At 45.1% G+C, this 57,500-nt stretch overlaps 4 protein-coding genes across 6 annotated transcripts in view; 3 read left to right on the top strand and 1 right to left on the bottom strand.

Moving 5' to 3' along the window:
- Nucleotides 1-7,739: 7,739 nt before the first annotated feature.
- LOC123500583 lies at nt 7,740-11,967 on the bottom strand. The gene is made up of 2 exons (XM_045249271.1): nt 10,372-11,967; nt 7,740-10,340 (listed from the first exon to the last, which is right to left on the bottom strand). The coding sequence occupies exons 1-2, from the start codon at nt 11,965-11,967 to the stop codon at nt 7,740-7,742; spliced, it is 4,197 nt and encodes a 1,398-aa protein (XP_045105206.1).
- A 7,602-nt stretch (nt 11,968-19,569) lies between these two features.
- Nucleotides 19,570-21,195, top strand: LOC123500584. Its single transcript, XM_045249272.1, has 3 exons — nt 19,570-19,871; nt 20,058-20,161; nt 20,464-21,195. Exons 1-3 carry the CDS (start codon nt 19,718-19,720, stop codon nt 20,620-20,622), a joined length of 417 nt encoding a protein of 138 aa, XP_045105207.1. The 5' UTR covers nt 19,570-19,717; the 3' UTR covers nt 20,623-21,195.
- A 1,974-nt stretch (nt 21,196-23,169) lies between these two features.
- LOC123500582 lies at nt 23,170-25,623 on the top strand. The gene has a single exon (XM_045249270.1). It carries the CDS (start codon nt 23,170-23,172, stop codon nt 25,621-25,623), a length of 2,454 nt encoding a protein of 817 aa, XP_045105205.1.
- Nucleotides 25,624-56,110: 30,487 nt separating this feature from the next.
- LOC123500574 overlaps nt 56,111-57,500 on the top strand; it is a 6,371-nt gene continuing 4,981 nt past the window's right edge. For 2 of the 3 annotated variants that reach the window (XM_045249261.1, XM_045249262.1), the window contains exons 1-3: nt 56,121-56,615; nt 56,852-56,970; nt 57,082-57,267. In XM_045249261.1, coding sequence (XP_045105196.1) covers nt 56,450-56,615; nt 56,852-56,970; nt 57,082-57,267 — 471 coding nt within the window. In that variant the 5' untranslated portion in view covers nt 56,121-56,449. Of the gene's footprint in view, nt 56,616-56,851; nt 56,971-57,081; nt 57,268-57,500 lie in introns of all 3 variants that reach the window. The other variant, XM_045249260.1, reaches the window with a different exon arrangement.

Here is a 57,500-nt window from a genome sequence, read left to right as displayed (position 1 = left end):
GCACATGCCATCACAATTTTTTTTGTATTGGGAAGTTTGGTTCGCAGGGGTATGCTTAAGCATGCAAATCTTGTTTTCAGTACACCGAATGCCCTACAGTTCCGTGTTTGTATATGAGCTACATTATACCTCCTATGCTTTTCAGTTCTTGGAGCTAGGAGTGGAGTCAGTAAATATTCCCGACTCGGATACCCACTATCCCCTTAAAAATATAAACCCCCTGTAATCTCCTTGATCTAGAAGATGACAGATACGACAATTAGAAAATATTTTTGAGTCATGTATGCTGCCAGGCCAACTTGCAACAACATGCATAAATTTGAGTTCTGAATCACAAATACCTTGGACATTTAATGAGTAAAACCCCTTTCGACATCTATACATCTCAACGTTGTTCCCACCTGGACTCTGTACTGGAATATGTGTACAATCTATACACCCCAATACACCTGGCATACCAGCAATATCGTAGAACTTTGAGGCCATCTGACGTGCTTCTTCTGGTTGTGGGAATTTGATGTAGTCTGGTGCCAGGAAAGCAATAAGTTGAACCACCTCTCCAACAGCCCTGCATGCTGATGATTTTGCAATATCCATGATGTCAGCTACTGTAAGAAGGAAACTTCCCGTGGCTAGCATCTTCAAATGCAGAGGAATGCCACATCCTGTGGAAAGACATGCAAACATATATCAGGGGACTTTAGAAGGAGTTATATACACCCTCTCTCTCTCTGAGTTGTGCCTAGTCTATTTATGAGGAAAATACAGAGGAGGGGATCCCCAGGCCCCTTTGCTCCGTAAGTAAGAAAGACTATAAAAAGTGTGGAAGAACCTTAAATTTCCCAATTCACTCCACATGAAAAAGGATGACAGAGTTGTGGAAAGAAATACAGAAGATGGTTTCCCAGGTCTTGAATTAATAAGTATTGTAAAATATTCTATAGCAATATCACCATCCACATATATACTTAAGTAAATAGCTACTGTTCCATACCTGTGGCAAGTCTGTCCACATGTGTACGTGGCCTAACTTCTTCAATGAGGTCTCGTACAGCATCCTTTGGCAGACGAAAACGCTCAAGGAATTCTTCACCAGAAAGATAATGAAATGGGTCATTGCGATCTTTAGGTACAATGCGTGGAATCCTCACTCGTCGCAATCCTTCCATTTCAAACATTTCTTCAACTATGATTTCATCTAATGCAGCCATGGTACCTGAAAAGTGTAGTTTTTAATGGTCTGAAGAATAAATAGATATTAACAGCATATATTACTTAAGTCATTTTTATCTTTTTCTTCTGTTGTTCAAATGATACTACTACGGTATCATACATATAGGTACATACTGAAGTTGTTTACCACCAAAAGGGGAGTGGCCTAGACATACCACAAAATAGGATTTAAAGAATTCATAAACATAGGCTAGTTCTACAAAGACCTGGACCCGAACTTAGCCATTAGGTACAGTACATATGACAAGGTAAAGGAAAGATAGGTCGGGGTCATATAATAAGAACTATTTGTTTAAAAGTTATCAAAATTATTCTTAATAAGGCAGATATGAGCTTGCTAGGCTGATATGATATGCACGGACAGTCAAAAATGAATCTTAAATTAGGTTAGATGAATTAAGGATAGGATGCTAGGTTAGTTTAAGTTTAAGCTTCGGTTTGGTTAGGATAAGTTTGGTTTGATTTCCTGGTATTATTTTATAAGTACGCCCCATTCACAACAGTCACTTTAACTGGTCTCAATAGTAAGATCTCATTAACTTGAACAAGAAAAACCCATATTATACCCACCGCAAATTTATATTAACGACACCACAAATTTAAAAAAAAAATTAATGGATATGTGGGTGGTGACAGACTCACAGGCGGTATATACTCCTCGTCCTATACTTCTGCCCGCTAGGCCAAGACTGAAGAGTGGGCGAGTGGTTCGATTTTACCGATTTCCTTTCCTGCATTTTGAATGGTTGTAGGGTATAGGTATGTTAGATTTGGGTGGGGATAGGTGAGGTTAGGTTAAAATATGTTTGGTTTGTTTTCATTTCTGCCAATCTTACATTTCCGCTTTTTCATATTGACATTTTCCATCGCAAATTGATGCTTTAGAAGTTATGACAATAAATAGGTTGGTTAAGTTAGGTTGGGTGGGTTAGGTTAAGTTAGCTGGGTTATTGTTTGCTTGGTTATGTTACATTAGGTTCGTTAATAGGATCCATTCACTAATGTGTAATAAATCTATCAATCGAGTGTTACCTGCAAGCTCATCAAGGTACCGTTTATACCTTTCCTCCATTGTTTCATCGGTCACTTCTTAATAGCCTTGAACTTAAAACTACAAATATACTCAATATACAGCCTCATGATCATTTTAATTTATCTATTCGTTTTTTTTTTCCTGGGTACGAGCTACGTACATGATATCTCGGCTTCAGTCTACTCCATTCCTTCCATATTATAGTTTTTGCCCTTTAATTCGTCCACTTACCTTTCTTAATAGTAGAAGCAGACAGTAAGAATTCATGTAATGATATATAGATAACAAGATTAATTACATACTTACCAAATTTAGTCAGTGAAGTAGAGATGTGACGAGTCGATTAGGCTGTTGTTGATGTCTGGCGTCGTGAACTCACCAGGCGACTATAGTAGACTTCAAAAACTAAAACGTATGCTCAATATAGCATAAGAAAAGCTTTGCTGTACCATCAAAAAAATTTGACACGGTAAATACTGAAATAAATTTAATTACAGTTAGCTTCTTTTTACATTTGGAAATTTAAAATGCAAGGCTGCGCCCGTACACTTGACCAATGTTTTGCAAAACCCATCGACCAAAGTTCCAATCTTTGGTCTACTAGCGGACAAAAAACAATGGAAAAAGGCATTCTGGAACGGCGCAGGACGCAAACTGCTTGGTTGGCTGCCTAACGGACCAAAAAGAAGTAATTCAGGAACCGGCTGTAAAACCCAGCGTGGGGGCCGGGACTGTGGCTCAGAGTTCACAGATTCCAATAAAATAGGAAATTGGTCACTACCGTGTAAATCCGGTAGGACCCGCCAATTAAAATCAAGGAAAGAATTAGATGTACAAATAGAAAGATCGATAGCTGTAAAAGTCCCATTAGGACTATGGAAATGTGTGACATCCCCAGAATTTAAAATCTCCAATCCCTCATCCTCAATAAAAGAACCGATTAAAACCCACAAAGGGTGACGGCCGTTAAAATCTCCCAACAAGAGGAAAGGCGGAGTCAGCTGACGCACCAGGCCGTCAGCAACCACCTGAAGGGGAGAGTTAAGTTGTAACAGGATAACAGATATATCCTGACGGACTAGAATAGCTGTGCCACCGTGGTGGCCCTGGTCAGGGAAAGGAGTGCTAAAAAAGGCACGATAGCCAGGAGGACTAGAATAAGTACTATCACCTAGCATAGTCTCTTGTAGAGCTACACAGGCTGGAGAGAACTCCGACAGTAAAGCTCGGAGTTCCCCCCACGAGGCTTGAAGATGACTATTTGGGTGCAGTGGACGGGCGAGCCTTTTGAGGCTGCCCGTGACTGACCTGACTAGAAATAATGAAACGACGAGAAGACACCGGGAGTTGTGATGTGCCGGGTCGTTGGACCGCTGCCTTTCGGCCTGCCGGTGAGTGATGCTAACCATCATCACTCCTACCGGTCCTCGGAGGACGAGGGTCAAGCTGGACTGCAGTTTTTGACACAGTGGGTCCATGAGGGACGGCTGTGACAATATCATCGGACGTCTCCATACAAAGACCGTCCTCATCACAAGAAGCCCGATCTGAGACAGAGAGTGTCACAGGAGGCTGAACAGAAACTACTGGAGCTACCCTAGTAGAGCGGTCTTTGGAGGACTCACGATTATGTGCACCAGGAGAAACCTTAGACTGCTTAGGCTGAGCTAAATCTATAGACTCAGCAGAGCCGCGGTGCCGTTTGGTCATGCTCTTCAAAAGCTTAGGCAAATCGACATCCACTACATGGGTTAGTTTGGTCAAGTCCGTATTATTCTCGTCGCTTCTTCCAGGTGACTTAACTGAGTCATCGGACAAAAGGGCAAACCTATTGGCCAAGTGAACAGAACCACCCGCCCCAGCAGAGCGAGAGGTAGCAGAAGGGGTTGTCTTTGGACCGGCAGACTCAACTGAAGTGCGTGCGGCCAATGAAGCATATGTCGCACCAGTACCGGCCTTCTGGCGGTAAAGAGTTCACGGCGGGCGCTACCGAGGCTGATGAACTGAGTGTTAGCAAGCTGTAGAATGTCCTGCTCCAGGCGATACCTAGGGCATTGCCTGGAATGTATCTGGTGAGCATCACGGCAATAGAAACAATAAGCTGCGGCATTGCAATGCTCCTCTGAATGCGAGTCTAGTGCAGAGCAATTACCACATCGAGAAGCTTCTTTGCAGGAGCTTTTGCCATGGCTGTAGCCGTAGCACAGGAATAGGTCGATATCAACACGGTCAGGAAGGGTGGAACCAAAAAAGGTGAGAAGGACCATGTTGGAGGAGTTCCTCATCTTAGTCACCTTTTGGACTGAGCTAGGACACACTGCTAGTATTTTCTCATCAGGGAATTCATAAAGATCCTGATTGTACACACAAGCTTTACTGTAATTAAAGATGGGATGTGCCCTTAATAGTCTCAAACATGCTGTCAGAAGGACATGGTAGAAGTTGCAACATCCTTGCCTGCGTGATATCTTTTGCTCGCATTAGCACCCCCTAACCATATTTCTTGAGGGTTCCCTCAGAAATCGTGCCGATTTCTTTAGACAAGTACCGGGAGGCATGGATAAAATTCCCGTGCCCATTTCTGTAGTAAGCCACAAATCAACGTGGAGGCGGGATCTGGCGGACTTCAGGAACTGAACTCTCTGAATGGTGGTCAAAAAGATTTGGGATGTAGTCCGTTTCACTGTCCGAAATATTGCGAGAGTGGAGAAGTTCTGTCTTAAAGCCAGAGCCAGCAAGGGGCAGGGATGCTACATGTTCTACAGCCAAACGGGCTTCATCGCATGACAGAAACGTTACATTGCAGAGGTTAGACGGAAAATCCTTATCGTAAACAAGCCGAATACGGAGAATCGTGCCATACACCTTGAGAAAGGAGTGCAAGGCGTGATAAGAAAAAGATGGATTAACATTTACCATCAAAAGGGAGTCACATGCAGCAGAAATGCGTCCCTCAGAAGAACTCCCAAAACAGGAGACTGCTGTGGGATGCCCTTATGGAGGGGAATCCTCTTTCCCACTCAGACCTGAAGATGACGTCTTGCGGGCCAGGTCAGCCACCTTACGAGAACCTGACAGTTTTTTGTGTTTCACCATATATATAAAGTTACACAAAAAATTGGCTCCAGGGGCAAGGGAAACCACCTACTGTGACCACAATGGGAGGGAACGCTGGCTGCTGTGGACGGGGTACCTCGTCCCCATGCGGACCAGTCGTTTTAAAAAAAGGTCCCACATGATACGAAAGTTTGTCCACGACAGAGCTGAGACCCCCCTCCCAAAGCATCCCAGCCTGGACACCCAACCATCCAGCACAGGACGGCCCCTATTGGGGGATCCCTCCAGCGAGGGGCTCCGCTTGCCCACTGGCAGCCTACGTAGGAACCATTTAGTCTGGCCCCTCACTGGCGACCGTACTAGCATGGGTAGCCCTCTCCCCTTCGAAAGGGCAGAGCAGGGGCCTAAGCCCCCTCTAGCCTACCTCGCCAGCTCACAGGGGCACGGAAGCCCCCCCCACCACGACAAGGCGGTTCCCATCTGGGGGGCCCAAATGTCAAATCAGTATCATGCCTTACACTGTAATTATTTTAACTCTGCAGTCACAGCAGCAACTTGACTGCTAAAATTAGCTACAGTATCCAACAGCAATGAGACAATGTTCCTAAGTTTAGTCAGGCTCTGGTCCTCAGAGAGAGGGCAGATGTCTTCACAACACCCTGGACACAAAAACCTAACACCCTTACCACCATTAGAAAGAATAAGACCTAACAGTTGCTCCTGGGCACCAGTACAACTTAGGGAGGCAGGATACCACTTCTTGCATTGGTCCCATGCAATGACACTAGTCAGGCACATCAAGAGCATATGTAGCACAAGGATAATTTACCTGCTATCAGGCCTCGGGCGAGAGGGACCCCTGGGCGTTACACCACGACCAACCACTGCACACACAGGACAAAGATAATAATAAAAATAATAATAAAGGACACAGGGCAAAGATAATAAAAAAAACAATAACAGTCCGGGATCAGAATATGCGGTTACGGCGTCCCAGTTCAGCTGAGCTGAACTGGCTCGGCGGCTGCACAACCAAACCAAAATATTGAAAACAAACAAAGCAAGCGGCCAAAACGGAGGTCAAAAGCTAGAAATAGGAAAAAAAAAGAAAAAAACGAAAACCAGGGAACAACAGAACACAGAACAACCACAAGGAATAAATAAAACGTTAGAGAAATACCCCAAACACTCGGCAAACAACGATACGAGAACAAAACAGGCCGGATGGAGGAGCAGTCGCTAAGCCAAACTTACGTCACGTCGTCACCTAACCTTATCCACCTTATAGACGTGATAATTAGCTGGTCAAACACAACACCAATCACTAGGAACCTTAAAAAAAACACCTCATGTTCACAAAGTAACAGATTCCAGTAGCTTGAATATAAATTAATCCCAAACAACGTCCTTACCTGCCACCAACGTCATCACTACAAAGCCACCACACCTGTTTTTACCCTTCTTTCACTGCTTTCCTGCCAATATATTAACTCTACAGGTATCTCACCTTTAACTTCAATCTATTAGGTAAATCTAGTGTGAAACAGAAAACATTTACCGGGGTTTATGAAGCTTTCGCGGCCCAAATGCGGTGATGTCTGCGAGAGTAGCGGCAAACGTCCTCGCAGCAATGGCGTCCTCCCTCCTCGCTCCTCTCACCCGGAAATAAGCGTGGGGGCTCCTCAACTTCAACTTCTGATTATGAGTTTGACATTTAGATCACGTACATATTAAAAGAACCATAATTGACATTAATTTCTTTATAAAAACTCAATCTAAATTCACGACAGATCTTTCTGGCATGTTAAAAAGTTTTCTGGATTACTGAGAACGAGAAAACTCGAGGCTTTTTAAATGATCTACATATACGATAAACATCAACTCAATGATTTTATAAACAAGAAACAAAACAAATATTCATGGAAAATCTTTCTGGCAGTAGTAGAGTGTTGGGGTGTGAGGGGATGCAGAAACACCAGGATCTTGCTTGGTTTATTGGTGGAGCGAAAGAGTACAAGGCGAGCTGTGACAAAGCGGGGCCAGGACTGACTCCTTGTTCCCATGGCGCCTGCTTATATCTAGGTAAACATATCGTACCGCTCTTGGGTAAATACAAACTCCTACACTCTCCCCCCAATTACACTGGATGGTGTAATGATACAAATGAAAAATAATATACACTGTGGGTAGCAAATGAAAAGTAACCATAATACATATCCTGGAGTGACACAGTGAGTTAAACTAAACAGGAGAGTTCAAGACATAATCATCAAGGTGCCTTGGTGCTCGCTGGGTGCGACGAGGCCGTGGTGTGGTGACGCGCACAGGTGTATGGGACGTAGTCAAATCATCCGACAGCTGTGGTTCACCGATGAGAGGACGAAGATGACGTCTATTCCGTATGGACGCTCTCCCACTACCGTCGAGTCGTAGAAGATACTGGCGGGGTGCAGACAGCTCGAGCACGGTTCCCACCCGATCCCACCGCCCGCTGGATGCGTGCTCGCTGCCCGGGCCTTAAGGGTGTCAGGCTGTGGGCGTGCTGGTCGTGCCGTATGGATGAGTTGACTGACGTGTCGATCATGGCACGTTCCCGATCGCGCAGCGTTCTGCCCCACTGCTCATTGATGAAGTAGCGGGAGCTCTCCACGGGTATGGCGTCTCGCAGCTGTCTGCCTGTCAGTAGCTGCGCTGGGGATGCGTCGAGGCCGTGCAGGGGTGTGTTCAGGTACTGGAGGATCGCCCTGGCAATGCTGTCGGTGTCTAAGGAGCCCCCGCGAGTTGTGTTGCCTCTTAGCAGCCTCTTGGCCGACTTCACAGCTGCTTCTGTACGCCAATTAGATTGGGCGTAGTGGGATGATGAGATTCGTAGGGTGACGCGCCAGTCCTCGAGGAACCTTCTTGACTCGTGGCTAGTGAGGTTGGTGCCCCCGTCACATGAGAGCTCTTCAGGAATGCCGAAGCGTGTGAACCACCGCCGGAACAACGTGATGAGGCGGGAGTTGGTGGCTTCCCCAGACAGGTGTTCCACTTCTAGCCAGCCTGTCAGCCGGTCGGCGTAGGCGATGTACACATTGCCTTGTAGCTGAAACAGGTCGGCCACGGCTTGTTGAAACGGTAACTGGGGTGGTGGGGTGGGCAGGAGCGGCTCGGCTGGCTGAGAGGGCGTGTGCATCTCGCACACCTGGCACTGGCGTCGTTTTTGCTCCACTTCTGCGTCGATGCCGGGCCAGTATACAGACTGCCTGGCTCTGCGAAGCATTGAGTCTCTGCCTTGATGACCGGCGTGGAGATTGGCGAGCACGGTGCGTCTGAGGGCGGCTGGGATGACGAGGCGGGGGAATCTCTCATCGCTGGTATATAGAACAATGCTGCCTTGACACGACAAGTGCCGCCGCATTCTGAAGTACGGGCGTAGCGCGGCTGGCTCGGCGTCCTTCCGCTCACCCCAACCATCATTGGCCACGCACTCATGGAGGAGCCGATATTCCTCATCTCTGACTGCCTCCTCCTCCACATGACGTAGGTCTACCACATGACCCACATCGTCCGTAGAGGCGTCTGATGCCGCGGCGACCATGACAGAGCACACTGCTTCATCGTCAGCCTCGTCTGAGTCCTCTGGTGCGCTTGCTAATGCTGGGTAGCGCGAGAGAGCGTCCGCGGCGCAGTTGCTTTTCCCCTTGATGTACTTGACCCGTAAGTTATACATCAGGGTCCTTTCTTTGATGTTGAGGATGCGGGGGTTGTGAATGTCCTTCAGCTCCTTGTCACCAAAGATTTTGGTGAGCGCCTTATGATCGGTGATGAAGGTTAGGTTTTTGCAGCCTAAGAGGAACAGGCGGGCCTTCTTGAGACACCAGGCTATCGCGAGTGCCTCGCCCTCCAGTGTGCTGTAGTTCTTTTCTGCCGCGGTCAGGTGCCGGCTGCCGCAGAGGACGAGCTTCCATCCGCTGGGACAACACATCGGTGCCTCCAGGGACACGCATTGGCAGTACTGCTGCGACACGATGAATCCTATGCCTTGCCGGCTGTAGTCAGTTAGGACGGCCGTGGGGCGTGAGGTATCATAGAACTTGAGGCCTTCTGCTTCTTCTAGCTTTTTGATGGTGTCCTTCGCTGACGTGAAGATGGCGTTGAGTGTTTCGTCCCAATAGACTGTTCTGCCGGCTGGCTTCTTCAGGAGCTCCCTGAAGGGCTCCATGATGGGGGCAACTGCTAAGAAGGGAGCCACCTGGTTCACCAGGCCAAACCACGACCTGATATCCGTCAGTGATGGGCTTGCAGGCATCGTGAAGTCTGCGATGTTCTTGATGAGGTTGTGACTGGGCTGGTAGTTTTCCCAGCCGAGTACATACCCGGCGAACGTGACGTTCCTCTTGCAGAAGCTGAACTTATCAGGCCTCAGCGTCACCCCGTTGTCGTGGCATTTCTGTAGAAACCCATACGTATGCCAGAAGGCTTCCGCCACACTTTCATCGTGCAGAAGCGTGTCGTCAACACATTTGATTTTCCTGGGCACGTCGCTCATGACGTCGTCGAGGCGCTTCTTGAAGGCGTCCTGCGCTGCGCAGTGCCCCATGGGAGTCCTGCGGTAGCGGAATCGTCCCCAGGGAGTGATAAACGTTGTTAACTTGCGGCTTGCACTGTCCAGGGGTATCTGGTGGTACCCGGAGTACGCGTCAGCGACGGTCTTGAATGTGTGCTTGGGCACGCTGGAGATGAGGTCAAAGAGAATCCTGGTGTGGTGAGTCTCGCGCAGGCAAGCTTGGTTGAGCTTCTGGAAATCCACGGTTCTGCGTGGCTTCCCGTTTTTCTTCGGCACCACCACCATGCACGCACACCACTCGGTCGGCTCTCCAGCTGGCACTTCCTCTATGATGCCTCTGGCGATGTCGTCGTCGAGCTGGCGCCGTACCTCGTCGTAGAAGTGGTGCGGGACTGTGGCGGGTACGTGCACCGCGTGGGGGCGTGCGCCGGGGCGGAGGTAGGATGTGGTGTGGTGGGCTACGCATTTCTGGTAGAGGTGTGCGCTCTGTTGCGAATACCGTGCGTCCAAACTCCTCCAGGAGCCATTTCTCTAGACGTCCCACGTTCTCTTCCACCAACTCGCAGGGCGGTGACAATGGGTGGGCCGAGGTCTTGGGCGCAGGGCTTGTCAGCGCGCTGATTCTGGCTGCGGGGCGAGGAAAATCTTGCGGCACCAACTGAAGGGCTCTGCAAGCTCCGAGTGACAAGTACAGCCGCTGCACCCCTTCAGCTATGTATACGCACTCGGACGTGGTGATGGGCCCCACTGACACCTCGCACGTGAGGCTTCCCAGAAGCTTCACCCCTCCACCGGCGACGTGGCGGACTGTCCTGGGTGAGACGTGAAGTTGCCCTGGGGGGATACCAAGACTCTCCAGCAGGGGCCGGCCAGCGATGCACACTTGAGCCCCTGTGTCGGCTACCGCCGTGGTGCAGCACTCCGCCTGCGGCCAGGGGCAGACGATGCGCACTGAGAGGTCTGCCGTCGCCTCCACGCCCCCTACAATCACTGCGTTGGAGGTAGCGGGGCCCCTGCCTGGTGTGAGGGCGCGGCACACGCGCCAGAAGTGCCCTTTACGCCCACATTTGCGGCATGTGGCGTCGCGGGCGAGGCACTTGTCATTGCCGCCACACCCACTGTCCCCACAGCCCTTGCACCGCTTCTGGCTGCGCCCTGAGCTGGCACGACCGGGGGCGCTGCGGCTCCAGGCGCGGCGCTGGTGGTTCACAGCTGACACCTCGGTGGCGGGGGGGCTGGGGGGTTGCGGTGGGTGGGTTGTGGACGCTCCTGCGTCCGCCAGGGCGGCCACGTTCCCTGTGGCCCGCCGCCCTGCCACCTTGTCTGTGGCCTCTATGATCTCGCACTGGTTCACCACATCACTTACGGACGTCAGGCGAGGGAAGCACCGTAACACCTCAGCTTTCATATTGCGATCACTGAGCCCCATGACTACTTTTCTGCTCATGATATACTCGGTCAGCGAACTATCACATTCTGGGCAGCGAAAATTACACTCGGCTGCCAGGGCACGGCACCTCGACACGTACACATCGACACTATCTCCCGGTTCCTGGGAGTACTGAAAGAGGTCGGACCATGCACCTACCTCGCACCGCCGCCCCACCACCACACTTCTGACCACCTCTATCGCTGCACTGGTTGAGAGCTGCCGGAAGTCCTGCTTGTCGAAGCGTGCGTCGATACGCTGCTGGAGACTGCCGTCGCACAGGAGACACACGTATGGGGCGGCGAGAGGCGGGAACCACCCGCAGATCAGGCTGTAGTCTTCCACGCTAACGGCCCATGCCTCGAACGCTGCCGGTGACATGCCTTGAGTTGCCGTCCCAGGACCCAACGGGGGAGCCGGCGGACGATGTGATGGTGAAGCTGCTTGTGCGCCAGGTGACCGTGTTGATGCAGATGGGGCGAGTTGTGTGCTGAAGGGCCCAGGCCTGGGAGCTGTGGCGAGATGGCTTGGTAATGGCGGATGAAGCGCCACGCGGTCTCTTGCCGGTGTTTCGGTAACTACTTCTTCCAGGGTTGCTTGATCCATTCCGGGGTTACCTCGGACGCGTCCTGGTGCCTCACCCCAGTTTAAACGATACTGCGACATGTTGGGGTGTGAGGGGATGCAGAAACACCAGGATCTTGCTTGGTTTATTGGTGGAGCGAAAGAGTACAAGGCGAGCTGTGACAAAGCGGGGCCAGGACTGACTCCTTGTTCCCATGGCGCCTGCTTATATCTAGGTAAACATATCGTACTGCTCTTGGGTAAATACAAACTCCTACATAGAGAAATATAAAAAAAATTATGATTAATTTTTCAAAAGTTTGGAATCACTTATTATCGTACCTACGTAAAGAAAAGGAAAAGAAGAAAAAAAAAAAAACTATTAAGTAGTCTAGTAAATTCTTGTTAAAACATATTATCTTCCAACATGTTGAAAAGTCCTGGCAATAAATTACCTATAAATAAATTGATACATCAATATCACAAGTTTGTATTTTTCTGATAATAAATCATGTGATGTATGTGATTTTGATCTCAGAGTGACATTTCAATGCGAAAGGTGTATTAATTAATTACTGAACTGTGGGATGAGGGAAAATTAGTAATTGGTCAAGGAGAATGACTGGTGACGATTATAAATTAATTAAACCTCCCAGTAGGCTACACTTTCCCTACCTCAACACAACTTTATCTTCCCTACCTCGCAACTTTACCTAACCTGCCTCACCACGGCTTTACTTTCCCTAACTCATTACTACTTTACCTTCCTTACTTCACCAATTATTTATCTTCTCTACCTCACCACTAATTTACCTCCCCTTCCTCACCACTACTTTGGCCTTATTACTGCATCACTACCCTTTACTTCAGCACTATTTCACCTTCATTATCGTCACATTCACAACGAGTAGCCTACTCATGTGTTGTATTGCTTCTGCCATTATGTATCATATTAATGATGTTCATGTTGCATATTACCCACTCCTTTCACTCACATGACATAATGAAGCATAATTTACAGCACTCAACAGCCAGTCAGCCAACCCATTGTATCTTTATTTCCTATAGATCTCTTTACATATCTGGAGACAGTATAAAATTTTATTTCTTCTGAACATTATCTCTCTCTCTCTCTCTCTCTCTCTCTCTCTCTCTCTCTCTCTCTCTCTCTCTCTCTCTCTCTCTCTCTCTCTCTCTCTCTCTCTCTCTCTCTCTCTCTCTCTCTCTCTCTCTCTCTCTCTCTCTCTCTCTCTCTCTCTCTCTCTCTCTCTCTCTCTCTCTCTCTCTCTATGTAGTCACTTTTACAGACACAAACACCTCATGGAAAATTTGTACCAATCATTATATGAAGATTACATTGTGAACACTGAATATGATAACTCCAACCTAGAATTAAGTGTAATGGATCAAATCTCTGGTCATCAAGATATTTATTACCTCACTTTCTAATGTTGTACACTCTTTGGAAAACAATTGACTTAAATCTGATCCACATTAATATTAGGTCCCTGCACAAAAACTCTGATGGTCTTAAATCTTTCCTCAATTGCCTACCAAAACCACCTCACATTCTAAAACACACCAAACATGATTGTGTGTTCCATATAGGGTTATGACTCATTTCTAGGGATGTCCGGTATCGTAAAAAAAAAAATAAATAAATAAAAAATAAATAAATAAAAAAAATAGTCAGTACATGTATTACCGATATTCTGAAATGTACCGATACCGTTCTTTTCAATTCAAATTTATGATAACAATAAACCGATAGCAACATAAAATACCGGTAATACCGGTATCATTTCTCTTTCTATTGCGTTGTAAAAGTTTCCTTTATCTAACATTTTCGGACAGTATGCATTTGCAATCACACAAGGTAGTTTTAGCCTCGTGTTGATATCAGAGAGAGAGAGAGAGAGAGAGAGAGAGAGAGAGAGAGAGAGAGAGAGAGAGAGAGAGAGAGATGGAAAAGAAAAGAATGGAAAAAAAAGAGAATAAGAGAATGGGAAGAGAAGAGAGAAGGTAAGGAAGAAAAGAGAAAAATATGAGCAGGAACAACTGAAGGAAGAGGAAGAGAGACAAATGACAGACGAAAGAACACGCAATAACTCTGACACAAAATAAAAACAAAAAGAAAAAAGAAGAAAGAAGAATACGAAAGCAGAAAGGAAGAGAAGAAGAATGTAGGAAAAGAGCAAGAGAAGGAAGAGGAAACGAGACAAAAGATGAAAGAAAGAAGTGATAAGCATAACATGAGAAAACACGGACAAAACATTACAACATCAAAAATAGAACAAGGATTTGAAAGAGAAGGCGCATGAGATGACAAGAATATACAAAGACACAAGACAAAGAAAGAAGACGAAAGATTAAAGATGATCTAAGTGGCAGTAATTAGGTTTTCAAGTGTTTTCATGATTCTGTGTAAGTCATTTGGGGTTTTCAATGATGCTATTGTGATTGTAGTTGATGTTACTTCGATGTTTGTTCTGTTTAGTGAGTGTAGTGGACGGATGACTTCAAAGGTGTTTTCATGACTTTTCGAGGATGTGCCTGGCTGATTGATGGTTACGTTACGTCACACATTTCAAAAGTAGACGACAAACCCTAAAGTTGCCACATGGAAATATGCAATCATATCCATAACGCTTACTGGTGTCATTTGTTTTCAAAATATGCAGAATACTATTCTCTCTCTCTCTCTCTCTCTCTCTCTCTCTTTTTTTTTTTTTTATTTAAACAAAACTTAATACAAAGGAACATGTACCCAAAGGCGCACTGTCGTGTGCTACCTATTCTAAGGGTACTACAATCTATTTCTCTACAATATTTACAAGACTTAAAAATAGATAATATACAAGATGGTCAGCATGTAAATGGAGCACTATTCGTTTCACTTCACTAGCACTATTCACGCACTGCACTACACTGAGTGTCACGTCACAAAGAGTGTCAGAGGAGTTGGCAGTGTCTGTCTCCACTTATGTGCCATCAGTTTGACACTGTGTGTGTTCATCTCCTGGACGTGAGGCACCGCGGCCGTGAACAAGTTCCACATCCTGGAGACGCGTCCTGCGAAGGTGCGTTGATGCTGACACCCGTGGGATCGCGGCACCTCTACGGCGTCACCACCATTGAGCACCGTTCTCGTGCTCCGTGCGGTGACTCTTAGAGGATGACGCAGCCCTGCCAGATGTGGCACTCTTTGCACCTGTGCCTTATGGAACACTACGATCGCCGCCACGTCTCTGCGGTGTTCCAGTGAATCAAGGGGACGCTCAGGCTCTGGGTGAGGTGGTAGTGCAGCATCTACTAGCCGTATGGCGCGGCGTTGGATGCTGTCCAGTCTCCTTCTGTGTGTGGCGGCACAGGACATCCAGGAGAGAGCTGCGTATTCAAGGTGGGGCCGCACCTGTGCCTTGTACAGCAGCAGTCTCCCTTCCTGTCGAGGAAACTGGCGATCCTTCTGAGAGCGGAGATCCTGTGAGAGGCTTTCTTGGCAATGGTTTTGACATGCCTGTCAAACCTCAGCCCTCGATCCACCTCCACTCCAAGTATCTTGACGTCATCTTGGAGTGGGAGAGCAGCAGCGCCAAAGACAACTTTCCTGCCATTGCTGCCATGGCGGCTGGGGACCGAGAGACAACCATTGCTTGTGTCTTCTCCGGCGCGAATGTCACTTGCCATCGAGCACCCCACTCCTTTATCACTCGTAGCTGCTGATTGATGGCCTCAGCAGCCCGCCCACTGTCCTGGCGTGGATAGGTATAGGAGAGGGTGCAGTCATCAGCATAGGCCATGACTCCTGGCAGTAGCTGGAGAAGATCATCCACGTAGATATTCCACAGGAGTGGGCCAAGAATTGAACCCTGTGGCACTGATGCCTCCACAGGCAGGGACTCAGATGTTTGCCCGTTGACAACCACCTTGAGGCTTCTGTCCTGCAGGTAATTTCCCAAGAGTCGTAGCAAGCCACCCTGGATGCCTTTAGCACGAAGCTTTTCTAGTAATCCGTTGTGCCATACTTTATCAAAAGCTCCTGCTATGTCCAAAGCAACCACTATAGTGTCCTTGCCGTCGTCGAGGGCGTCCTGCCAATGCCTGGTGAGAAGCATCATTAGGTCGGAGGTTGACCTTCCAGGTCTGAACCCAAACTGTTGGTCTGAGAGGAGGGCATTGTCCTTGAGATGTCTACACACCACCTCTGCCACGACCCTCTCAAACACTTTACCCACCACTGACAACAGGGATATGGGTCTGTAGTTTTTTGGGTCCGTCCTGGAGCTTTTTGTGTACAGGAACTACTCGAGCCTCCTTCCACACTGAAGGCCAGACGTTTTCCCGTACACAAGTTGTGAAGACTTGGGTGAGAGGGGCAGCCAGTTCCTGGGAGCATCGCTTCAGCAGGTGCGGGCTGATGTCATCAGGGCCGGTGGCTTTCTGTGTGTCCAGCCCCGCAATAATCGCTTCACCTGCTGATGCGTCACCTCCACCATGGTGACAGTCTTCTCACATTGCTGGACCAGCTGAGGCGGTGGCTGCTGTGGATTCCCGACCTTCATTTTTCCAGCAAACAAGGAAGCCAGCAACTGTGCCCTCTCCTTACTGCTGGTGGCGACAGTACCGTCCTGCTTGCTGAGGGAGGGATGGATTCTTGGTGGCCAGTTCCTTGTTTGTCCTTAACAAGAGACCACCAAGTTTTGTTTCCTACGCCAGTGCCACACAGTTTCCGGCGCAGGCTTTCCTCCCACTTTTTTAAGGCCCACTTGCTGGTTACCACCATCCTCCTGCATGCAGCCCTGTGCAGGTCCTTGTTGCGCCGAGTCGGGTTCCTCTTGTAGCGGAGCCAGGCAGCATACTTTGCCTCGGCAGCAACACGGCAACGGTAGCCAAACCATGGCTGATCCGTCGATCTGGTGGTGTATTCCCTGTGTGGGACGTGGCGTCTCTGGAGGGCGAGAAGGTGAGAGGTGAGTGCAAGTGCTTCACTCTCTGCTCCTCCCTGTAGCAAAGTGGCCCATGGGGTGTGGGTCAGGTCGCGGCGCAGGGAAGCCCAGTCTGCTTTGTTCCACAGCCAGATGGTGCGGGTGGTGGCCTCGTCCTGAGCCACGCCCACTTCCAGCTGTGTCAGTACAGCGTGATGGTCAGAGCTGCCCACGAGCCCCAGCTGATGACACTGAAGCTTGTCTTCCTGGTAGTCTGAGATGACAGGGTCTAATGTCCCTCCTCGTTCATGTGTGGGGAAGGTGACATGATCTGTCAGACCCTGCACCTCAGGAGATTCTCGTAGGCGTCTCTTTCCAGGTGGTGATTGAGATCCCCCACAATCAGCACGTGGCTGCAGCTGTGTGCCATCATCAGGTTGTCTAAGGTCTCAGTCAGGTACAAGAGTGAGTCAGGCCCTTGTCGCGGGGGGCGATACAGGGCACACAGCAGGAGGGCTGAGCGGTCTGCCAGCATTACTCGGAAGTACATCATCTCCATCATTGGAGGCGTGTCTATGTCGAGTAGCTGGGCCTGCATTCCTTCCTTGAAGCAGACAGCCACTCCACCTCCTGTTCGCTCCTGTCGGTCCCTCCTCACCCAGTGGGTGAAGCCCTGCATCCTGCCATACGTGGGCTCCACCTCACTGTTCAGCCATGTCTCGGTCACCACAACAACGTCTGCATTGTGTCGTTGCACACAGTTGTGGTATAAGTCTGCAAGGTTAGTCCGGAGACCACGGACGTTGCTAGAGACGACCTTTAGTTGGCGGCGGGGCAAGCTGGCTGTACCATGGTGAGGGATGGTAGTGAGCGAGGCCTGCTAGTCCGAGGTGGTGGTTAGGGTCCGCGGCCGACTGCTGGTACTGGTGAAGAGGAGTGGTCCACTGCCGCCCCTGGTTCTGATTCCAGATACCAGGCTGAGGAAGGAGTGGGCGAGGTTGTGGCAAGGACTGAAATGAAGTGAGGGGGTGGGCGGGCTGAGGCGCTGCAGGTGGGAAGGGTGTGGCTGTGTATCTTTCCACCGTAAGAAGCCGCTGTAGGAGACGCTCCTGACGTAAATCGTCAGTTCTGGCGTGGCAAGTAGCAGAAGTGTGTCCTTTCCGTGAGCAGTACTCACACACTTTTGCCTTGGCTCGCTTTTGTGTCTGCTTGGTGGCCTGGTGAGTCCTCAGTCCTTCGCTGGACACCCTCCTCGCGTCCTGCTGCACTTCCCTCTTAGATTTCTTTTTTCTCCAATCTCCTGAAGTGGTCTGAGGAGAGGTTCGTGGGCGAACAGAGGCACCGCGATCTACTCCGTTCGCTGTGTTTATGGAGGAAGAGTCCCTGCTGCTCTGTGTGGCGGTAGACGTGGTAGTGAGTACCGAGCAGTCACTCTGTGTGGCAGAAGGAGTGACAGTGGACGCTGGGGAGGTGTCACAGTCGCTCTGTGTGGCGGTGGAAGCAGTGGAGGTAGGCGGAGCGGTCGTTGTTTCCCGGGCAGGCGAAGGGAAGGTGGAAGTGGAGAAAACAGCTGCGTACCGGATCTGTTGCGGTTTATCCGAGCTCCACCACGTCCTCCACCTCTCAGAGTCCTGACAAACCACCTCCCAGTGTTCGTCAATTGACTCTGCGTGGGCGCTGACTGCCTGAGAGCGTGTGGCTACTTGCGTCTGGCGCTGTTTTGACGCTATCAGCCTGTCTGCTACTCTGAGAGCCGCAGCAAACACGTCTCTGTGCTGTATGATCAAGTCTCTGTCGTCCTGGAGGGACTTAATCACACAGTTTTGTTGAGAGGCTTCCTCAGTGAGCTTCTCAACTAGTGAAACTAGCTCTCCTCTCTCCAAGCCCTCCCACTGACTCTCCCCACTATCGTCCGGTAGTGGCGTGGGGGGTGTGTCAGTCTCCTCGCTGATGTAGATGACGGGGTCCGGGATGTTTGCTTGGAGTCGTAGCTGTTCCGTGTAGCTACACTTGAAGACTGGCGTATCCCCAAGGCAGCTGTTGTGACAAAGGTTACGGCAGGTTTCCTCGTCACAGCTCACGTGTTGAGTCTTAAGTGTTGCTTTGCCACAAACGCAACACCAATTCTGTGGCTGGTAGCCAGGCAAGTCTCGCCTGGCTATGGGGCGATGGGCGGGGCTGGACATTGAGGGAGAGGATTAGTGATTTCCCCTGGGGAATTGTGGAGCCAGGTGTGGGAGCGACAACGAGTGTTGGCTCTAAACGACACGTACGACACTAACACACTCGTGAACACAGACACTAAACACTGGCACAGAACACAAAGCACTTCCCCACAGGCGCACAAAAAACACACGACACTAACTACCTCTCCCACAAGTCAAGCCAAACCAGCCACGGAGAGAGAGATACAGGTTGTTTAAAAAAACTACCTTGGAGAGATTTGGCAACTGTGTGCTGCCTTAGGCCTCGCGTCAGGTCAGGCCCGGGTCTCGGTCACTGCACGGGTACAAGCACTCTTTTCAAGTGATTTTTTAACACTATTGCAAGGCTTAGCACACCTTACACTTTTACATGGACACCAGGACACTTAGCACTTCAAGCACTGAAATTTTCACAACACTGCACTTTGTTAAACCACTGTAACACCACGAAAAACACGGAGCTACCACGTGCGTGACCTCTCTCTCTCTCTCTCTCTCTCTCTCTCGCAAACTTATGTTTCTTTTTTTCCTTCAGTCTCAAAATTAGGATACATTTCCTCTTATTCACTGTATCATTACGACCAATGATAAATTCAATTGCTGTTATGTATTTTATTAATTTATGTCGAGTGGGTGGATGTATCGCTTCGCTGTCGTCTTTTGTTGTGGACGTGGCGGAGCGGAGGGGTGTATGTTGCGCTTTGCCATTGTCTTTTGTTGTGGATGTGGCGGAGTGGAGGCATGGTCAAGGGACAGGTGAACGGGCTGGCCAGTCCAGCAGATTGGCGTGTGGGGTGTGGAAGGATACTTGTGACGCTGGAGTGGACTGGAGGGCGTGTTGTGCATCTGTGCCGCTACTATTCGGGTTTGCTGGAAGGTATGTAGTGTGAATTCAGGGACTATGTGATAGTCCGCCATATTTATTTTGTTCCGCTCGTAGCCAAGGATTTGGTAGTGCGTATTTCCTGCTTGTGTGAGACGATATTGAAGACAAAGTGGTTTACGTATGATTTGTGATGATGATGGATTATGATTTGTATGTCACTGTAACCGTTTGTTGCAGCGGTAGATGGTTGGATACGTGATGGGGTGTTTATGCTGTGGGGACGCTGTGTATATTTACCTTGTTTGGGATCTTCTCTCCGGGACATCTGTGTCGTCAATACTGTGAGTCATTATTACTGACAGGTACTGGTTGGTTCATTATTATTGGTTGTTATCAGTACATACTTGTATTATTATTTGTAAATCCTGCTTTATCCAGCTACCTGTGATAGTATTGTTGGTCTATTAGCAGTCATTAACTGCTACTTCCTCTGATTCTTTATATTGAATGTGATGTGAATTAAGTGATAATTGAATGTGATATTCTAAGATTACTTTGAGGTAACATCCTACACATGGATTATTAAGGTTGTGAGCAAGGCTTGTTTTGGGAATTCGTGGTGAGTGTTACATATTGTTCACAGGTTGAATCTTTGCCCAATAAACGGACTGATGCAACAGCGCTTTTGATGCCCTGGAGAAACAATTCAACAGTAAGACATGGACGCGCTCAAGTTGGAGCGAGGGGTGGCCAAGGGTCGCTTCACCAGGAAGTGCAACATACTACAAGAAAGGTTGGATGAAAAGGATGCGCCAGCTGTGCTGAAAGGATTGTTCACTGAGGTGGAAGATGCATTCAAGGTGCTTGAGGTAAAACATGAGAGTCTTTATTCTGAATTACTTGGAGGCAAGCAAGATCCCTCATCCTTAAGTGAGGCAGAGGACTATATCTTGGGTTGTGAAAGAAAAAAAACCACATTATACTCAAAGGTTACTAAAGCGTGTGCAGATGAGAAGGACAAATTTGAGACTGCTATAAAAGTTAAACGACTAGATCCACCCCTGTTTTCTGGTGATATAAGGAATTACGGCACTTTCAAAAAAGACTATATGAGATTAATCGTCCCGGCGTATGGGAGGGACTCTTACGCTTTAAAGAAATGCCTTTCAGGTGAGGCGTTGAAATGTGTGGAAGGTGTAGAGGATGACTTTGAAGAAATGTTCCTTCGCCTTGATGACAAATATGGTAACTCTTGTAAATTAACGGAATGTATTGTGAGTGAGCTAAAGGGCTTGAAACCTGTGCAAGATGGGGACTCGAAACGATTAGTCCACTTGGCGAAGGTAGTGGAACGTGCTTGGTTGGACATGAAGAAAATAGGATTGAGTCTGAAATGAAAACTACATCTATGGTTACGTTGGTCGAACGCCTGCTTCCTAACACTTTGAAACGGGCTTGGGTACTAAAAGCCCAATCTGTTGCTAACCATAATGATTTATTTGAAAGTCTTTTGGCATTCTTACTTGCTGAAAGGAAGGTATGTGAGTATCTGGAGTGTGATTTGCGAAGTGTTCCCACAAAATTGGCCACTCATAATGTGATTTGTAGAGATTCAGAAAAGGAAGATGTTACTGATACACTACACGAGATAAAGGTAGTGCAAGATCAACAAAATGCTATGATTACTGAATGTCTTAACACTGTCTCAAAATTAGTGTCAGAGTTTTCTGTGGATTCTAAGAATCAAAACTGTAAGATGTGTTGGTACCATGGCTCACAAGGTCACACCTTTCATGATTGTTATGCTTTTCAAAATTTGAGTAATCCAGACAAATTTGCTTGCCTCAAGAATAATAGAGTCTGTTTTAGGTGTGCAACCCCTGGTCACTTGGCAAGGTACTGTAAGTTTGCAAGCACTACTTGTGATGTGATTGTCAATGGTCGGAAGTGTGGGATGGATCATCATAAAGCCTTGCATTACGTTCTTTCTCGTACACCTGACTCTGCTAAAAGACCAGTTCTACTACTGTGACTAGTAATTTAGCGTCTAGGGATGGTTATCTACTGATGGTAAGCCGTTTGGAGTGTAAAGGGAGTCCCGTCAATGTCCTGTGGGATAGCGGTAGCAATGTATCCTTAATAACACACTGTCGGGCAAAAGAGTTAGGCCTCAAGGAAAAGATATTAATATATCCATAACCAAAGTTGGCAACAGCTTGGAAACTGTCGCTAGCAAGGAGTATGTGGTCCCATTAGTCGACATGAATGGAGATGAATGGGAGATCAGTGCCTGTGGCATAGACGAAATTACCGCCCCAGTCGATGAAGTCGACGTGAGTGTTGTGTCCAGACTTTTCCCTAGTTTGAATGGCTACCCTGTAATAAGACCTCATGGTAGGATAAATTTATTGATAGGAATTGACTATTGTCACCTTATGCCTCAAGTGTTGGAGACGAAGGGTAACCTACAACTTATGCAAAACCAATTCGGTTATGTTTTGAGAGGTTCTCATCCACTTTTGATTTCCCATAGATCTCAGCCAAGTGTTAGTGTCAGGATTAACCATGTTAACATTGTGAATTTTGATGAAATTTCCTCTTTACCCAAGAAAACTATTAAGGAAGATTTAGATAGTTATTTCAACATTGAAAATCTTGGTGTATCCTGTTACCCAAAATGTTCGGGGTGTAAATGTGGAAACTGTACGCCTGGTCAAAATAACTATAGTCTAAAGGATGAAAGGGAGTTGGCTTTAATTACTAAGGGGTTAGTGTTTGATTCGGCAGACTGTAGGTGGGTTGTCAGCTATCCCTGGATAAAAGATCCCCGTCTTTTGCCCAACAATGTATCCCTTGCTTTTGCAAGACTGATTGCCACAGAAAAGAGGCTCAATAAACTAGGACCAGATTACTGCAAGGCTTACCAGAGTCAAATTGATGATATGATTGCTAGGAAAGTCGCAAGGAAATTGACTGAGGATGAGATTTACAGATACGATGGACCAGTATTTTATATTCCTCACACTGAAGTGCTAAAGCCAGACTCAAGTTCTACTCCACTTAGGATAGTTTTCAATTCTTCCGCCAAGTACATGAACTTCTCCTTAAATGAAATGTGGGCAAAGGGCCCAGATGTTTTGAATTCTCTCCTAGGAGTTCTGTTGAGATTCAGAGAAGAGGAGGTGGCGTTCGCCGGGATTTGGCCAAAATGTACAATACCATCCATATGTCCTTATTTGATCAGCATTGCCATCGCTTTTTGTGGCGAGACTTGAAGGTCCATAACAAACCAGATCATTATGTTTTAACTTGTGTCCCTTTCGGCGATAAGCCTAGTGGTACCATTGCCATGCTTGCTTTAAGATTAACTGCGGAAATAATTCAAGACCAGTACCCTGTTGCAGTCAATGCCATAGTGAAGAACAGCTATGTGGATGACATACTAGGAAATTGTGACAATTATGAGGGAGCAAACAATTTACTGAGAGAGATTGAATTTGTTTTAGGCCAAGGAGGATTTAAGGTGAAACATTGGATTCTGTCAGGTGCTCATAACCCTAGCAAACTGGATCTAGCAGAAACTCAAAAAGAAAAAGTCTTGGGTGTTGTGTGGGAACCCAACAGAGACGTATTTGTGTTTAGTGTGAAAATAAATTTTTCTCCCAAACATCGCAAGACACATACGGGCCCAGATCTTAAACCGGATAACCTTACCGGTGAGACACCCCAGTATTTGACCAAGAGAATGCTTTTAAGTCAGATTGCAACCCAATTTGACCCCTTGGGACTTGTCTGCCCTGTAACTTTAAAGGCAAAATTGATGTTGAGGCGTCTTGTCTGTCCAGAGGGTGATGAAGATGCAAAATACGGTTGGGATGATGCAGTGTTGCCACAGATTAGAAGTGAATGGCTGGATTATTTCCAGATGATGTTTGAGTTAGAAACTCTATGGTTTCCCAGATGTGTTAGGGAAGCTGACCACGTTGGTAACCCTACATTGGTCATATTTTCAGACGGGTCTACTATAGCATATGGAGCTTGTGCTTACGTTAGATGGGAATATCGTACAGGAATGTTTAGCTCTAGACTTTTGATGGCTAAGTCTAAACTTGCCCCGCTCAAGCAGTTATCAGTCCCTCGAATTGAACTTTGTGGAGCCCTACTTGCAGCTCGGATGAGAGAGACCATCACAAAGGAACTTAACTATAACTTTGAATCTGTAATACATATTGTTGACTCTGCTATTGTCCGGGCTCAGATTCAGAAGGAGAGTTTCGGGTTTGGTACTTTTACAGCTACGAAAATTGCCGAGATTCAAAGTAAAACTAATCCCGAGGAATGGTGGTGGATACCTAGGAAAGACAATCCGGCGGACATGACCACCAAACCTGCTAAACCTGTTGATCTTGCTGAAGGATCCATTTGGCAAATGGGGCCCGCCTTCCTGTCTCTCCCTATCAGCATGTGGCCTATAAGGAAAGACCCTGTCTCGGAATTACCTGATAAAGTGGGCATCTTCATTTCTCACGCTGATGCTGATGTTACTACCACAGGTCTTTGCAAATTGTTTGATATTTCTCGGTTCAATAGCCATGAGAAACTGATAAGGGTTACCAGTCGTGTCATACGGGCGATCAGATCCCGATCTCTTAGAGAATCACTTTTAACTCCAACTGTAGAAGATCTTGCGATCGCTGAAATGTTGTGGGTGAAGGAAGTTCAATCTGAACTTGATCCTGATTGGGAAACTAAGTACCGTAGGTTAGGGCCTACCAGAAATGAAGCTGGGGTGATTGTTGTCGGTCAGCGTATCCCTAAATGGTTAAAGAATAACTATGATCAGGACGGATTTATTTTGCTTTCTCCTGATCATGACTTTACTAAGTTGTATGTGGAATCTATGCATCGTCTGGACCATGCTGGCATTGAAGTAACTTTAGCCAAGATTCAATCCAAGTTTTGGGTACCAAAGGTCCGGAACATGATCAAATCTGTGAGGTACAAATGCATCACCTGTCGCAAACTGAGGAAAGAAATAGTTGGTCAACTTATGGGACAGCTGCCAGAAGAACGCCTCAAACCATCTCCTCCGTTTACCTACACTGCCCTAGATTTGTACGGCCCCCTTTTAGTTAAAGATATGGTCAAGGGTCGCTCAAGAGGTAAAGCTTACGGTGTAATCTTCAACTGTTTGGCCACTCGTGCTGTTCATCTGGATCTAATTGAAGGGTATAGCACTAGGGATTTCCTTGATGGACTTAGAAGATTCGTATCTATCCGAGGATGTCCGCGTGAAATTTATTCAGATGCTGGTACTCAACTGACTGCCGCCAGTAAAGGATTGATAGATCTGTCCAGGTTAAGTTCTGATGACATACAAGATTTTGCTTGCAATAAAGGGGGAGAGGTTAAATGGGTTTTCAATGCATCAGCAGACGCACCATGGCAAAACGGTGCTAGTGAAAGTCTAATCAAATCCCTTAAGAGAAGTCTGACTGTGGCTATCGGTGATAATGTATTAACCTTCAGTAAATTACAGACAACCCTTTTTGAGATTTCAAATATACTAAATGAAAGACCTATAGGTATAAAGCCAGGATGTGATCCAGAACTTGGAAAATACCTTTGCCCTAACGACCTCCTCCTTGGACGTACCTCTAACAAAGCTCCAAAGGGTGTCTTTGAGCACTTTCCTAGTCATGAATCTCGATTGCAGTTCCACCAGCGCATTGTAGATTCATTTTGGAAAAATGGACTAGGGATTTTTTCCCACTCTTCTGATTCGTCAAAAGTGGCACATTGAGCGCCGTAATTTACAGATCGGTGATATTGTGTTGTTTCAGGACAGCAATATTGTACGGGGGACGTGGAAGTTTGCTGAGGTTGCAGTAGCAAATGAAAGCAAAGATGGTAAGGTACGAAATGTTACTCTTAGGTATAAACCCCAGAGAGGTGGTGTTAGGTATAAGGGTGAAAAGATATACTTGTAAAGAGATCTGCTCATCGTATCGTGGTAATTTTGCCCATTGAGGAACGTACTTGAGTTTATACTGAATGTTACCCTTTTTTATGCATTACTGTGTATCTCGCTGGTTTCATTGTATGTATTCGTATTTGTTTGTACATTTTTTTGTTTGTTTTGCAATGTCATATGTAACATAACTCCGTGTGGGAGTGTATCATTACGACCAATGATAAATTCAATTGCTGTTATGTATTTTATTAATTTATGTCGAGTGGGTGGATGTATCGCTTCGCTGTCGTCTTTTGTTGTGGACGTGGCGGAGCGGAGGGGTGTATGTTGCGCTTTGCCATTGTCTTTTGTTGTGGATGTGGCGGAGTGGAGGAGGCATGGTCAAGGGACAGGTGAACGGGCTGGCCAGTCCAGCAGATTGGCGTGTGGGGTGTGGAAGGATACTTGTGACGCTGGAGTGGATTGGAGGGCGTGTTGTGCATCTGTGCCGCTACTATTCGGGTTTGCTGGAAGGTATGTAGTGTGAATTCAGGGACTATGTGATAGTCCGCCATATTTATTTTGTTCCGCTCGTAGCCAAGGATTTGGTAGTGCGTATTTCCTGCTTGTGTGAGACGATATTGAAGACAAAGTGGTTTACGTATGATTTGTGATGATGATGGATTATGATTTGTATGTCACTGTAACCGTTTGTTGCAGCGGTAGATGGTTGGATACGTGATGGGGTGTTTATGCTGTGGGGACGCTGTGTATATTTACCTTGTTTGGGATCTTCTCTCCGGGACATCTGTGTCGTCAATACTGTGAGTCATTATTACTGACAGGTACTGGTTGGTTCATTATTATTGGTTGTTATCAGTACATACTTGTATTATTATTTGTAAATCCTGCTTTATCCAGCTACCTGTGATAGTATTGTTGGTCTATTAGCAGTCATTAACTGCTACTTCCTCTGATTCTTTATATTGAATGTGATGTGAATTAAGTGATAATTGAATGTGATATTCTAAGATCACTTTGAGGTAACATCCTACACATGGATTATTAAGGTTATGAGCAAGGCTTGTTTTGGGTTAGTCTATTAGCAGTCATTAACTGTACTACCTCTGATTCTTTATATTGAATGTGATGTGAATTAAGTGATAATTGAATGTGATATTCTAAGATTACTTTGAGGTAACATCCTACACATGGATTATTAAGGTTGTGAGCAAGGCTTGTTTTGGGAATTCGTGGTGAGTGTTACATATTGTTCACAGGTTGAATCTTTGCCCAATAAACGGACTGATGCAACAGCGCTTTTGATGCCCTGGAGAAACATTCACTATGTTCCTCACCAAATCTTTCTTTCCCTTAATTACTTGAATTACTGTGTCCCTTGTCTTTTCTTTAATCTGTTTTTTTTTCCTACTATCTCAGAGAATTTAGCTTTTTTCTCTTCTTCCTTTCTCCAGGTATTTCTTAATCCCTCCAACTTGATCTCACCCACTCCACTTTCCAGTTTACCTGCCCTATCCTGAACTTTTCTTGTAGACTCATTAATGCATCTTTATATTCGCCACATGTAGCCAGCCATTAACATATATTGTCTCTTTAACCCTTAGCCGGCGGTGGAACTATATATAGACGGTCCTGATTGTATCAAAAATTTGCGGGGTGACTATATATAGACTCGTCTCCAAAATTTATCCCTTGTATTTCTAAGCATCGACTATATATAGACGGCCACGTGTGAGTGCCCCCGAGCCACAAAAATGATAACTGGCAAGTCAAGAGTGGCCTTGGTGTACGTGACTTCTCACACTCATACGACACTCTGTTCCCAGCTTTCAGGCAGGGTGGAGTGCTCCTGTCTGCCTGTCATTCCACCAATATAGTATTATTTCTTGGACATATTTGGGAATTTTAGGCACAACCATGCTTCCTACAAGGAGGAGAATCACTGATGAGGATTTACAGCTGATTCTAGCGCATGATTTAGATGATGAGTTAGTAAGAGAGGAAACCATCACATAACTGAAAAAGCAAAAAACAAAAACAAAAAAAATTGGGAGGGTGGAGGGAAACCACATCCAGGTCACAAGTCCTGGACACATTTTTTAATGTGGGTGTGAGTGACTCCATTATTCTAGTAAACATATAAAGAAATTTCACTTTAAAGCCTAAAGTTTGATTTGAGAAACTTGTAAACACGGCGCGAAATTGCGGTAGAGTCTATATAAAGATGCTGTCAAAACGTAACAAAATGCGGTGTAACTAAATTTATGCTGCACACCAGTAGGCGGCAGAAGCTATATATAGACGATTCACATTTTAGGAGACAGCCAACGTCCACTGCCGCCGGCTAGGGGTTAACTCTACATCTCTTTCATCACTTGGTTCTCTTCTTTTACTTTCTCGCATTCTCCTATTCTCTCCTTTAAGCTTCGTTCACACGAAGCGAATTTGGAAGCGCGACTCTGGAAGCGCGACTGCGGGCTAACTGTTCACAGACGGTGACACCAGTCGCGCGTCCACCATACCTACCCCCTCCCACCCACTTCTGTCAGTCTGGTAGTGATGGACGTAGAAGAAGCAGCGTGTGCCTGGATAATTTATCGTCGCTGGCAAAGGCGGAAAAAGAAACCCAGACAACATTGGGTTCACCCTATTTCACATGACAGACAGACAGACAGACAGAACATACCCTTTACCCAAAATTAAGAGAATATGAACCAAAGTTCTTCAACTATCTGAGAATGTCCATCAAAACATTCGACGAGCTGCTTGCAGAAATCAGAAATGAGGCGTAAATATTCACAAAAACGCGGGAAGCTGTCGCCTCGAGTGAACGGCCTCATAGAAACACAAGTTAACCGAGTCGCTCAAAAGATGCGCTTCACCGAGGGATATCTCGAGTCGCGCTTCCAGCCCAGCGACAAGTGACCACGTATGAACACTCTAATGGACTTCCATTGACTTTGCAGTCGCGCTTCCAAAGTCGGGTTTCCAAAGTCGCTTCGTGTGTCCCTTCATTATTTCACTGTAACGGTACCCAAATCTTGCTTATTTTTGGAGAAAGGACACCTTATGGTTTAAGTCCTTCTGCTTCATTACTTCTGTTGTTAGAATGTTCCTTTGGGAGCTCCTGGCAACACAACTATGCTCTCCACCGCCGTGTGTGTGTGTGTGTTTGTGTGTGTGTATTTTGTGGTTGGTTTTATCTGGCGGATTTACCGCATTTGATGGCTGATAACACGCATCTTTTCTCCAAAAAGAAAAAAAAGGAAGTCTCATTAAATCAGCCTGCGTCCTATGATGCCAAAGGTCAAGATTGAGGCCGTAGTTGGTGGTAAACTATAGCAACCGAGGCTCTGGGCCCATATCCACGAAACTGTCTTAGGCCGATGGCATCGTCCTTAGCAAACCAAAATGGCGGCCGTCGTGCCTAACTTGCCAGAAAATGCACTTAAAATTTTTCGTCGGTCTTAACGTCGTGCTTAGCGCTAGGATTGGATCGACCCTGTTTTAATAGCGCTATGGACGACGGAGCTAGATGTAAATAAACAGCATGACAGCGCCACGAGAACAACAACCACATCAGCCAGGAAGAAATCATCGTAGAAGGGACGTTTTAAATGAGCTTAATTATGATGAACTTATCAAGAGGTACAGATTAGACCGAGAAGGTATTTTATTTATGACCAATCTTGTGAGGGAAGCCCTGTGTAGTGAGACCAGTAAGTCAAACCTGCTTACCCCAGAGATGAAGGTTATCATAACCTTACGTTATCTTGCCACTGGAAAAATACAAAAGTGTAGCAGTGATGACCTTGGCCCTTCCCAATCCAGCATCAGCAGAGCCATCACACAAACTGTAAACGCCCTTGCAGATGGTGGTAACTTCTCTGAAGAGCTTGTGTGTAGCTACTTGGAGTGTTAGCTCGTTACCAACGGGAATGCATTTCAATGCATATACTTTTCTTCAGAAATATTTACTTTGATTCTATGTTACTTACCTGATACTTGTATTATGAAATTATATAAATAAAAAGACAAAGAAAATGCTAGTATAATAATATTTTCTTCAATATATCCAATGTCGATATCTTGTAAGCAATGCGTTCTAGCGCGCGAAGTGAGGTTCATCAAAAGTGATCTAAGCACGACGACTTTCGACGGCCCTAACCCGTTGACCCTAAGCTAACTACGATTTCAAACTTAACTCGCATGGGCCTAAGACAGTTTCGTGAATATGGGCCCAGAAATCTAACCCCAAATGTAAACAAAGTGATGATGGGTAATACACCCCAAAACAACTCTTTTTTTCAAGTTAACAATATGTAATAGGTCATATGATATATAAAATAAATAATAGGTCATTGAATGACACCAGTCAGGAAGAATTTGCCAAAATGGTCATACACCTAATGAACCAAACCAAAACATGTAAACGCCAATCGTTGATCTTTATCTCGACAAATACAAGCTTCACTGTATTCTTTACAACTTTTTTTTATGCAGGAGGGAAGGGCCAAGGGCAACAAAATATGTATAAAAAAAGGCCCACTTGAGTGCTGGTTCCCTTAAAGAGAAGTGAAGAGTTAGCCAAAATTCAGGAACAAATGTCTTGAAACCTCCCTCTTAAAAAAAAGTCAAGTTGTAAAAGGACGAAAATCCAGAAGTAGGCAGGGAGTTCCAGAGTTTACCAGAGAAAGGTATAAATGATTGAGAGTACCTGATAACTCTCATATTAGGGAGTTAGACAGAATGGGGGTGAGATGAAGAAGAAAGCCTTGTGCTTCGAGGCCACAGCATGTCAGTAGAACAGTTAGCATGAAAATAGCGATAAAAGTTAGAAAGAAATGCAAAATTTCAGTGGTGAGAAAGAGGCTGAAGAAAATCAATCAGAGGAGGAAAATTAATGAGAATAAACGCTTTTGATTCCACCCTAACTAATAAAACTGTGAGTGGAACCCCACAAACATACAGGGGCGGATAAGGCCCTTGTACAGAGGTTGTTTGTTGGAGGTGCGAGAAAAACTGGCTGAGACGCCTCAGAACGCCTAATTTAATAGAAACAGTTTTAGCAAAAGATGAGATGTAAAATTTCCAGTTAAGATTACAAGTAAAGAACAGCCCGAGGATATTTAGTGTAAAGGAGGGAGACAGTTCAGTGTCATTGAAGAAAAGGGGATAGTTGTCTGGAAGGCTGTGTTGATTTGATAGATGGAGGAACTGAGTTTTTGAGTCATTGAAAACTACAAAATTTTCTCTGCCCCAATAAGAAATCTTAGAAATATCAGAAGTCAGGCGACCTGTGGCGTCCCTGCGTGACCTTCCGGCAATCGTATATATACGATTGCATCAATGCGTCCGTAGCGACGGCGATCATACCCGTAATCAAGAATTTTCGCGCCTGAATTTCGAGCTCCAAGCGCGGTTTCTCAATTCAAATGGTGAGTGGAAGTGTCTGGCATGTTTCCACATGTAGTGTTGTCACTAGCTCTTTAAATTTAGCGGTAACTAAGCTTTTTTCCCTTTCTCCAGGCGACACTCGGCAACCCCAGCGACCCGCCGGGTGGAAAGCACTGTGATAAGTGCGAAGAGACATCCTGATAAGAGCGAAGGATCTCAGATCATAACTCACCATGGAGCAGGACAGAACATATGTATTTAGCAGTGCTTCTGTGTTTGAAGACAGTGACAGTGAATATTTAGAAGAAGAAACTGAAGAAAGCGAACACATTAGTGAGGACTCGGAAAATGATTTACAGGATCCACCTGTTTTATCAGAACAGAGAGATGAGGATAGTGGTGATGGAGATCAGACTCCAAACATCGTCCAAAGTGGCTCACGAGAGGCAGGCGTTCCCCACGTGTTCTGGCAAGACGATCAAGGGGGCGTGGCAGTGGTTGCGAGGAAGAGCACAAGGTGATCCTGCACGTCCTATAATCTTTCAATGGAGGGAATTGAATGAAAATTTTTTTTCCAACTATGCCTGATTTTTCTGGCAAGTCTCCAGGGATAACTGATGAATTCCCTCCTGTTTTTTTCTGGCGAGTCTCCAGGGATAACTGGTGAATTCCCTCCTGTTCAACATGATTGTGATTATTTTATGGCATTTCTAAGTGATGATTTATTAGATCTTATAGTGAGTGAGACCAACACCTATCATGATCAAGAAACAGCAGATGATTATGTGCTCCAAAGACTTGACAGGAAAGAGTGGAAAAAACATTACTAGAAATGAACTCCTGTCCTTCATAGCCCTCACCCTTCTTATGAGCCACTCTAGAAAAGGCGTGAGGCATGATTACTGGAACAGGCGTGACCTACTGTACATGCCCATTTTTGGACAATATATAACAAGGGACAGGTATGACAACCTAATGGTATACCTTCATTTTTCCATTGATGAGACTGATGATCCACTCTGGAGAATTAGGCCAGTCATACAAATTCTCAGAAATAAATAAAAAATCCTTTTTCAAGCCATTTCAAAACCTTGTCATAGATGAGTCACTAATGCTCTTCAAGGGAAGACTCAGATTCAAACAATATATACCATCAAAGCGCCATCGCTTTGGTGTGAAAATGTATATCATATGTGATTGTGAAACAGGATATGTGCTTGATTTCATCTTCCACACTGGCACTGACATTGATCACATCACGAAGCATCATCCCCTGGGCCTTTCTGGCTCAGTAGTAGAAGAACTGATGAGAAATTATATTGGAAAAGGTCATATCCTGACAGTTGGTATACAAGTCCAGCATTGGCAAGGTATTTGCATGTATATATTGTTACGGTTTTAGCGTAGTACATCACCCGTCTGCGGTTACCTGCTACAGCTCACTAGACTGTTATTCTGGCAAAATCGCCAGCTTAGTTACGGTCAGTACAGTGGGGATTATAAAACACTCCACAGAGTCCCCACTACTATAACTCTTTCAAGGTCGCCAACAGTGTATAATTTCCCCCCACTGTAAGGGAATCTCCTCAGCAACTCCTTCTCCTCCTGTACCCAACCAAGTATAATTTATAAATGGTAGATGTTATGTGTAACAGGGCGAGGCCTTAATACCCCCTAGAGAAACCGCCCACAAGGACAATTCCACCCACTTCTCTATGAAGTATTAATGCCTCTCCGCACGCCTTGTCCACAGACGGTGATGAATCACAGACTGTGACAACACGCGCAGTAGTATATATATATATATATATATATATATATATATATATATATATATATATATATATATATATATATATATGTATATATTACTATACTATCCTACTACAACCAGTGCTTACTAACACCTGTTAGACTGACATCCCTGGCCTACTACTACTGCAATATATGATGTGTACAGCACATCCGGTGATGTACACACAAGCCCAGACACCACCTACGGGTGACACCCACTATATACTCGTCGCAGACACGTCTGGCGGACGACAATTACGCACTACTGGCCGACATGAAGCCTCTCAGCCTTCAATGGTGTGCGTGGCTACTACCACTACAATACAGTTTACTACTGAAACTATACAAAAGATGATGGGGGCACACAGCCACCCAACAGAACACACTGGTGACCACAGCCACCAACAGCAACAACGGGACGAAACAATAACGCGTCCCTCCGCGTCGCCACACCCGAGTGGACGAACGCACAACAGGAAATGCAGCCCCAACCGGCTACACTTTCCTCAGGACAACAAGCCCGTTGTCCTACACAGCCACGGTCTACACAGTAGCAAGCCAACTACTCAACAGGAGGGCACAACTCCCAGACCAATGACTAGCGAGTAACAAGAACAGCCCAGCAACACGTGTCTCCCCTCTGTGCCAGAAACCAAGAGCGCACGTGTCTACCTCCGCTGAAGACTGGCTGGTTACTGACTCCCACTTGCAACGAGAAGCGAGAAGAAGGAGGGGGGTTGTCTGCTCAGCAGAACAGCCCGAGGGGCCCGCGATGGGTGGCCATAGGCTTCACATATAATAATATAATAAATTAAAGGGGATTAAGACGGTGCCCATCACACGCCCTCCCTTAAAAGAAAAAAAAATTGGAAACAAAACATTTACAAAATAAAAAAAAAAAAAAGGCATGGGACTGATTAAAGGGAATGGTCCCGGGACAAACAATCAGCTACAACGTTGTCTGCTCCTTTTATATGTCTGACAATAATATTGTACTCCTGGAGTAGAAGACTCCACCGAGTTAAACGCTGATTTTTAAATTTAAACTTTTCTAAGAACTGAAGGGGACTATGATCTGAATAGATGACTACTTGGGGCCCATAAGCGGGGATGTAAATTTCAAAATGCTGCAAGGCTAACAAAATGGCAAGCAGCTCTTGCTCAATGACTGAATAGTTCTTCTGGGCGGGAGTAAACTTTTTCGAAAAATAACACACAGGGTGGTTAACACCCTGGTCATCAGGCTGCAATAAAATTGCGCCTACTCCCACCTGACTGGCATCTACTGCGAGAGCAAAACTTCGTCTGAAGTCAGGCGCCTGGAGCACTGGCATCTCGCATAAAATGGTCTTAACTCGGTGAAAGGCGCTCTCATAGTCTTCACTCCAGACCCACTTCTTACCCTTCTGCAAGAGATCTGTAAGAGGTGCCAGGAGGGTCGAATACCCCGGTACAAAACGGCGGTAGTAACCTACCACTCCTAAGAATCTCTGCAAGGCACGGCGACAGGTCGGTGCGGGGAACCGCCTGATCGCTTCCACTTTGGCTTCAGGAGGAGTGATGTAGCCATGGCCCACTCGGTAACCCAGGTATTGCACCTGAGCTTGTACAAATTCACACTTCTCCAAGTTGACAACTAATCCCGCTTCCTGGAGTCGTGCAAAGAGGGCTTCTACATTAGTCAGATGCTCAGCCCATGTTGTGTCATAGATGACCACGTCATCAATGTATACGACACAGTGAGTCAGACCATCAGTAACTCGGTCCATGAGACGCTGAAATGTGGCTGGGGCATTTCGCAGCCCATAAGGCATCACTTGGCACTGATAGACAGCGCCGTTGGCCACAAAACTCGCTATCTCCTTAGCCCGCTCCGTCAATGGGACCTGCCAGTACCCCTTGACAATGTCCACTTTGGTGATAAAAGTAGCTGACCCGATTCGGTCCACAGAGTCATCTACACGGGGCAAGGGATAAGTGTCTACTTTTGTTAGAGCATTAACCCGCCTGAAGTCAATACAAAACCTGACTTTGCCATCATGCTTAGGCTGCAGGGTGACTGGGGAACTCCATTGACTGTAAGTCCGAGTAATGAGCCTATGCTCAAGCATGTACTCCAACTCCTTCTCCACCAGAATTGCTTCAGGATACCGCGTGGTAACATCATCCATTATGGTCAACAAATACTTGTGACCAGCCCTGGTAGTAGGCAGAGGACCTACTATATCAATCAAAACCCTCGTGAAGGGAGGATCAACAGCAGGGATAGGGTGGAGTGGCGCCACAGGGGGTGTCTGATTAGGCTTGCCTACCACTTGACAAATGTGGCAGCACTTAAGAATCGTGGCTACTTCTCCAGACATGCTGGGCCACCAAAAATTGCGACGCAGGCGAGCGACGGTCTTTCGGATGCCCAGGTGTCCAGCCATGGGCCCCTCATGTGCCAACAGCACAAGTGCCTCACGCAGCTTCTGCGGCACAACTCACCACCGTCACTCTCCTGCCATCTACGACACAACACCACTTGATGCAAGACAAACTCCTCCTTGTCCTCCAACTCCTCGCTTCCCTCACCCACTCGAGCAAAGGAGGCCAACGCCGGATCCTCCTGCTGCCCACGAATGAGCTCTGCAGGCTCTAGCTGGGTAAGAGAAAGGGGGACTATAGGGTCATGGGGTTGAGGCAACGCTGCAACCCTACGTCCCACACGGCCTCGAGGACGGAGAGCTGGCCCAGGCTGCTCCGCTCTTGCCATGTGATCCGGTGAGTCCTCAGAAGGATCATCACCACCAGCCAGGCAGTCACCAGGCAAGGGAACAGCTCGCTCCCTGCCTCCGAGATGCTCCACAGGGGGAGAAACCTCCAACCCCCCCACAGAACTGGAAGTCTCCCCCCCTGGGCGCCAACTTCCAAAAAACTGCCTGACTCATCATGCTGTGGCCTGTGCTGAACATCAGAGCCTCCAGCCTCCACATCAGGAAGCGACTCAGCACGAGTGCTCCGGAGTGCTCTGCAGAGTGAGGATAACCATCAAAGAACTCAGCTACCCCCAACACTCCGTCCTCACTCTCAGCAACAACTCCCAAAGTCGAGTCCGGTGCATTAACAAGTGACTCTACACCGTCACCGTCAGCCTCTACACCTGAACTCAATGGTGAGCCCAACACTGGCTCCACCACATCAGCACTGCTACTCCCATCTGGAGTCAATCCCACCTGGCTGCTAGCAACCTCCTGGGTAGTAACAGGCTCTCTCTCAGCCCAGCGGGCCTGAGAGCGGGTAACAACATTTACAGAGTCTTGCACCACTGGCCCAGACTCTTCAGCAACCTCATCCTCATCAGAGGTTGGGATCCATACACGACCACCAGCCAAATCATTCCCAAGCAGGAAGTCCACTCCTGCGACTGGCAGTTCGTCTGCCACTGCTACCTGCGCCGTAGCAGTGACAAGAGGACATGACAGCATCACCTCAGCCGTCACGAAGTCCTCCACAGTGTTAAGTCCACGACACAACACTGCCTTACTAGATGTCACCTTCTTCCCAGTGACATTTCGGCACACTGACTGCTGTGCTCCCGTATCACGCAGTACAGTGATGGGATACTTGGTGCCATCAATCTCAACAGTGCCCCCACACAGGAAAGGACGGCACCAGTCAAGCTCACTATCCTTAACAACAGTGGGCGAGGCAACAGGGGGAGGGGCAGGTGGGCCAACCTGCTCTCTCTCCTCCAAACACAACTCAGGCACACGCCGTGCCTTCTCACTTCTAAAGCCTGATGGAGCAGTCAACTCATCACCACAAACTTTATCTGGCCACACCAACAAGGCAACTGGTTTCTGCGAGGACTTTGGAGTTTCAGCTGTTACTAATTTTGGGCAATTGAACTTAAAATGCCCTTTCCCTCGGCAGTGATAGCACGTAGGCTGGGAATCATACTTGGGCGTTCTAGGGGCCGCCTTCCCCGCCGTCCCGTCCTTCGCAGAAAAAGGAGGGGTGAGGGCCTGGGGCTTTCCCAAAGCCATCTTACTGCCGAATCTAGTATATCGCCTAAAGTGGCCTGGAGAGCCTAAGGAAGAACTGCCACCACTCCCTGGGCCTCCCTTAGGACCACCTTCCTTACGACTCCAACTCCCAGGCTGCTGCACAGGACGGTGGACCAACACATAATCATCAGCCCATGTAGCAAGGTCCTAAACTTCTTCTCCCTCAACAGAGGTACCAGCTCCTTATCAGCAATGTCGATGAACTGTTCCATAACTATTAACTCCTTTAAAGCCTTGAGAGAGTCAACACCCTCGCTAGCAACCCATCTCTCAAACACTTGCTCCAGTGAACGAGCGCATTCGAGGTAGGAGTCACTTGCTCGCTTCCTCTTTCCTCTGAATTGCAAGCGATAGGCTTCTGGTCGCAGCTCATATGCCCGCAAAATGTCAGCCTTAAACTCCTCATAATCATCCAGATCATCAGCTGACATTTTATCATAAACTTCCAAGGCTTTTCCCTTGAGTTTATTCGCGACCAAGCCTACCCATCTCTCTCGAGCCCAAGCAAACTCCTTGGCTTTCCTCTTGAAGCGGACAAACCATTCAGCCATCTGAGACTCATCAAATTCGGGGACTAGCTGGAGACTTTGAACTAACGTACGCTCAACACTCTGTTCTCCTCCTCCTCCTACACTACCAACAACTCCAGAAGTACTTACTGCATGTTCTCTCCCACTCCAACTCTCTATCTTTATCTGCCCTTTCTCTCTCCATTTCCAATCTCATCATCTCCATCTCTCTAGTCTCCTTCTCTGCTGCTAGTCTCTGAAGTTCTCGTCTTTCTTCCGCCTCTCTAGCCTCTTGCTCTGCTGCTAGTCTGTTTGACTCTCGTCTCTCTTCCGCAGCTAATCTCTTCAACTCTCGCCTCTCTTCTGCTTCTATCTCCATTTTCCTCATTTCCAGCTTCAATCGCAGTTCCTCTAGTCTGGCAGCTGACTGGACACTATCAGCAATACTGCTTGCTGGACTAGATCGTCGGGAGCCTTCCCTGCTTCCGATACTTCTGCCAGGGCTAATATATCCCACATCACCTTCATTGGGACCGCCACGTGCGTTATCATGACACGTAGTAAATGCGTCCTCACTGACCCCACGCGCGGCCACCGACTCATCATACCCACGTGGTGAGTCTCGCCGGCTCACACTCGCATCCTCACCCTCCACTGCTGGGGTGAAAAGACCAGTAACTCTCTCCATGGTGCTCACAAGGACTCGTTCTCACAAACAATAAAATAATATAAGTTATAATACCCCACACAATAACACTACACACTATAAAGCACTTGGTTTATCGTGGCGAGGTCGCCACTGTTATGGTTTTAACAGTAGTACATCACCCGGCTGCGGTTAACTGCTACAGCTAACTAGACTGTTATTCTGGCAAAATCGCCAGCTTAGTTACGGTCAGTACAGTGGGGATTATAAAACACTCCACAGAGTCCCCACTACTATAACTCACAGCCGCCGTAACCCTCAGGTTCTTTCAAGGTCGCCAACAGTGTATAATTTCCCCCCACTGTAAGGGAATCTCCTCAGCAACTCCTTCTCCTCCTGTACCCAACCAAGTAGAATTTATAAATGGTAGATGTTATGTGTAACAGGCCGAGGCCTTAATATTCCCTAGAGAAACCGCCCACAAGGACAATTCCACCCACTTCTCTATGAAGTATTAATGCCTCTCCGCACGCCTTGTCCACAGACGGTGATGAATCACAGACTGTGACAACATGCGGAGTATATATATATTACTATACTATCCTACTACAACCAGTGCTTACTAACACCTGTTAGACTGACATCCCTGGCCTACTACTACTGCAATATATGATGTGTACAGCACATCCGGTGATATACACACAAGCCCAGAAACCACCTACGGGTGACACCCACTATATACTCGTCGCAGACACGTCTGGCGGACGACAATTACGCACTACTGGCCGACATGAAGCCTCTCAGCCTTCAATGGTGTGCGTGGCTACTACCACTACAATACAGTTTACTACTGAAACTATACAAAAGATGGTGGGGGCACACAGCCACCCAACAGAACACACTGGTGACCACAGCCACAAACAGCAACAACGGGACGAAACAATAACGCGTCCCTCCGCGTCGCCACACCCGAGTGGACGAACGCACAACAGGAAATGCAGCCCCAACGTGCTACACTTTCCTCAGGACAACAAGCCCGTTGTTCTACACAGCCACGGTCTACACAGTAGCAAGCCAACTACTCAACAGGAGGGCACTAGCGAGTAACAAGAACAGCCCAGCAACACGTGTCTCCACCCTGTGCCAGAAACCAAGAGCGCACGTGTCTACCTCCGCTGAAGACTGGCTGGTTACTGACTCCCGCTTGCAACGAGAAGCGAGAAGGAGGGGGGTTGTCTGCTCAGCAGAACAGCCCGAGGGGCTCGCGATGGGTGGCCATAGGCTTCACATATAATAATATAATAAATTAAAGGGGATTAAGACGGTGCCCATCACATATATATATATACTATATATATATATATATATATATATATATATATATATATATATATATATATATATATATCTATCTATCTATCTATCTATCTATCTATCTATATATATATATATATATATATATATATATATATATATATATATATATATATATATATATATATATATATATATATATATATATATATATATATATATATATATATATATATATATATATATATATATATATATATATATATATATATATATATATATATATATATATATATATATATATATATATATATATATATATATATATATATATATATATATATATATATATATATATATATATATATATATATATATATATATATATATATATATATATATATATATATATATATATATATATATATATATATATATATATATATATATATATATATATATATATATATATATATATATATATATATATATATATATATATATATATATATATATATATATATATATATATATATATATATATATATATATATATATATATTTAAGAAATGAGAAGAATATCTTACAACTATAAGGCACAACATAAAAAAAAAAGTAAACATCTTACAACGACATGGGAAGTAAGAATAGAATGAATACCTTAAAATTACAATACAAAATATGAAAAATGATTACTTCTTCCCACGCGACACAGTTTTAAAATACTTGTACCTTTGCCTTTACTGGTCTTCAGTATAAGATCCATATTCCTTGTTCATTCCTATCATGTAATCCCTGACAGTCTTCCCACCTAATAAAATGATACCGTTTGGTATCATATACGTCTCAGCTTCTGATGGCCTTGATTAAATCACGATACAGAACTGCTGTCGAAATTTTCTCTGGATTTTCTACGTCCTTGGTGTATTGTTTGGCCGTCGACGACGTGTTGATAGGCTCCTGTCTCCTGGGAGGGCAGAGGGCAGGGAGCCGGTTACCAGACTCTTGAAAAAAGAAAAATAATATTCAGCATAATTAAAATGTATAGAAGAAATGAAAAATTAAATAATAAATAAAACTTCACGATAATTACCCTTCACCGCTGAGTCTCGCTGATGACCGATGAATTTTCCTTGATGGCACACTCTTTTTGGTTGACAGCAAGCTTCTGAAATGTATGAAAAGACATGTTAGATGAAAAAGTGATAATTGAGAGCTTACCCATGTAGTGATTGTCTCTGCAGTGGAGTATTTGTCTCACTGCCAGACGACCCGCAGCTTATTGCTGACACAACACTTCTGTAAATATGCAATGTAGAAATTGACGTGAGATATATCGATAAGTAATATTTTACATCCTGTCATAACATTTGCAAACGATATTACCTAGATACTTACACATCATCGCCGAAACTTTTTGCTGGAAAAAAAAACACAGTTAATATTTATATACATAATAGTATGTACGCACGTATACGCCAATTACAAAGGTTTTCTTATATCTATAACTCACCTTTTCTCCTAAGGAGGCCTTTGCCAGCCCTGTTGCCTCATTAATCTGAGGCTCTTGAAGACAGCCAGTCCTGGAGGCACCTTGTCGCTGAATTCGTAATAGCGACTGGCTGTTGCTAGCGAGTGGCCAGCCAAGTTGGCCACTTTTTGCCTCAGGACGGGTCCTCTGATTTATCCCACAGAGCTGTAATCTGGGACCTCCTCAGAATCTTTGAAGTTATTTTTGCGTCAGACTGCAGAATCCGGTTGACATTATGGAACTACATATTCGTGCAGCACCCCCTTGCCATGGCGCTCCTTGTCGGAGACATAAAGCAATGAGGCCCACTGCAAGGCACCGGTAGTGGGCGGTAATGCTTCACATATGCTAGGAGCGCTCTTTCCTCATCCTCATCAATAAATAACAGTGACGCACCTGATAATGAGAAAAAAATGTAATTATTAGTTGTAATTTAATGCTAAACAAATAAAACAATAATTGGGGCACCTAGAGCCAGAGTAATGTAAGCGACACTCCGGCCGAAATGTTAATTTTTATTGCATTGTCTTCCCCCACCTTTTTACTGTGGCGGGAAGCAGAGTAGAAATCAGAATGGACACCGTACACAGCGTATCACTGTTTGTAATACAAAATTTATTCATCATTGCTCTCTGGTACACTGGCTTAGAGTTATAGTGTACTTGTAAGGGCTAATACTGCCTTGTAGGAATAGGCTCTTTAGGCTAAGGCTAGAAGGAACACTGACATAAAACTGTTGGTATGGAAAGAGTACCAACTATTGGAGCTAATGCTAATTGAGGAAACTGAATTAAAAGCATTCAGTGGAGGGTTTTTTTTTATTACAAAAATAGTTGGGTACACATATAAATAATATTTACAATAATAATTTTAATAAGTTTGTATGCGATTGTGTATGTATGAATGTATGTATGAATGAGTGAATGTGTGTGAATGTGTAGTGTTTTGTGTTGCATATTATACAAATATAAATAAAATGAATAATATAATAATACGAGAGTAAGACAAATATACTATATAAAAAAGTAAATAATTAATTAGTATGCCATGAAATGGTGAGACAGGAAATGTATGGTGATAACAGAAAATGCAATGATTGTAGGGCAGACTTAAGTAAATGGCCGCTACAATACTCCCCCCCTAGTTTCGAGGGAGGAGAAACGAGATTTTCCTGGTGCGGCTGGGTGAGTCAGGACCGTCCAGGGACGTTGTGGCGACCACCTTAGGTTGAGCAGGGTCAAGCAGGTAGGCCGGTTTGACCCGGTCCATGGACACAGCGTCCTGAGTGCCGTTCCGGTCGATGGTCACAGTCTTGCGTGTCCGCCGCACGATAGGGCCCTTGGTATGGTTGTGAGAGGGGGCGCTGAACAGCATCGACGCGGACGAAGACGTGTGTACAGGTGTCCAGGTCCTGGCTCACAAAAATCTTCTTAGGAGAGGAGCGAGGCTGGACTGGCTGTAGGTTGCGCATGGAGGCGGGTGGCGAAATCTCGGGCACTGCACAGGTCTGGCTCTTGTGAGGGCACCAGCATCTCGCCGGGAAGCCTGAGGTTGGCGCCATACACCAACTCGGACGAGGAATGCTGGAGGTCTTCCTTGAGAGGACCTGATGCCGAGGAGGACAAGAGGAAGAGCCAGGGACCAGTGTTCGCGCTGTGAGGCGGCCATCAGGGAGGACTTGAGCTGGCGATGGAATCTCTCAACCATCCCATTTGACTGGGGATGGTAGCTCGAAGTCCTGTAGCGCCGTATGCCGAGAAATACCATGATCCTATTCCAGACATTAGCCTCGAACTGGCCACCACGGTCTGAGGTGAGGCTCAGAGGAACACCGAACCTTGAGACCCAAGTGGCGATGAAAGCGTTGGCGACGGTGTCGGTGGTGATGTCTGGAATAGGTGTAGCCTCAGGCCAGCGTGTAAACCGGTCCACGCACGTAAGGATGTAGCGGTGGCCGGCAGAGGGCGGCAGCGGCCCGACCAAGTCAATGTGGATATGGTCGAACCGTCTGGAGACTGGAGGAAAGGTGCCAGGCGGAGTGTGTGTGACGAGTCACCTTGGAGGCTTGGCAGGCGGTACAGGTGCGGGTCCACAGTCTGACATCTCTGTTGATGCCTCCCAGATGAAGCGAGAAGTCAGCAGGCGCTGGGAGGCACGGATACCAGGGTGAGAGAGGTCATGTAGCTGACGGAAGGCCTTGACGCGATGCTGCTGAGGCAAGTAAGGGCGGACGGCCTCTGTGGAGACGTCAGCATACAGAGAGACCTTGGTACCTGGGAGTGTGACTTTCTTCATCTGGAGCGCCGAGTTCTGCAGGAGGTTTTCCAGCTCGGGGTCGCCGGACTGGTCGGCAGCTATGGCAGTGTAGTCGATGGAGGACACAGCAGAGATACCACGGGAGAGCGTCAGCTGGGGCGTTGTCGACACCTTTGATGTACCGGATGTCGGTGGTGAACTGAGAAACGAAGTCCATATGGCGAAGTTGCCGAGGAGAGTAGGTTGCCTTGTTTCTCAGGAAAATGGTGGTGAGTGGCTTGTGGTCGGTGTAGATGTGGAAGCGGCGGCCTTCTATGTAGTACCGGAAGCGCTTGACGGCCTTGTAGATTCCGAGGAGCTCACGGTCGTAGGCACTGTAGTTGGCTTCGGCAGTGTTGAGCTTCTGGGAAAAGAAGGCGAGCGGCTTCCAGGCACTGTCCACGAGCTGCTGGAGGACAGCACCAGTCCCATTGCCAGAGGCGTCAGTTGCGATGCTCACCTCTGCGTCGGGGACAGGGAAGGACAGTAAAGTTGCGTCGCTGAGGGCCTTCTTGGCAGCGAGGAAGGCAGCGTCAGTGTCCGGTGTCCAGGTGAGCATGACCGACTGACCACGCTTGCACGGCTTGATCATGGCGTGTAGAGGCTGCAGCAGGAGAGAGCAGTGTGGAATGAAGCGGTTGTAGTAGTTCACCATGCCCAAGAACTCTTTGAGCTGGCGCTGGGTAGATGGCTTCGGGAACTGCTGGATGGCTTCACATTTAGTGGCAAGTGGAGTGATGCCTGCTGGAGTGACGGTATGACCAAGGAAGGTGAGCTAGGCCACGCCGAACTCTGACTTGTCGGCGTTGATCTGGACACCGTAGTCCTGGAGGCGGCGGAAGACTTGTTCGAGGTGCTGTCTGTGCGAGGCTTCGTCGGGGCTCGCGATGAGAAGATCGTCGATGTAGGCGAAACAGAAGGGAAGACCGCGGAGGACCTCGTCGATGAACCTCTGGAACGTCTGTGCCGCATTCCTGAGGCCAAAGGGCATCCTAACGTATTCGAACAGACCGAAGGGAGTGATGATGGCAGTCTTCGGTATGTCGTCAGGATGAACAGGAATCTGGTGGAAGGCCTTGATGAGGTCGATGCGGGAGAAGATGGTGGAACCAGAGAGTTGCGACGAGAACTCCTGCAAGTTACTTGGAGTAGGCAGTAGTCACCTGCCGCCCGGTGGAATACTCCAGGAGAGGTACTTACGGGGATGTAGGCAGTGCTGCAGACTGAGTGATTCCCCGTGTCCTCTCTTCCCGGTTCCCTTTGTGGTCTCATTTATACAATTGAGCAGCTGCAGCCTGCCCTCTAAAGACAACTTCTACTACTTCCTACACTACACTACAACACCTTACACTTTTACACTCTCTTCAAATCAAAATTTAATAATGGCTTCACCACGCCCTGCCTCGGAGTCCCCTCTGGGAGGGACCATAAATGTCCCCAGGTCGGACTGCCCTCTGCTGTCGACCTTGGGTGTCTTGACACTTCATCTAATACTTTCACTATCAATTTCTGCAACATTCGTGGCCTTCGTTCTAATTTTCAATCTGTGGAACACCACCTCTCCTCTACTAAACCTCATCTTCTCTTCCTAACCGAAACACAGTTGTCTGTGACTACTGACAGCAGCCCCTTTTCTGTTCCCTCCTACTTGCTCTATCCTCATTTTCAATCCAAAGCTGGATGTTGCGCATACGTGCGTAACGACACCACTTGCTCTCGTGCCCACAATCTTGAATCTTCAGAATTTTCTACCATCTGGCTAAAACTTCAATGTCACTCTCTAACTAAATTCATCTGTGCTGTATACCTCTCACCTAATTCCTCTGACTATGTAAAATTCTTTGACTATTTGACTTCCAAGGTGGAGCACATCTTATCTCACTTTCCTTTTGCTGAGATCTCCATTTTAGGGGATTTCAATGTTCACCACCAGCTTTGGCTTTCATCTTCTTTTACTGACCAACCTGGTGAACAAACCTTCAACTTTGCTATCCTTCATGACCTAGAGCAGCTAGTGAAGTTCCCTACCCGTATTCCTGACCGCCTTGGAGACACGCCCAACATTCTTGATCTTTTCCTAACCTCCAACCCTTCTGCTTACTCTGTTAAACTTTCCTCTCCGTTGGGCTCCTCCGACCACAATCTAATTTCCGTTACCAGTTCTATCACTCCAGTGCAGCCTCAGGACCCGCCTAAGCGGAGGTGCTTCTGGCATTTTAACTCTGCTAAGTGGAAGGAACTAAGGCAGTACTATTCTGATTTCCCTTGGGATGATTATTGTTTTCATGTCAGAGATCCTTCTCTTTGTGCCGAGCGCATAACAGAGGTGATTATCTCTGGCATGGAGCTATACATTCCTCATACTTTCTCTAACCCTAAAGCTAAAAAGCCTTGGTTTAACTCTGCTTGTTCTCGTGCTGTCAATGATAGAGAGGCGGCTCACAAACGGTTCCGTAGCCATCCAACTGCTGAAACTCATGCCCTATATATTTCTGCCCGTAATCATGCCAAATCTATTCTCCAACTTACTAAAAACTCTTTCATCAATAGAAAATGTCAAAGTCTTTCCAATTCTAACTCCTCTCGAGATTTCTGGCATCTAGCCAATAATATCTCTAACAACTTTACTTCTTCGTCTTTCCCTCCTTTACTTCATCCAGATGGCTCTACAGCTGTCTCTTCTTTTCTAAAGCTGAACTCTTCGCTCAAACCTTTGCTACCAACTCAACTTTGGATGATTCTGGGCATATTCCTCCTACTCCTCCACCCTCTGACTACTTCATCCCTAAAATTAAAATTCTTTATAAAGACGTTTTCCTGGCCCTCTCTGGCCTTGATTCTCGGAAGGCTTACGGTCCGGATGGAGTCCCTCCTGTTGTTCTCAAAACTGTGCTTCCGAACTCGCTCACTGCCTGGTCAAACTCTTTCATCTGTGTCTCTCTACTTCTATTTATCCTTCTTGCTGGAAGTTTGCTCACATTCAACCTGTCCCTAAAAAGGTGACCACTCCAATCCTTCTAACTACCGCCCTATAGCTTTGATTTCCTGCCTTTCTAAAGCCTTTGAGTCTATCCTTAATAGGAAGATAATGAGGCATCTATCAGCTCACAACCTTCTCTCTGATTGCCAGTATGGTTTCCGTAAAGGCAGATCTACTGGTGATCTTCTTACTTTCCTAACTGAATCTTGGTCATCCTCTTTTAGGGACTTCGGTGAAACCTTTCCTGTCGGCCTTGACATATCGAAAGCCTTCGATAGAGTCTGGCACAAATCTTTAATTTCTAAACTACCCTCCTACGGATTCTATCCTTCTCTCTGTACCTTCATCTCCAGTTTCCTTTCCGATCGTTCTATTGCTGCTGTAGTAGACGGTCACTGTTCTTCCCTAAAACTATCAACAGTGGTGTTCCACAGGGTTCTGTCCTATCACCCACTCTCTTTCTATTATTCATCAATGATCTCCTAAATCTGACTCAATGCCCTATCCACTCCTATGCTGATGATACCACCCTGCATTATTCAACAGCGTTCAACAGACGCCCAACCCAACAACAATTAAATGACTCAAGGCGAGATGCTATAGGACGCCTAACTTCTGATCTTTCACTTGTTTCTGATTGGGGCAGAGAAAACCTGGTTTTGTTCAATGCCTCAAAAACTCAATTTCTACAACTATCTACTCGACATAACCTTCCAGACAACTATCCTCTCTTCTTCAATAACACTCAACTTCCCTCTCCTCTACATTAAACACACTCGGTCTATCCTTCACTAAAAATCTAAACTGGAAATTTCACATCTCTACTCTTGCTAAATCAGCTTCCAAGAAGTTAGGTGTCCTATGGCGTCTTCGTCCATTTTTCTCTCCTCCCAGCTGCTTGCTCTGTACAAGGGCCTTATCCGCCCGTGTATGGAGTATGGCCCTCATGTCTGGGGATCCACACACAGCTTTACTAAACAAGGTGGAATCTAAAGCTTTTCGTCTTATCAACTCTTCTCCTCTAACTGACTGTCTTGATTCTTTAAGTCACCGCCGCAATGTTGCATCTTTATCTGTCTTCTACCGCTGTTTTCATGCTGTCTGCTCTTCTGAACTTGCTAACTGCATGCCTTCCCCCCTCCTGCGGCCTCGCTGCACAAGACTCTCTACTTCTACTCATCCTTATTCTGTCCATCTTACTAATGCAAGAGTTAACCAGTATCTTCACTCCTTCATTCCCTACACTGGTAAACTCTGGAACTCTCTACCTGTGTCTGTATTTCCACCTGCCTATGACTTAAACTCTTTCAAAAGAGGAGTGTCAAGACACCTCTTACGTTAACTGGACCCTCCTTTTAGATTTTTTTTGTTTTTTCTCTTTCTACTTTCTTCTTAACAGGGCCTGGCAACCAGCGGGATTTTTTTTTTTCCAACACTTTGTTTGCCCTTGGCCAGTGCCCTTGTAATGTAAAAAAAAAAAAAAAAAAAGTTAGGCACAGGATAACGGTCTTCCTTGGTGCAAGAGTTGAAAGCTCTGTAGTCTCCGCAGGGTCGGATGTCGCCGTTTTTCTTTGGGACGACGTGAAGAGCTGATGACCAGTTGCTGCTGCTGGGCCGCACAATACCTTGCCGCATCAGAGACTCGAACTCGGCCTTGGCCTGGCGGTAGCGTTCGGGAGCAAGACGGCGGGCCTTGGCGTGTACAGGCGGTCCTGAAGTCTTTATGTGATGCTGCACATGGTGTTTAGCGGGCACGCAGGCTGAGTAGGGTTGAGTCAGCGTGGGGAAGGACTTGAGTAAAACAGCGAACTGGTGGTCCCCTTTAATGACAGAGAGGAGAGTGCTGTCTCCTGGTGCTGGTCGAGCAAAGGAGGAGACAGAGGTCAGAGGGTCGACTAACCTGCGGCCTTTAACGTCGACCAGCAGGTTGAAGTGCTTGAGGAAGTCTGCTCCGAGAATTGCCTGCTGCAGCTGTGGAGACTGACATTAACTACTTGCTTTGTCAGGCTCTTGGCTAATGGAGAACAACCACCTAGGATCAGTTACCAATCAAAATCTTGGAACTGGTTTAAAAAAAATATGTGTAACTCAATAATTTGAGGATCTGCAGTGTTTTTATTGCTAAAATTGAATTCCTTGACCCCAAAAACCTTAGAATTGATATGTTACATTATAAAATCGGCCAATAAATGACGAAATGACAGCCATTTAAAGATTTTGGATCCTCGCGGCGGCCATCTTGGACGTCATCTTGAATTTCTCAATTTCCTCAATGATGCCAGCTTGGCATCATTCAGATTCTGATTCTGCATAACTTCATCTACCAAAATCAATCATAACCTGCTTGGGGGGTATTTTTGCAAGGTTAGGGTTCTGCTACCAGACTACATCCCTTTAGTGCTGTTGGTTGTTGCTAAGTATTTTTAAATTTCAGATCGAGACCTGCAATGAATGCCAGCGTTTCAGTTCAATCATAACGCAAGCCCCTACCATGAAGCCCATAAAGGTGGAGAAATTCTTGGAACTGGTAGGACTTAATCTGATTTGGTAAGAATGACCTTTATTAATTTTTTACTGCATTGTCGTTTGGTATTTAAACTGGCCAGTTTTTTTTATTTTTTTATTTATACCATGTGGGCTTTTCACAGGAATTTATGGACTGAAGGGGGTACTTTTTGTGGTACCTCCTTTCTCAAAGCCCACCCGCTAGGAAACCGTTGCCCCGAGTGAGGAAGCCCAACCTACACTCAGACCGTGGACAGGATTCGAACCCGTGCGCTTGGAGACCCCGCGGATCCCAAAGCACGCATGGTTTCACTGTACCACGGCGGCCCCTAACTTAACTTACATTTCCTATAATTGAAGCTCATAAAAATCATAAGGACTGCTTATACTGCTTGATGATTCAATTTGACTTGATGCAACTGTTGCAGTGTGGTGCTTGGTAAAGTGTTTGTATTATGGTGTTTGGGCAAATGCGTTTTCATATAATAGCAATAAGAAAAATGGGCTTAGAAAGTGGTGCTTGGGTAAATGTGTTTGCTTGGCAGTGCTTCGGCCAGTGAGTTTCCATTGTTGTGCCTTGGGAAATGTGTTTGCATTCTGGTGCTTGGGCTAATAAGTATGCTTTTTGGTGCTTGGAGAAATGTTTGAATCTAAGTGATTTGGGAATTGAATTTGGATTGCATGATTACTTGATGTGAGGGTTGTATACATATATTTCACAAAAAAAAACTTTTTTGTGAGTCTTTTCTTCATATACACAATTGAAAGCTTCTCTCTCTCTCTCTCTCTCTCTGCTTGTTTGTGTATGTATATTTTCAAAATTTGCATTAATAGTTGCTGTTTGTTTTTTTTTCTATTTGCATGAATTTTTGTTTGAAAGCTTAATCCCGCTATAATATTTAGGTCCCCTGCCTCTTAGTTCAGAGGGCTACAGGTATGTTTGTACGTTCGTCGATTACTACTCCAAGTTTGCAGATTTTTTTTTTCCAATTAAGGATAAGAGTGGCAAAGTAGTCTCAGGATGCATTAGGTAAGATTATCTACTGGTAAATTACTGCAATTTTACTCCCCGCCCAGAAACAAACTCTTGCAAACCCGAAATGAACTGTTTGTTGAGGGCTTGTGATAGTTGTTTCTCGAGTCTGTGCTCTGCGTATGGCAGAGAAGTGTTTGTTTCATGTACTTTGAACGTTTGCATCCAAATAACTAAAATAAACATATATAATTATAATACAAGCATTACTGAATATTTCATATTAGCTAACTTATTAAAAAGGCCATCATATTGAGGAAAATACGTAGTTGGTGGCAAGTCGCATGCATGTACACTTAACCTTGGCGGGCTTACAAGGGTCACAGTACCTATGTTTACATCCGCACAAGAAAGTAGTTCTCTCAGGCCAATTCATACAAAAAAATGTTTCTGTATGTATGTATGTATCTCTCAGTGGAGTGCATAGACATAATCTTAAGTTGAATATGTCTGTATCATTATATTATTGCCATATTATGGACTAATGAAGTGCAAGGGAGTTTGTTTTGTATTGGTCCGCCGCCGAGCGGTGTTTCTTGGCGGGACGTAAGGGTGGCTGGGAGGAGCCCTTTGTCATTGTGGGAGACACCTTATATTGCAGTCAACAAAGGTATGTAATTTGATTTGTAGCATTAAAGGCAAGTACCATGATCAGTGCGATCCTCTTGACTATGAAATTATACTGGTGCTCTCACGGCTGTCTTGAAAATTAGTACGTACAAGTGAGTGCTCCCTTAGGGCCATGGCCATGATCGAGTCAGTTTGAAAATTTCGTGAACCCAGCCTCGGTATACTGAACGTTAAATACGCTACCGTAGTGTATGGATGGGTTTGTAGGTACCATGGATCTATATACTAGTTAGGGGTATACGCTGTAGCAGCGCTTAGCCACAGAGCTTAACTCCATCTCGTCCATGGAGGGTATATGGGCCTGCTACTCTGGGAAACTGGGCCAGTGACATACCGTGCAGGTTAGCACAGTTCACCTCGGGAGGCTGGGGCACAATTAACCCCTGCCTGTCATTTGTTATCCATTCACTGCTGAGTGGACAGGGGCTAGGGATAAAGAGACACCCCTTCTGCATGACTAATGTTTTAATGTTTGTCAAGATTTACCCTGAGAGTAAAAAACACTCCTGCTATCCCAGATTGATGCGATGATATCACAGTTTTTGCAGACAATGACAGGGGTTGAGAGGGTAAAGCATCCCTTTAGGTGTGGGGTTCAGGGCTGGGAGCATTTATAACCCCGATCCCTGTTAGGTAGGCTAGCTTAGGCGTTTTGTTAATTCATGGTAATTACCTTTAATTTCAATTTTATTTGATCTGTGTAATGGGGAATGTATATCTGAGTAATATATCAGCTTCCCCCTCACTTATATCATCCCCAACCCCCTAGCCCCAACAAACTTGGGGATGTAGGGGAGGAAGTCTTTTTTTTATACTTCCAGGTACAGTTATTACTGGTTCAGAAGTTTGGATCGAGGTATCAAAATCATACCATCAAGACTTAGTAACCAAAGTTATCCCCACTATATACTCAGATCTACTGATTTAATGTAAAAATTTTCCATTTTGAGTGTCATACTGACTGACAATATCTCACTTATTTTGTGTGCCTTGTTTAATACTTTGAGAATGAGTGGAAGTTGTGGTGATAAAGATTTCATAAGAAATTATTACATCAAGGAAAAAGTAAGGAAACATAGATTGAGACAACATTATATTAGAAAGAAAATGTCAGAAAGGGAAGCAAAAAAGAAAAGGAAACGAGAAGAAACACGAGCACAGAGTCTTGCTAGAAGAGTTTTGGGTAATAGTGGGCTGGAAAACTTTACAATTTTAACTAGTGATCCTTTACAGGTTCCTAATACCACTGATACTTCAGAAAGTAATCCAGGGTACAGCTGTGTTAATTATTCAGATGACAAGTGTGTCAATTCTTCAGATGAGGCAGTAGCCCCAATTAATTGTTGTGATGGGTATAGTTCAGAAGTGAGTGAAGGTGATGCAGAGGTGTTAGGTCATTATAATTTACATGCTGAAGCTGATGCTCCTGGTACCATCTTGGATGATTTAAGATATGCAGCTGTCAAAACATGCATGACTACAGTGCAGGTCGATGCTGTTCTTACTGTTCTACACAAACACAGGAACCTTTTTGGCATTCTCCCTAAATCCTATAAATCACTTTGTAAAGTCACATACCCTCCTGTAACTCCAGACCTCAAAAGCAAGTCAGGGCATAATTACTACTATTTTGGGCTAGAGGCCCAGTTGAAGTTTTACTTAGAACTTTATCCTGAAAATGATGTAAAGAAACTTAATATCTTGTCCATCACAGTTAACAATGATGGCTTACCCTTATTCAAAAGTAACGGCATGAGTTCTTGGCCTATACTAATTAAGATTGCTAATTTAAGACCAAAGAAGGTATTTCCAGTTGTTTTAACTGCTGGATCAGGGAAGCCTTGTGACTTGGAATATTTCGAGGATTTCATCACAGAAGCCAAGCACTTAATGGAAAATGGATTTGTGTTTCATAACCAGAAGTTGTTATTAGCAATAACAGCCATCATTTGTGATGCCCCTGCCCGGGCTCATGTAAAGCATATCAAACAGTTCTCTTCAACATTTGGGTGTGACCAGTGCGAGAGTATAGGGTTCCATGATGGATACCGAATGACTTGGCCTCGTACTTGGAAGCTTCCGCTCAGGACTGATGCTAGTTTTAGAACTAAATCACAATCAAGTCATCACAAGGCAGATGGAAAGGACAGGCCATTCCTGAGACTGAATATAGACATGATCAGCTCCTTTCCCCCTGACTTTATGCACCAGGGGGGAGGGTGTATGAAGAAGTTATTGAAGTGGAGTGTGTTTGGGCCTAAATCAGCAGGAACCGGTCAGTCGAAATGTCGTATGTCAAGTAGAAACGTAGATACTCTCAACAAAAGAATGATACAGGTGAGGGATTTCATTCCCAGCTGCTTCAGCCGTAAGCCACGGTCATTCAAAGATTTTGCTTACTTCAAGGCAACTGAAATACGCCAGTTGCAACTGTACACAGCAAAGATTGTGTTCAAGAATCTGATGGCCACAGATGATATCTATCAGAATCTTGTCACATATAATAGTGTCTGTGCATTGCTTGTAGATGAAAGGACTGCACAACCTTACTCTGAGTACTGCCAGTTGCTAATGAAGAGATTTGTTGATAGTTGTCAGGAAATATATGGTAACAGTTTTTTGGTGTATCATGTACACAGTCATCTTCACTTTCCTTTAGTGGCTCAAATGTATGGTAGCATAGATAATGTCAGTGCTTATGCATTTGAAAGTTATCTAGGGCGACTGAAAAAAATGGTGATGTCTAGCCATCAGCCGATTATCTCTTTGGTCAAGGGTGTTCAGAGAATGCAAGCAGCTGAAAGTGTAATGAAATTGAAAAACTTTGCACACAGTATCAGTACTAAATCCCCAAACAACATATATGTTGATATCGAAAAAGACAAATGCTTCCAAGTGACTGCTGTCACTGATGAAACAGTGAGATGCATGGAGTATGTTATAGCTGGCCCATATTATAAAAAGCCTTTTGACTCTAGAAAGATTGGTTGTTACCAGGTACGAAGAGAAGAGTACCGGTATATCACAGTGAATGCATCTTACATCATGAAGTGCAGGAGGGGGATGAAGATAGATATTGATAAATTAGAAAACATGAATTTGCCAGAATATGAAAACATTTCCATATTTATGGCATTATTTCATGACCAAGACAACTGTTTATTCTAAGCATACTATTATATGAGAACTATGCATTATGGTTCTAACTAAAATGAAAATGTATATTAATAAAGTTTACATCAACAATTAGAGCTTTCACACGAGGGTCGTAGACACCTATCAATGCTAGAATGTTTAATTATTGCTGGAAAATAAGTACTTTTTGGGGCAAGTTTTATAAGCTTACGCAGATGTATCGTTGTACATTAATGAGTTTGAAATTTAAGTCAATTAATTACATGATAACTGACGGCGTATTGAATTGTTTAAGCATCTATTTATAATTTCAGATGATATTCATAAAACAGCTTATAATTGTATCAAGGCAAGCAATTTGTGATTTTCTACTGACCTTTATGAACGTATACCGATAAATACTTTCATTTGGATATACCAAACGCTAGGAAATCCATGTAATATTATAGAAAATTAATTTTTTGTGTCGCAAACTTAATGGTCCGGTACGACTTCTGCATCCTCGGGCCGGCAGCAAACCATAACATCAACACGAGGAACTGACTCCGATTGAGCACCAAAACCAAAACCCTTTGACATTTTAGCTATTTCGTTTGGTTTTCTTTTCCTTTTTCTAGCATCTGACGTGCAGTCAGCCACGGCACACGATAAATTAGGCATATTGGCCCCAGCAGAAGGTCTGAGAGGCTATTGTTTACAATCGTACCAGCAACAGCCTGCAGGTTTCCTAACATCGTACGTCCGCCAGCGGTGCTATTCTTTTTTATTTCACTGATTATCTTCATATATAGGACGTGACAGGGATATCCATTATTTTTTAACACTCTTAGATAAAATTTTTAAACGGAAATCAGCATTCTTTTATTTTTAATGTTCATACTTACTTCAACAAAAATTATTTACCTGTATGTAACTTTATCTTATAATACAATTAACTATGCCTTATCATACACCATTAAGTATGAATAATAACAGTAAGGTCATGTATTTAATTTTAAGTACCCATGTGCAGCAATTCATGTCCTATTTTCTTCTGCACATCAGTTTTCAAATTAGCTAAGACACCTCTTTGCACCGGGATATCGAAGAAAATTAAAAATTCTAGCGCTGATAGGTGTCTACGACCCTCACTGTGAAAGCTCTAATTGTCATAAACTCATGTAGTGTGTAAAAAAAAAAAAAAAAAAAAAAAAAAAAATCAAAAAGAATTAGAAAGTAATTTAGGCAGGCTACTTCCTTCTATATAACTTACTGTATAGAGCAAGGCATACAAATAAGAAAGAACTTTTCATACATTCTACTTAAGTTATTTAAATATGAAAGTTTAAAACCTCATTTGTATATTGTGTGGGATTACTTTTATGTTGATTTTACGTGAGGAAAGAGAAGTAAGTTTAAACTCAATAATGTTACATTAACTCTTCATGTTATATGTTACTAAGCATGTAATTTACTTAAACACTATTGCTCTAGTATTATAAAGACTTACAAAAAAATTTTTTTTTTGGTAATATTTACTAATAGCTTTGTTTTTTGGTAGATTTGAAATGTCTGGACGAGAATCTTCAGATTCAGAGGTTGAACCTCCTCGACCAAAGAAGATTTGTTCCTTGAAGTCTTCCACTAAGAATCGCTCTTCTTCAAGACAGTCAGAAAAAGCACAAGTAAGTAGCAGTGGTATTATTTTCTTCATGAATGTGTTGTAGTTTTTCAGACTGTTCAACATGTGCATGCATGAAATTCTGGTGGACAGTCAGTATGCATATATTATGTTATACAGTGATATACCATGCCAACGTAGTGTACAACAAATACATTTGTAATTCACCTGTGTAATACTTAAAAAATTGACACATTCACATAGAAATTAAGCTATTAATCTGCTCCTATATGGCAAAAAGTATTATTAACATGATTGATTGACTTAAGTGCATATATATAGAATGTATTGCATATGAATAGACTAAATTAGGTGATATGCTAATGTATTGTAACATACTAATATTTAATATTGTTACGAGTTTGTGTGTTTGAATGTGGCGCGGGCGGGGAGGAGGTGGCGGGAATTGTGTTGTCGGGAGTAGAGTGAGCAGCGAGGGTGGTGGTTGTTGTGACTGAGACCTGCCTTGGCGCCTGTGTGATTCTCGGGGGTTTTGCAAGTGTTTGAGTGCCTGTGCCTGCCTGTCGGCGTGCCTGAGTGTGTCCTGTTTGCCCTGGAGTGTCCTGGTGCCCTGTAAGTGCCTGAGAACTTTGCATTAAAGGAGTTAAAAGGACCTAACGCTTTGTGTTGCCCCCTGCCTGTGTGAGCCTGTCTTGTCTGGCTGGGCTGTCGTGGAACCTTTACTTGCTGACTGGTGGTGTTGTGGTGGAACCTGCTGTCCTGCCTGAAGGTGAGTGGTCGAAGGTACAGTGGGTGTTGTAACAATATGTACTAATATTTAGTCTGTATGTTGTGGACAGAAACAGTGGGCAGTGTTTGACTTTGCAGCAGACCATAGCCTGTTAACAGTTCCTGCAAGCTGGGTCAGGGCAGTTAAAAACTCATACATTAACACAGGTGCAACAAAAATAAAAACTAAATGTTTTTGGCCTAAAAAGGGATCAGATGAAGAATCAAGTGTTACAAGACTAATAAAATTATGTTCAGATCCAGACGTTGATAATTGGGATTTATTAGAAGGAGTATTTAAAGGCTTCTTCAAGAGCCACTGAGAAGGTGATGCATACATCACTGAGAAACTTGGTACAGTCAGTACCAGTTCTACTTCTTTCACTGATATTGAACAAGAAAACTTAGACATTCTCGAAAAAAAGGCTGCTTTAGCAGTGAAAGAAACATGAGGAACAGAGATGAGAAATATAGTAGGCCCAGCCCGAGAGGAATGAGTGACATCATTGACATGACCAGCAGATCCCCTACTCCAAATATACCCCGGACTCCCACTTCAATGTCCCAGACAGGGCATGACCCCATACCTAGTACATCATCATACAGCATACCTGGTATGCATTGTACAGTAATGTGTGCACATGTAGTACTTATTTCAATTTATATATTGCAATTATTAATTCTTATTCTTCAAAATATAAAAGTTGCAAGTAGCTATCAGCACTACCTTAGTTTCTTTGTATAACTTTCAAAATAAAGCTGTTTACATTTGTAATTAAGAGCAATACATTAAAGTCTAAGATTTTTTACTTTCCTTTCTTTGAATTTTATTTTACTAAACTGATTCCAGGTCCTGTTACTCCCAGGCTGCCAGCAGTGAAGCTTTATGACAGAAAACAGGGGTTCCAGTCAGCTCACAAGGAGACCCAAGGAGACAAGAGGGAGGACCAAGGAATTGGGAAAATAAAGGTGAGAAAAATACAGTACTTATTATAAGTCCTAGCACTATACTTTTTTAACTTTTTACATTTCTTTTCACTAATGTCAAATAGTATACTGAGAATAATTTTATTGCTGCAGGATATTCAAGAGACAATGCTACTATTACTTAAAAAACTTGAGGAGAATGTTCGAGAACTCAAGGAGGATGTTGGCTTCATCAAGAACAGGATAGACGTGAACCCAAAATGTGATGCAAACGCAACTGTGGAAAATCCCTTTGAGATACTTCGATCATTTGGCTTTAGAGCCGATTCATTTGAAGAAGTAAGTGAGAGTCAGCATATTGTTCTCTATAAGTTCTATACGTAGCACAATAACATTTGTTTTTCCAGTGTGTTTTAAGTGCATGGGTTTGAACAATTGCTGGGACAGGATCCAATGCTATAATCCAATTGCCTAAGAAGGGTGACCGCTCCAATCCCTCAAACTACCGCCCTATAGCTTTACTTTCCTGTCTTTCTAAAGCTTTTGAATCAATCCTTAACCGGAAGATTCAA

The sequence above is a fragment of the Portunus trituberculatus genome, unplaced genomic scaffold (assembly GCF_017591435.1).
Source record: "Portunus trituberculatus isolate SZX2019 unplaced genomic scaffold, ASM1759143v1 PGA_scaffold_413__1_contigs__length_259272, whole genome shotgun sequence".
In the NCBI taxonomy this organism is placed as follows: domain Eukaryota; kingdom Metazoa; phylum Arthropoda; class Malacostraca; order Decapoda; family Portunidae; genus Portunus; species Portunus trituberculatus.
This window is presented reverse-complemented; position numbering and strand designations above follow the sequence as displayed.

What these genes read in the sequence shown, in the direction of transcription:
- LOC123500583 (XM_045249271.1), bottom strand. Translation starts at nt 11,967, where the DNA reads ATGTCGCAGTATCGTTTAAACTGGGGTGAGGCACCAGGACGCGTCCGA. An exon ending in TGGAGGAGTTTGGACGCACG is followed by an intron (nt 10,341 to 10,371) that starts GTATTCGCAACA and finishes CACCTCTACCAG; the next exon opens with AAATGCGTAGCCCACCACAC.
- LOC123500584 (XM_045249272.1), top strand. Translation starts at nt 19,718, where the DNA reads ATGTGGCGGAGTGGAGGCATGGTCAAGGGACAGGTGAACGGGCTGGCC. An exon ending in CTATTCGGGTTTGCTGGAAG is followed by an intron (nt 19,872 to 20,057) that starts GTATGTAGTGTG and finishes CGTTTGTTGCAG; the next exon opens with CGGTAGATGGTTGGATACGT. An exon ending in ACATCTGTGTCGTCAATACT is followed by an intron (nt 20,162 to 20,463) that starts GTGAGTCATTAT and finishes TATTGTTCACAG; the next exon opens with GTTGAATCTTTGCCCAATAA.
- LOC123500582 (XM_045249270.1), top strand. Translation starts at nt 23,170, where the DNA reads ATGCTTGCTTTAAGATTAACTGCGGAAATAATTCAAGACCAGTACCCT.